This window comes from Diadema antillarum, unplaced genomic scaffold (assembly GCF_040938485.1).
Source record: "Diadema antillarum isolate AM-2024a unplaced genomic scaffold, OU_Dant_1.0 seq00000321_RagTag, whole genome shotgun sequence".
Classification (NCBI taxonomy): Eukaryota; Metazoa; Echinodermata; class Echinoidea; order Diadematoida; family Diadematidae; genus Diadema; species Diadema antillarum.
Window position 1 is genome coordinate 249,640 of NW_027271340.1, and position 72,052 is coordinate 321,691.

At 37.7% G+C, this 72,052-nt stretch overlaps 2 protein-coding genes across 2 annotated transcripts; one reads left to right on the forward strand and one right to left on the reverse strand.

The window, feature by feature from the left end:
- Nucleotides 1-1,845: 1,845 nt before the first annotated feature.
- LOC139730588 (uncharacterized) lies at nucleotides 1,846-42,505 on the reverse strand. The gene is made up of 13 exons (XM_071641443.1): nucleotides 41,940-42,505; nucleotides 41,352-41,416; nucleotides 37,569-37,640; nucleotides 32,587-32,685; nucleotides 30,335-30,472; nucleotides 29,630-29,746; nucleotides 11,790-11,897; nucleotides 10,800-10,979; nucleotides 9,816-10,113; nucleotides 8,229-8,279; nucleotides 7,505-7,591; nucleotides 6,224-6,378; nucleotides 1,846-2,102 (listed from the first exon to the last, which is right to left on the reverse strand). The coding sequence occupies exons 1-13, from the start codon at nucleotides 41,968-41,970 to the stop codon at nucleotides 2,034-2,036; spliced, it is 1,470 nt and encodes a 489-aa protein (XP_071497544.1). The 5' UTR covers nucleotides 41,971-42,505; the 3' UTR covers nucleotides 1,846-2,033.
- Nucleotides 42,506-52,181: 9,676 nt separating this feature from the next.
- On the forward strand, nucleotides 52,182-60,025 carry LOC139730551 (non-homologous end-joining factor 1-like). The gene is made up of 7 exons (XM_071641405.1): nucleotides 52,182-52,459; nucleotides 53,232-53,453; nucleotides 53,794-53,932; nucleotides 55,401-55,462; nucleotides 55,943-56,057; nucleotides 57,348-57,550; nucleotides 59,283-60,025. The coding sequence occupies exons 1-7, from the start codon at nucleotides 52,247-52,249 to the stop codon at nucleotides 59,376-59,378; spliced, it is 1,050 nt and encodes a 349-aa protein (XP_071497506.1). The 5' UTR covers nucleotides 52,182-52,246; the 3' UTR covers nucleotides 59,379-60,025.
- Nucleotides 60,026-72,052: the final 12,027 nt, after the last annotated feature.

Sequence of the window (72,052 nt, forward strand, 5' to 3'; positions counted from 1 at the left end):
ATATATATATTCATACTTAGTTTTGCATATAAACATCCCTCATCCTCGCACAACATCAAAGATCATTTCAGAACTTACATCATCATACAATATTATTCTGAGTTCATACCACAACACACATCACGTAACACCAAGTATTGCTGGAGTTTGGCACCAGATAGGAAAAATAATTACTCTGAAATAGGATGCTGTTCTTAGCCTAGCCAAGCTACTCTTTTCTCCCCCTAAAAGAAAGCCTCCTGTAATGCTACGATCCAAATTCGCTTCTTACTGTTGCGTGGTGTATAGTATCCATAAAGTTGTGTGGCCTTCCAACTGAGATAGACGCATTCGCATAATGATGTACAAATTTTGCCAACAAAAAGAAGTACTTTAGATGACAAACAAAGTTGTTTCGGCACTTGACTGCAGTACATAATGCTTTCCAACATTTTTTTTTTTTTTTTTTTGGGGGGGGGGTGTATATATTGCTTTGCCAAACTGAGGAAAATGTTACACAAAATTAATAGATTAAATGAAGCTTGTTCGCAATATCACAGGGAAGATCCCATAAAATTGTTCAAAGACAATGCAGTTTCGTGAAGTAGCAGGTAGCAAAGAAGAGAAGAAGAGTTGCAATACTTTGCATTTCTTCTACTGTCATGTAAGTGCAGACACCATGAAACATAAGCAAGTAGGGCTTAGAAAAGATAACTGCCCCAAGTTGAATGATTTTGACAAGCTTTCTTCTCTTTTTGTAATCATGAGGATCATCACACAGGTCTCAAAAACCCTCTACTGCATTTTACTTTTGGGCAGACACAATCTTATGCACTTTTAATATCTTCCAAATTTTATGGTCACTTGGCTTGTTGCAACTATCAGAAAGAGATGGGATTATACATAACAAACCATTTTAGTACAAAGTCGTTCTTTTTTTTTTTTACAATGGAATGATACATGGTCACTGAAAACGACATTTTTTCATAAATCATCTTTAACACCGGGAACTAAAATAATATAGGGTATCTGTGTACAAAGGCAGGCACATTTATCATATGGAAGAGCAGTCAGTTCTGTAGAGTGATATTAACAGTTTTCGCTTATTCAAGAAGGCACTTGCTTAAAGTACAAATTTCTAAAATCTTGAAGAAAGAGCAGTACACACTGTAAATTAAACTTTCAATTGCAGAAAAAGATCAAGGGTATGCATTGCATAGTAAGGAAAAGGCAGGTGGAACAAGGAACAATGTGTCCAGACCTGGGGGCATTTCATAAAGCATTTTGTCTGACAAAGTTGTCGGACAAAATTGCTCTCAGCCAATCAGATGCAAGGATTTCAGTAGCTTGTAACAGTTTGTCAGATAAATATCCGACCAAAACGCTTCATAAAATGCCCCCCAGTATACTGTGGATGCATCCACCATTGTACGTACATAAACCTGGGTGCATCACACATCATATAGCATAATCATTTGTCATTTTTTGACCAGCTCTACCACCCTACCGTATAATATCTCTCTTTGTGACCAAAATATAATTCAGCATCACCTTTATTCCCATTTCGTTAATTTTTTCTTTTACTACATATTTTTATCTGTATACGATGCTGTCTGTCAGTGTTACAAAATATATTCCATGACACATCAACAGATACACATAATCATAATGAGTTGAGAAAATATCCAGACAACATTGACTTCTCATCTTGACCGTCAGTTTTGCCCAGAAGAAATAAGTATCGATGGTCAGCGGAGACTCATCTGACCGCCAAAAGAGCATCACCAGGGAAAGGTAAAGGTGGAGATGAGAGTTTGACAAAGCAGGTGCCAAGGTAACTGGAAGCCCCTCCCAATCTCAAACATACCATCATCCGGGGCAACGAGACAGATAGAGTGTTGCAAACGCCGTGTATAATACTTGAGGTGGCAAGGATGACGAAAGCATTCCATTCACTTTCATTCACGTGCGAGACACAGCTGTTAAGATATGCATCAAGCTCTCTTCTCTCTGTTTCTGTCTATCAGTTTGTTTTTACTTTCTTTCACTTCAGGTCACTTCAGTGGATCCAAGTCCATGATGGAGAAGTCATTGGATGAGCTGTTGTTTGTGGTAGGTGCCATCTGACAAAATGAAATGCAGAAAGAGAGAGAGATGAATTGAAGTGTATGATAGTGTAAAACGAATAAACTTTGTGCATGCTGATGCATGTAAATATAGACCGATTCTGTGACGCGCTATGTGTATTTTTGGCATGGGCAGCCCCATTACTGCGGTGTCTCAGCCGACCCCCCTCCTCTCTCCCCACCCCTCTCACGCGCACGGAATGAAAAACTGATGCATGGTTGTTTTAGCCAATGGGAGTCTCGTACTGAGTGCGCGAATGCTTGCTTAGTGCGCGAACCTTTGTTACAAGTGCGCGATAAACATGTTGCCCATGGGGTGGGGGAGAGGAGGGGGTCGGCTAAGACACCTAAAAATTAGCTCATGGCTGCACCCAGTGCCACAATTTGTCTGCTGCCCTCAACAAACCCGAATCGGTCTATATTATTGCCTCTCCTTTACAATGCATTGTGGGAGTTTTCACAATTACAGCTTCCATCTCCATGTCACAAAAACACATTATCTTCAGATATATTTTGGTATATGCTTCACAAGTTTTGAGGAAATAAGAGAAACTTCAGGAAGGGCTTTTGACTTTCATTTAAATACCTGCAATAGTAATAGTTTCAGCTAATGAGCAAAATATTAATTGATAGCAAAATATGATCTGACCACAGCTAACAAATTAACAAACTTTATTTCGATACCAAAATGACATCTGAACATACAATTTAGCTTAAAGGGGATGGCTAGTAACTGATCAGTGGGAATCAGTGGGAATGCTGGGGGATGATTGTTCCAATTCTTGTGGGATTCATTTAAGAGTACATCATATATCTATTGTTGTGTGAAAAGAATTTGCTTAAAAACGGTCTCATATTCAAGCAATGTGCAGTTTAATGCCCCATCACTGTACAGGCATGCTAACCTGGAAACATTAAACTGCACATTACTTGAATACAAGACCATTCTGAAGCAAACAATTTTCACACAACACTAGATATATAATGAACTCTTAAATGAATCTCACAAGGATTGGAACAATCATCCCCCAGCATTCCCACTGATTCCCACTGATCAGTGAATCTAGCCATCCCCTTTAAGGTGCATGGATCATAGAAACTTGCATTTCCCATTGACAGAAGCACAATTACCATGCAAAAGGAAACAATGACATACAGTGTAAAGATAATGCCTTGGAGTTGAAATCAAAGGACATTTCCACTAAACTCTCGTAAAAACATCAGGGGCCCGTTTCATAAAACTTATCATCAGTGACAACTGCCGCATTTCTATGACAAATTTGCTCTCAGCCAATCAGATGCAAGGATTTCAGTAGCTTGTCACATCTATGACAACTTGTCACTGATGACAAGCTTTATGAAACGGGCCCCAGAAGGTGAAGTGAAATTGCTTGTGCATTTGAGTGCCAAATGTATCCCAGTATTAAAAACTAGAGATATTTTGAGCAGTGTAAAAATGAACTTGACATTTAACTGCAGAGTGTGATAATAATTGCGTGCTTTCCCTTTCTTTTTCTTTTGAGAGGGGAAGAGGACCAAATATACCCATTAATAAGGGTAGATAATTTTTGTGAAACTTTGCAGAAGCATATAATGTAAGAATAATGAATCAAGAAATTTTATAAAGCTACCACAAAAATCAAAGATACCTGATATCTGTACTTTAGTGGAGTAATTGAAGTTCTGAACATAGGTCATTTCTTAATTCATTAAATTGACAGCAAATTTCAAAATACATAAATTCATCATCGATCAGTCAGCAGAATTTTTTTATGTAAGTAACTAAAATATTCTAAAACATAATGAAAAGATACTACAGAGCTGCAGGAGAATAATGAATTCAGAATAATCACAGGAAGAGTATTTCAAAATTTCTTAATGTCAGTTTTGACTAATTTGATCCTTTTTTTTTCTCTTGGGGGGGGGTTGTCTGTGACATGAATTACATTAATGCAATAATTGGATGTTTACAGAGACAAACAAGGATATATTCATATTGATCAGGTGGGTGCTTAGGTATTTGATGCCTGGATAGTAGAAAGATATATGAAGCAAAATGTGGGCTACAGTTGCGTATCTGAAATTGTTGTGAGGGGAACCTCTATGAGCTGTGTAAGCTCTAACATACTGATAAGGTGGATTCAAAGAATGTGGAAAATGTGTGTCAAGACAATGAAGACATCTATACAGTTCATAATAATCTACAGCTACAACTACGCTTTAAGAATTTATCTTTAAATAATGCATGCACATGCACATTGAAGATAATCATAGATGTAAACACAGTAGGTGGAAAATAGAAAGAGTGAATTCTACAGAGCTTAATCTAAATTGGTGAAATAGAGGAGACTTCTCATGACAGAGACTCCAACTCTCCCGCTTTCGATGGGAGATCTCCCGCCGAAAGCCCACTTTTGCAAAATCTCCCGTTCTCCCAACTGAGATTTAATTTCTCCCGCCCTGGCTCTGTGTCTCCCGTTTGAAATGATTTCTTACTTTTTGTCTTCGTATGTTGAAAAATAAGCCTTAGATAGCACGAGAGAGCATCAAGAACCCTAATTATTACAGCTTCCGGGGCCCAAGCTGGCCCTGGACCCCGGCCGCAAGGAACTTTGCGCTCGTGATATGCGCTTCGCGCACATCAAGTTGGAGTCTCCCGTTTGCTAGGGGTTTCAGGCGGGAGAATCTCCAGATCAGAAGGTGCTTAGAGTTGGAGTCTCTGTCATGATATGAAATGACTATACTCTTTCTGACTGCAAAGTTAGAGAGAAATATAATTGATAATGGACAGTGCAAAACATAAGCACTGGCTATGATGCTCGTGTGCTTGCATGTGGTGTGCAGGACACTGTAATGATGTGACTACCAGTGCACCCTGTGGGAAAACAAAATGTTGTTCAGGATTCTGCTGTCCTTGGGTGATGAAATATCCACCTATTTCAACACATTTACTGGAATGGTGTGGTGTACCAGTCATAGAAGTACAACTAAAACAGTTTGCAGTAAACCACCGACGCTGAAAACCACTACCATGAATATGAGCTACCATTATACATGTGTGGCAGAAGGTACAATGACTAAGTTGTCATGGATAGATAGGAATCAACACAAAATTTTATTCAAGTATTTGATGGCACTAATCTTGGAATATTTTCTGAAAATTGTGTCCATACTTTACCTCACTATAAGTTCTTTGATGTAGTCTTTTTAGGCAAAAGTAAAATGAAAGACAAACTTGGCAATAAGCATATATACATATCTTACTGGAGGGAATACCTTGTAAGAAGACATACATAGCACAAGCACATGTGAAGCAAAAGTCATTCATTTCACACATAACTCTTGAACTTTATCAGAAAGGTCAGACTTTAGATATGACAACTCTTTCTATATGAAATCAGATTGCCGTCAGTTTTTTTTTTCATATTAAGTTCACTTGCATGATGGAGTACTCATAATATGTCTGCAAAGAAACTACATGCTGGTTATGAAACCCAACATGTCCACTTATTTCAATATTACCCTGTATTAAGGTATATTCCACAGAAGTTGTATTACCAAATTCCTTATGATGCAACTGATAATAGCACTCACTGTAAACGTGGAGTACAGACAACATCAACATCAATATCACTGATTGTTTCAGTGCAGCCATCTCTGGAAGAAAAGACTACAACAGTTCATGTATGATGTCACACATGGACAACAATACAGAAAATATACAGCTGAGAATTCCACAATCTTTTCAATGAAAAGTATACATTCCCTCCTCTTGATACTGACATGGGTTAGGGTAGCATAATTCCTCCTGCTTTCTGAAAGAGGCAAGTCAAGTGCTTTTTTTTTTCATTATGTTAGAAAATTTCTCAAAGGTTTAATTTTCTTTACATTTTCTTTTTATTGTTGTCCATGTGTGACATCAGAATATGTTATAGTCTTCTCATCCAGCAATGGCTGCATCAAAACTTTAAAAACTCTTGAAAACTATTGAACAGATTGTCCAATTTTCCTAAAACTTCACTGATGTGTTCTACTGATATTGCTGCATTCACCCCATCCACATAATTTGGCTTTTATTCTTAATTTAACATAAGAAGAGAACTGAACCACCATCTTACATTGGATCCTTTGTTGCTGAGGATATCAAAGCTAAATTCTGTTGTTGGCGCGGGAGGCGAGAATGGATTGGGCGAGGTGGTCGTCACGGTCCCCGTCCCGCTCTTGTCTGAGACGGCTGCCTTAGAGACGGCAGCATAAAGGTCATCCAGGCCAACTACAATGGGTTCAAAGGTCATCAAAAGGAAGCATGTGAGTGTATGATTCTAGGAAGGGTATATTGTAAACATCCCGTCTGGCACTGTTTGGTGTGTGCAGTAAACTTTCACAAGTTTCACTCCTACAGGCTTAAAGGACAAGTTCACCTTCATAAACATAAGGATTGAGAAAATGCAACAATATTAGTAGAACACATCAGTGAAAGTTTGAGGAAAATTGGACAATCGATGCAAAAGTTATGAATTTTTTTAATTTTTGTGTTGGAACCGCTGGATGAGGAGACTACTAAAGCTTGTGAGTCATATGCGTACAACAGCATAAAGAAAATATAAAAGAAAATGCAACATATTTTCACTTTTTTCGCATAATAAAAGAGCAATTGACTTGCCTCTTGCTAAAGGCAGGGGGAATAATATTACCCATAACATTTATCGGTAACGAGTCAGGGGAGTGTGTACTTTTTTCAAAAGATGGAATTTTGTGAAATTCTCTTTATATTTTCCTTATATTGTTGTACGCATGTGACATCTAAGTTATTCATACACTGCAGTAGTCTTCTCATCCAGCGGGTACTGCAAAAAAAACTTCAAAAATGTATAACTTTTGAACGGATTGTCTGATTTTCCTCAAACTTTCAATGATGTGTTCTACTAATATTGCTACATTCTCTCAATCCTTATGTTTATGAAGGTGAACTTGTCCTTTAAGTGATATACTTCAATTCCAGTTTTGATGGGAACCTTACAAAGAAAGATTAAGCCTTTTCAGCATTTTTCAGAAATGTGTTTCACTGCTGTAATTCAATGACACCAAATTTTCTACAAAATCTCATTGCAAGGACTGAAGCAGCCATATTAAAAAGAATTCAGTTCAAATCTGTTTCTTACCCTACAGTCATACCCTAATACAGAAGAATACATGTAGCATGACATAACCAAATAGAAAAACAAAAACAAAAAAAGATACTGTTTGGTCGTGTTGCTCCTTGGTTTGTTCATGGGATAAATATTTTGATTTTGTTTTGTTTGTGGTTGTTATTGTTATTTTTTAGTGCAATGTTCATCACATACTAGCATATTCGCAATATAATCAATTAAAAACAGCATTTTGAAAGAAGAACTCACTGCTTGGAGCAGGAGATGTTGCCGAGGGTGACATGGCACCAAAAGAATCGCCCCTTCTAACGGTTCTTGGAGGAGGGGCTATCACACCTGAAGAATGAAAGTAAATAGCAAAATATCCAGATTAAGGGTGCGGTCAATTTGAAAAGAAACAGTCCCCTCACAACATACAGACCCGCAAGATATCATATCTTACATTTATTTATATCTCCCAACAGTCAAATCATTCGGCTAGAAAGAATCTTTATAGGTGTCATATACACAAATATATGCAGGACAAATGGGGGAGGGGGGTGATATTGATATCTGATAGGACCAATGCATATCAACAATGCAAATTGATTACGTTCACAACTGCGTCACTGAGACAGCTTCCCACTGAAATACCGCTAGAATCCATGGAGCCTCGGGAAAATTTGGCAGTTTGGCTTGGTTGCATCTGGCAGACAAGTACTATTCTATATGCTAGATTTTTTCCGTCCGATGCTAACCATTTCATAGATGACTCTATAGTATCAGGCAAAAGGTCACCCGACTTGATAGTGGAAAGGGGGGGGGGGGATATTGTTTGCCTGTGACTAATTTTGAATCAGTCTTATTGCAGGAATCTTTGCACGAGGGATATGACCAACCAAAATAATCATAATGCTATGATGATGCTTGCAGGAATCATTTAATGAACTCATGAATTCCTGAATTCAGGGTAAATCATGTAGGCATGTCGTACCTGCTCCCTGTGATACAGTAGGTCTTGGTCTGCTTCTTGCTATTCCAGGAACTATTTAGATATGAAGGAGAAAAGGCACAAATGGAAAGGATTACACATTTGATAGGTAACAGGTTCTTGTCATTGCCACTGGACTCAACAAGAGTTAAACACGGCACTACCTCAGCAGTAGTAACACCTCATGCAAATTTAACAAGTATATCAAAGGAGAATGTGCAAATATGACTCTGTAATAAGAGAGATAACCAAGAATCAATCATGAAAAAAAAACAAACGAAAAAAAAACAAACTTGCAGTTGGTCAATGATTATTAAACCCTTTTAGAACAGCCACCTCAGAATGACGTTGGCTTTGTGTACAAAGAAGTAGCTGCTGGTAGTTGTAGGGTTCATGGAGCTATAGGAAGCAATTCCTTGCAACAGCAGCATCTGCTAAATATCAGTACACTGATTAATACATTATTATCAGACACAGCAGTCAAATAAATGGTGACTTGATTCTGACGAGGGATGAAACAAGCTTTAACACACTGGTGGGTAGAGAGAGGATTCTAATATGATATGGAATCAACTAAGAGACCTTCTTGGATAATCGACTGACATTTTGGAAGAAGAAAAAGGCTCAGAGAGTAGACACAAAGGCAAAGAGACAGAAGAAAAGAAAGCAAAGGAGCCGCACAAAATAAAAAAAAGAGAGGGTGTACGGATGGAAAGAGAAAATTAAGGAAAAGAAAAACACTAAATTGTAAGCAAACTGGTGAAACGAAGGGGTTAATTCATCAAGATAGATTGTACTATGAAGATATTTTGTCCGAAAACAGCTGTTAACTATCAAAGTTTCTAGACCATTTGCATTTCCATGGAAAGAGCGCATATTGTGATCATAAATCATTGCTACGTCTGACTGGCTTCCTGGGAAAACAAGACTATTAAGTAAATTAATATCCCATTTGTACTGTGGCCAGAATTAAGAACCTCCTCAAACCATTTCGGAAACACTTTCAAAAAACCGATTGCTTGACTGTTTATACTGCTTGGGCTGACCGCTCAGATTTTGCCCAAGCAGGACCTGACTGGCTCCGTTCTCATGGTAACTGAATTCTCCTTAGATAAACAGTGCAAGTGCAAGTGTTCTTGGGAAAATTGAATTCACACAAAAAAAGTTTTAAAAAGGACTGAAAATCAGCACATTCCAATTGCGAATTGTAATTCAGTATTCGAGTTTTTTATCAAACTTTCATGTTCAGTGGTAATTAGGGAAGCACATACATCATTACAATCACTGACCTTAAGCTTTGTAAACTTATTACTCTAGAACTCCAGTAATTCTGCTGCAGGACTCACCATATAAAAGAGTGCAATGAGTTAATGTTTTGGAGTTGATTTAAAAATCTCTTCTGTGGATATAATATTAAACTTTTTTTTTGCAAGCATCAAAAGATATGTCAGACCTTGCTATGAAAATAAGTGAATCTCAAAAAATTATATCAATCAGTAGTACTACAATGTCTAACATATGATTGTTTGTTTTATTGAATTACATTTTTGGCTTTGAAAATAAAAATTCTATCTGTCAAGCAGCCCTTACCAGCGGTCTGAGCTCCGTTGACAGTGGGGGAGGGGGGAACCGGTGACATGGGTTCGGCGGGGGACTGGACAGGGGACGGGGATACTACAGGGGAGAGGGGTGCCACATTCCGGGGCGGGGCCGGGGGAGGTGGTGGTAGCAGCAAAGGTTCTATGGGCTTGGCCGCTGCCGGGGGTGCAAAGGTGTCGTCAAATACCCCTCCTGGTTTGGCCGCCTGGAAAGCTGCAGCTTGCTCCGCCAGCGTGCCCGCACTCGTCATGGATGCAGTTTGTGATGGGTCCGAAGGCTGGTTTAATGCCTTCACAGAAACACAGAATCAAGAACAATGCCTCATTTCTTCATTGTCTTGATTTACATAAGCAGATTATAATCTGAGCCAAAAAATCCCAAGAACAAGAGTCATGCACTATGCTATGAGATAATGACATTTCATATACCACAATGTTTATCTTGCATTGTAATTTAAGCATATAATGGCTGATCAAATATGCATATGTTCATTTCTCAAATCTGATTTCCCAATATTATATGACAATACTCCAGAAACAAGGAATGACATCGTTACTGTCCTGTTAAATTATGTGTTTAAGCATAGATTTTGAAAACAATACTTTTCTTCATTGACATTTCACAAAGTCATAAGGCAATGTGTCCCAAATCAACTTGATTCACACACTTATTAACCCATTGAGGAAGCGCCGTAAATAAGAGCATTTGGTATTGATCAGCTTTCATCCAAATTTCCAAATTAACCTGTAGGTTCAGTGTTGCAAAAGGAAACATTCTTTTCTTTTTTTCAATTATTTCTTTTAGTCCTGTCCAAGTCAGTGAATGATTGCAACTGAGTGTGTTGAAAGTGATATTGTGATATTGATCAGATGTGGACACAATGCCACATCTCAGTTGTAATGGTACATCCATTAAAAGCAAAGAAAGAAAGATAATAAAATGGTCATGTGACCAGGTTTTAAGTTGCAGTCTTACATTGAGATCTGCAAGTAGATTGACAGCAGTGAACGATTCTGATGTTGGCGATGTAGGAGATTGCACGGATTCCGTGAAAGATGGAAAGAAGTGGACTTCGGTCTTTGAAATGTCTGATGCGCTGCCGTTGGTCTCAGCAGCAGTGTTGAAGGGGTTAAACTTTGCGGATCCAACAGGAGACTTTTCCTGCATGCCATCAACAACATTGATATCATCATCATCATCAAAAGGCAGGGCTCGACACTAGCGGAGTTCCAGTGGCCCTGGGCTACTAAAAATTGGTGATGGGCTACTGAACTTTCAAAAAGCATAGTTTCTGGTGGCCTGATCAGGTAGACAAGATTCTACATAGATTGCTACATTTGCTTTTATGTAGTACTGATAGTGCTATTTAATTTCTTTTTCAGGCTGCTAACATTTCAAATATAAAGGTTTTAGAGGCCCAAATGGTTCACCAAAGAAAAAAGTAAGTGTCAAGCCCTGCAAATGTCATCACGTTTTAACAGCATACAGGACTCATAATTTTCATCCCTTCCTGCCAGCAGTTACATTTGGTAAACAAGCAGTATCAAACCAAATTTTTTGCCTTGATTTCTACGGTAGGCCAGGATATGGTAAGTGTGTGCAGTAATTCTGACCAGAAGAATACCAGATTCACCTAAACTGAAAATCAAGTAGGATTCACTTAAAACATTACGATAGTTGCTCACTTTTCAATTTTCTTCAGCACATATAAGATGTAAAAATAGAGTCCATCACACACATGAAGTTACACTATAAATGCACATAACAAGATTTGCACAGAGGACTAGATTTTTAATGCATACCTTGTACCAAATATCTTAAATTTCCTGTCTCAGAACTTATTCTCAGACTACAAAATCATTGACAGAATCTCTACTATATTGAAAACAAAGAACATAATCTTACGAAGTAGAAATTTATTCTAGGTATTAAATAGGTATTAAATGAATAGATTTTAATACTGACCTGCTCCCCATTGGCTTCCAATGAGTATGAAGGGGTTAATCCTTGTTGTAACTCCAGCTCCACAACTCTCATTTTAAGCCTCTTATTCTCAGCCTCAAGGTCTTCAAGCTACAAGGAAAACAAGAGACCCGGGGGTCACGCGCTCACCTGAGTATCGCAAGTTCACCTTCCATGCATTCTTGCAGACTCTTACCTGAGAACATTGGAAACTTATGGTGGGGGTAGCTTGGAGAGTGGGGGCATGGTGTCCATTTACATATTCCATTACACTGGTAAAAAATACCTACTAAGTACACTGTACTTTATAGAATGTTGGATTATGCAGCTTGGGGGGGGGGGGAGACTTAAAGCCCTATCACTTTTGATTAGAGCTAGAGAAAAACATTATTGAATATTCATTAATTTAGGAAGTTTGGACCCCCCTGGGGCCCCCAGGGAAAGCATGGAGCCCATTCATTGGAATCTTATCCCCATGGGAATGCTACTTGCCAAGTTTGCTGAAAACCCATTATGTTGTTTTCAGCAAGATAAAAAAAAAGGCACGCATTTGGACCCCTCCCCCCATCCCATCAAGCTTCCTTGGGTTCCAAGGGGGGTGGAAGGGGGGGGGGGTAGGGCACATCTGATTTTCCCAGAACAAACTTGAAACAACAGTCATCAATACACTGACTCATTGTATCAACTTAGCTCAATCACTTCTGGTTCCAGAGAAAATCTGTACAGATTCCTTACAGGAGGGGGGGGGGGACCCCTGGGGCCCCCAGGTGGGACATGGTGCCCATTTGATGGAATTGAGATTCTATCCCACTAGGGATGCTACTTGACAAGTTTGGTGAAAATTTGTGATAGCGTTTTCAAGAAGAAGATAAAAATTTACAATTTCGGTCCAAATTTAGGCCCCCTGGGGCCCCCCATGTGGGGCATGGTGCCCATTTGATGGAATTGAGATTCTATTCCCCTAGGGATGCTACCTGACAAGTTTGGTGAAAATTTGTAATAGGGTTTTCAAGAAAAAGATGAAAATTTACAATTTCGGTCCAAATTTAGGCCCCCTGGGGCACCCAAGGTGGGGCATGGTGCCCATTTGATGGGAATGAGATTCTTTCCCCCTAGGGATGCTACCTGCCAACTTTGGCGAAAATTCATATTGGCATTTTCAAGAAAAAGATGAAAATGTACAATTTGGGCCCCATTAGGACCCCTCCCAACCCCCCTCCCCTGGGTCCCAAGGGGGGCACCCCTGATTCCGCCATGAACAAACTTGAAACTACAGTCATCAATGTACTAATTCATAGTATTATCTTAGCTCTATCACTTCTGGTTCTAGAGAAGAAGATTTTTTAAGATTCCTTCATTTTGGGGGGTTTGGGCCCCTCTGGGGACCCCCAGGTGGAGTATGGTGCCCACTTGAACAAATTGAGATCCTAGGGATGCTACCTGCCAAGTTTGGTGAAAGTCGGTCAAGGGGTTCTCAAGAAGAAGATGAAAATGTAAAAAGTTTACGCACGCCGGACGACGCACGACGGAAGGCGGACGAAGAGCGATCGCAATAGCTCACTTGAGCCTTCGGCTCAGGTGAGCTAAAAAGACAAAGAAACAAGTCCTGTCATATCACTACCACCAGACTATCTAAAATAAGTTCACAGATGAGCTCATAAGAGATATCAGCATAAGTAATTTCCAAGAACGCATGTGGTACGAAATGGAAGCTTCCATAAATTTGAACATTTCATCCCCAATTCCAGTCACTTCAACATGATCATGATATACGTGGTAGACATGGTGAGAAATATGTGTCCCCTTCCACGCAAATGGGGTATGATGCTTTATTTCCTTTTCACACATTCATGATTTCATTAGTCAACTCAAGAGGGTGAGTCTATGAGTATGAACACATTCACCAAACATCATGTCTTTTCATTGACCTTCAAGAAGTATCAAGCATTATGCAGAAAGGTTGTTGATATTTCAGCACTCTCACACATAAACAAAGGCAAGAATATGCTGCATTGCTAAAACAATCAAGGTTGAGGCTTTCATCATATTATTCATATCAGTATTCTCAAACAGCATGACGAATCATTGTGCAAGTTTTATCATCTTTTGATAGAAACATGGGAAAACACAACCATCTTGAATTTCAAACTTGGGCAGAGAAAAAGAAACTAGAAGGACTAAGAGAACTAGGAATATACACAAGCAGAGCTATGTGCTACCCAATGACAATCATGAAGCCAAAGAGCAGAAAATGACAGACATACAACCAACCAATGTTTTACAAAATGGAAGTGACAAACTGCAGCACTTGCTCTCATGACCACTCACTGTATGTCACACATGAGGGCAGAAATATCTACACAGGAGATTTGGTTGTAGCAAAGAATGGGTGAGTTTTTAGAGCTGCTAGCTCTGAGGCAGAAGGGTGTTAATCCCACTGACTCAGGATGACCTTAACACCCTTATGGCTCCAAGGTTACTCATCAGAAAAGTACTCTACACTATTTCCTACTCAGTTCAGTTTTCATGTTTTTTTTTTTAAAGTTTTATTCTCCTTGGAACTGTAGACTGAGTCAAATTGATCAATGATACTTTATGCAAATAACCAGTGATGACTTTGAGAATACACAACTACCTCCAGGCAGTATTTTCCCTTAAAATACCATTATACTAAAAAAATTATCAAATCCTTCTTGTTTTTGCAGTGGAGGTAATTTTCCCTAAATACTACATTCAGATCTCTTGAACAATTCCTTTACCAGCAGGGCTAATCTCTATTCAATGCATAAATCAGATTTCGAATTCTCTGACATACATAGACTCTGCTTCTTCTCCGACATACATAGACTCTGCTTCTTCTCCATTGGCATTTAATGCAAGGGATGCAAAACATTGCACAGTGTAACCTAACACAATAATCAGCTAATATATAAAACTTAAAGAATTTAACATAGGTTTAAAAGTAGAATCTACTGCAAAATTGGAAATTTTCGCAGTGTTGAAATCTTCGCACATAATGCGAAAACAAAAGCTCACAAATATTTTTGCTTGTGATACAGGTACCACTATTAAAATATCTTGAGTCTGTGGAATTAAAAACACACAAAATTCATCTTTCCCACCCCAGTGTGAAAAATTACTCGCATGAAAATATCCACATTTACAGTATCTAATGATTAGCAGATATAAGAGGAAGACAGCAAATCCACTGGATCAAACTTCTAGCAGTACGTGCCACCAACATTTGTGGGGTTTTTTTTTTCCTGCAACCATCTACTTGCTTAACCCATTCCCAAACAAGATTCTACAATCTCCACAGACTTTGTCACAGGAGCAACCTGGTTGCCATGAGCAACGGATCAATAAAGACTACGAACGTATGAGCAATACTTTATCTAATTTCCTGTGTTTAATGATCCCATGCATATTGGAGGTGAAACGATAAAAAATAGGGGAAATACATGGACCAACTGTGACTGATAGGAAAGTGAAAAGAAGTGAAGCAACATGTCCATCTCTCTTACTTGTCTCTCTCTCCATCTCCCTATTCCTCTCTTACTGTAAGGAAGCTTTTAGTTGCTATACACATGGTGTCTGCATAACTATGTTTCTGCGCAGGAAATGACGAGAGTGTGTGTATATCATACAGTCCTGCTGATGTTCATTGCTACATCCAGTGTTATGAGAGAAGGCGGGGGGAAGAGAGATGAGAGAGAAGATTGCTCAAAGACAGCACAGGAGCATGTGACTACTAAACCCCCATCCATCCACCACGTGCAAAATCCTGACTCACACATCAGCCAGTGACCGTATCCATGGCAACGATGAAACATCTTTAAGGGCAGGAACCCTTTAATACGGGCACTCTTCATTCCCATTTTATATTTCACCTTGCAGTATTCATCTGTGTCAAAGCTATGAACAAACTCCTCCCCAAAGTTACCAAGCCAAATAATAGCTAAAAGTTCTTCAGATTATTTCCTTTTCTTTTCCCTTTAAATGCTGAACAGACATCATGATCCAATTCTATTGGATCAATTGCTATTTCTTTGATTTTTTTTTATCTGCCTTATGACACCCCCCCCCCCCCCCCCCATTTTTCATGCAGATATACCATAATGAACATTGGCACCTTGCTGTGACGCACTCACTATTTAAGCCATTGATCACTTCACTCTACAGCAAGTCCATATTGTCTGTTTGGCTTCCCAGAATGCTGTGCAGGTTAGGGCATTCACCTTCCAAAGATAGAGCACTTTCATTGTGTTTGGATTTATGCTAGATTCACTTGATACTGCCTTTCAAACATCTTCACATCTGAAGAAATATTCAAAGTGTTACAAAAAAGGCAGTAACCTTTAATAGTGCTGAATACACTGACACAGCAAATGTCAGTAAAAAAGTATATTAAAAGAATATATATATATATATATATATATATATTTCAATACATACCAATAGCATTATGTAAAGAAATTATCCTATTACTACCAAAAAAAATCCAAATTTCTGTTGTTACAAGGCAAACCATATCCAAAGCACACTTTCTCTGCCTTTATCTCTTACACACACACACACACACACACACACACACAAACACACACCACTCTCCCCCTCTCTCTCTCTCACTCTATCTATCTCTATCTCTAGTTATCTCTGTCTCTATCTCCCTTTGTGTCCTTGTCTCTATTTCTGTTTTTAGCAAATTACTCCCCACCCTGTACTACATATCTTTCTCCAGATCTGCCAACCTATTTTTATATATCTCTTTTGTCCTTGTCTGTCTGTCTCTTTCATTTACCTCTCCACCCATGTAGCTGTAGCTGTTTGTCTTTTTTTCCCACACACACACACATAAATATAACCCTCCTTACATCCAACTGGACCCAATGGAAGACCAGCTATTGTAGCTGAATATGGGCTCTCCAGCCATCTTTTCAGATGGACATGAAACAAATAAACAAACAAACAAATACACACACATACACACACTCTCTCTCTCTCTCTCTCTCTTTCTCTTCCATTCTGTCACTCTCTATCTACTTTTCTATTTTAATTTATATTTATTTCTTTATCTTTTTTCCTGTCTGTCTGTCTGTCTGTCTGTCTGTCTGTCTGTCTGTCTGTCTGTCTGTCTCTATCTCTCTCTCTTCTTTACCACAATCTTGAATCATTGTTAGGACAGTGTTCCTCCATGAGTTCATCTCTTCATTTAATGGACAGGTAGTGATTATGACAGTGAAAGAGAGCATATCAAATATGCAAGACAAATGGCAAGGAATACATGAAAGACAAGTTGGAAGTTGGGAGAAAGATAATCAGAATAATAGATACATGATGAACACATAAATATAGAGCTTTACGTGGAAAGATAGATATTGTAGACAGATACACACGAAGATAGACAATAGAAAGATACACAGACTAACAGACAAACAGGTAAATAGATAGATAGATAGATAGATAGATAGATAGATAGATAGATAGATAGATAGATAGATAAATAGATAGGTAAATAGATGGAGGATACATGTAGCTAGAAAGACTGACAGACTGACATATGAATAGACTGATAAACTTCTGCAAACTGATATCCTTTCGAGATCTTGCATGATTTGCAAAGTACTTTTAAAGGGTGTGTACAGTTCTGGTCGAGGTGAGGATTTAGCTTTTAGCTTTATGCGAGATATTCAGAAACCACTCTGTTAGATGTCAAAGAGCATGCGATTCTAAAGGGTATCAAAAGTTTATTTGATGAAAATCGGTTTTGAAATGGCTGAGATATCCCAAAACAAGGTGAAACAAGGAGATCTTAATAAAGTTGTGGCCTGTCGCCTTTTATTATTATCACTTTTTAGGATATCTCAGCCATTTCAAAACCAATTTTCATCAAATAAACGTTGAATCCTTCTTAAAATTACATGCTCTTTCATATTTCATAACAGGTTTCTCATTATCTCACTTAGAAATGTTCAAAACATGAATCCCTTACCTCAACCAGTACTGTGCAGTCCCTTTAAACTACCCTGAATTGTGTTTCATTATGCATAATTTGTATCACCACAGTGTCATATTTTTATCACAATCTTAACTATTCTGCCACTTGCTAATCTGCAATTATGTCGTTATGCATAATGTAGAGGGACTGCAAATCATTCTTATGCCTTGTGTGTGAAGAAAGATAAACTAAGAATTGATGAGGAAAACTATGCTGGCAGGCAGAATATCTAAATTTGATGGGCAAAATCAATAATTTTTCATGTTATGGTGTCTTTTAGGTTTATATGAAGAAAAGTGTTTGTATACCTAATCACTCTGAATGCATTCATAAGCAGGAAGAAATTACCCTTTCATTTTATAGATTTAGTGACACTGTGTTTCAAACCTGATCTGCATACTTTTTGCAGCACTAGACTAGAATACTGAGCATGCTTGTGGTCATTTAAAAAAATGACTAATCAGTCTACAACTTAGCAAACTTGGATGCATACTACAGCAGTACCATTTACACAATTGGATTCCTCTGTAAACATAATCTAAACACCTGGGTACATATATCATGCATGGTTTGCCTTATTCCGAAAGGTCTGTGAACTAATATCATGTTAAAATCTGTGAACTATTTTCCCTACAGGATATAATAATGTGCTGTGCTTAACACCTGTTCCTACTAAATACATCATTTCAATGACTGGAATCAAGTTTGAAAACAGTTCTTGTTACTATGATGGGCAAGTCCCTAGCAAGCTTTCTAGCTGTCGGGGGAAAATCTTTCATCATTCAAAGTACACATTAACTTTGAATATAACTATCAATAAACTTGCCTACACAGAAATGTAACAGCTCATATCCTACCCTTTGATGTTGATGTTTACTTTAAAACAATTATTAAAAAGAGGATCATGGCAAACCAATTTCGTGTAATTCAAGCCTAAACAGAGAGTGGGGGAGGGGAAGGGGAACATGCTCACCCCCCCCCCCCCCATCCCCAATGATCACAGATTTCTTTGTTTTGGTTTCTTATTCACTTCCTTCCTTCTCTTTGTTTGTCAATTATGATTTTGCTGGCAGATCTTTGGCTCAAAAAACATGGTCACCCTCTACTGATGCATCATGTTTGTGAAATCAGATACCAGTCCATATCTGATTCTTTGGTTATTTTGGAATCCTTTCAGTCTAAATCTGAAAACAGTTCTTTCCTGAAGGTGTGCATTACATAAATGTAATTTGATTACATTAAATTAACAATTTTATATCTTTTCTGCAACCTCTTGTATTTCCTTCTCTCGGGCACTGTACTTCCGTAATCCATCTAAGAATACTGTAAAAGTGGATATTTTTGCGCGAGTAATTTTTCACGCTCTGACGGGTAAGAGGAGTTTGGCATGTTTTTAATTCTGCGGAATATCAAAACATTCACTATTGAAACATATGGCAAGCAAAAATATTTGCATGCTTTTATTTTTGTGCTAGTTTCTGGTTGCACAAAAACTTCAACACTGCGAAAATTTCCACTTTTACAGGAGTCTCCCTTGGGCTTTGTAAATGCTGTGGTAAAAATGCATTGACTGCTGTCTCCCTATGGGGTAGTTGGTACGGCTTTGGTCAAAGACGTTTAATTTCAGAAATTGTCAAACTGAGCAGACTCAGCTGTACGGTGACATTCAAATGCGTGAAAAATACCCTGAAATGTATGTAAAAACTTTGAGAATTATGCCGTCACTATGAAGAGATCTATGAACAAATATCACCTTGCTAACTAAATCATTTACTGACTGGTTTATTCTAACACTAATGTTTAGGGAAAATATTGAGTGTAATATATCCAGTTACTCACAGATGCTTGTTTTTGAAGTACTTGGCATCTACATGTATTTTCAAACTTGATTTTATTCAAACTTACAATGCATCAGATTCATAAAATATCAGAGAATCCGATATACTGTAAAACAAGGAATGTTTGCATGCATTTTAATTTCGCGACTTTCGCAAGAGCCGAGATTCGCAAAATTAAAATGCATGCTTAATATCTTGTCTACACTATTATGCATTGAATGTTAGAAGCAACTCATGAAAATTTCATGCTGTGAGTAAGGCCGTCGGCTCCCATTCGTGAAAATTTCATGTCACAAAACTTGTGTGTTTTACAGTAGAATGTTGGATCATGCAGCTCAGATTCTTTGAATAGGAAGACATAGGTGATCAGTGTCTTTAAAAGAGGTTTACTCATATTGCCCATACCACCCCCATACCCTAAAAAAAAAAAATCTTGCTGATGAAAATAAAAAGATAACGGATATTTTTAAAGCATGATGCACGGTCGCTGAGGTTAACAAGATGTTGTCTAGTGATAAACTGGAGGGGGAGGGGCATACACTGTGCCCTTACTTCTAAGATTGAGTGGTGAGTAAGCATGTACAGCACATTCTCTTAGTGTCTGTCAGACAGGAAGCTGAATTCACCTTGACTCTAGCGATAAGGACACCAAGATCTATATTACTCATGGCACACATACCCGCTGTATCATCACTCTTTCAGCCCCTATATCAAACTCTCTACAGTTCTCTCCCTCTCTCTTACCAGCCAACCCTAAAATTCAGAATATACATGTAGGAATAGCTGGGAGAAAATAATGAGAAAATTAGGAATTTTCAACCATCTCCAATACATCACTATTAGCAGGTGTTGACGAAAATAGAAACGCAAGGTTGAATGGAGATTCTTCTTCATTGAGAAATAAGAACGCTCCAATGAAATGGGAACAGTTGGCAGGTATGCTCTCTCCCCCTCCCCCCCCCCCCATACCCTCTCCTTACTCTCTCTCTCTCTTCTCCTCTTTGTCTATTGATCTATTTTCAGTCCACTCATCCATCATCTTTTCCACTCTGACGACATTTCCGAGTCATGTCAGATCATGTTGTTTCATACTACCACAGGCACTCTGCTACTTCATCTAGCTAAATTGCAGTGTAATCACAATTTTCCATTATATATTTTAGGGGGGGGGGTTACATATTAGATGCAAAACCATTTTTGTGATAACAAACTATTAATGCAATATTAAAAGTAAACATAATACTGACATGATGTTGCTTTAAAATTCTTGTAATAATCTCTGTGAAATTCAAAGACAAAGTTTTATTTTTGTGTTTCTTCAGGCCTTTTTTTTTCCCCAAATCTTTTGAAGTCAATTGGAACATAAGGTATAGAGAAAGTTTCTTTGTATACATTTCTGTCCAAAGTCTTATTTTTGATTCCAGATGGAAATTTCATAGTGCACGGTCTTGCAAACAATATGACTTTTGCAAGGTCAAGCTTTAGAGAAATGGTTACAAAACAGATTTAATTTGACATATTATTCTGTTTCTTGCATATCTATTTCAACAATTCTACAGATTATAATGATCAATGAAGCATCAAATTATCACCTACACAAGCTTTCATGAGGCTATTTGCTATACAGCGATACCTATCTAATAGTTTCCTTCATCTCTGAAATCTCCAAAATTATAATCTGACTAAAATGCTATCAAAATTGGAATGATTGGCTAAAGGTGGATTTCTTCGAAAAACTGTGTCAATCCTCATGATCTATCAAGAATGTATGTGCCGTTTTCCTCATCTCATACAAACTACCATGGTATGCATGGAAGGATTTTGTGATGTGACAGTTTGGTGGAATGTAAAGTATGCATTAACACACACAGCAAAAATAAAAGAAGCAGAGATGTCATAATAATGCTGCAAATCATATGTGAGTTTTATTGTAAAATAAAATATAAACAACCAAAAGCAACAAAAAGGTGAACATGCGAGTATGTGTCAGCAACACAAATGCACAAATCAAAAACAGCAAAGCATAAGCATGTCAAACTGAAATTGAAAAATCAAAGCAAAAATTGTGACAATGATTGAGGACGGCACATACATTCTGAATATGATTTTGAATATTAATGAATGCAAGCACATTGATGATACCTGATTTAATGCTATTAGCAAATTGTTGTACAAGCTGCACATGAATTTTACCACTTGCAAGGTACTCATTTAATATGATTAATTCATTTATCACAGCAAATTAGTATTCCACCCCTTGCTGCTTAATAAGTTCCTATACACACACGTGAGTTGTACTTAATATGACTTTTCAATAATCACCTTCAACCACTAACGAGCAATTGCCCAACATTCTTGTTATTGGTTTAAAAGGGGGATGTTATATTCATGCAATACAATAAAAGCCTTTTACAAATCCCCCTCACATATTCTACCTGTCCTCCTTTTATCTACATGATAGCATTGTTAATGACAGAAGAGTAGAAAGGTTTTCTTTAAATGCTCTGTTTTGAAATATAACATTAAGCAGTCAGTCACTGTGTATGACAAGGGAAGTGTTGTGCCTTCATTCAATACACAATACACCCTTGGTCATTCATTTCACTCTTTCCAAGGAGATATATCCCTTTTAATAGCAACTACAAAGGACCATTTTACAAGGTTTTTTCACATTTAAAGGCAAAGGATATATGTCTGGGAACCATCAGAAAGAAAAAAAAAAGTTGTGAAACTCCGTTTTCTATCTAGTTCGTATGAAAGAAATCCTGTAAATTCAGCAGACATATAGGTATTTATAGATAAGTTTAGACTTGAACATTGTAGGAAGACTACACTATTATCTGTATTATAAAAAGTATAAACAAACAGAGACAGTACTTTTCATTGATAAGTAGATGGAGGCACAAGAGACATAATCTGGCATTTCAGCTAACAAGGTTTTGCAGCAAGCATTTATAATCTGGTTGTCACGCTTCTACATCAAGTACCAAGGCTACATTTGAAAGTAGTGCAATCGATTGCACAGGATAAAATTTGGGCATGACTTTTAACAGTAAACGTATTCAGCCAAGGCTACACGGGGTTAGTCCAAATCAAAACATGTCCTTGTGAACAACACAAGACACCTTTAGAATTTGGCACTGATGACGAGTAGGACAGTATAAAATGGCAATTAGAAAAGTTACAAAAAATACATATATAGGCCCTATACTGTGTAGTCAGGATGGGTATTGAGTAATGATTATGTGTTATGATGAGTTATCTGAGTAATGATTTACCTTGCCAATCCCTGTTTGTTTGTTTGCTTTTTTTTAATACAAATGAGAGATTGTGTCCCTCTTAAGCCTGATGGGGAAAAAAAATGACTTGGATTTTTTTTTCTGTTTTGTTTTTTTCTTGTTTACTGTCACGAAAGTTCTGTATAAGACACAGTACTGAATGATTTTGGTGTTGGTTGTATTTTCCACAGATACATGAGCTTGTAGAAGACCAACATCAATTTCCATCATAAGTGATAAAGCAAACTTGTGAAGTATAAAAAGACTTGACTGATGAAATATATTACTTGCTACTCACAGACTAACCTGATCAGTTCAGTTGTTTTCACACTCATCACAAAGCAATTCCTCAAAGCTAAACCTAAACAGAAAAAAAAAAAACGATGTCTTGGCCTTTTGTTTGCATCCTACTCATTTCTATTGTGCTGCAGTCTCCCTGCTTAAAATACAATCTTGGAAATTTCAATGCCGGATTGTGAGCTCTTTACAGCACCCTTCCACGCATGCATGCACCCGAGAAATGGGGCTGGGCATAGCTACACGTTGTATATAGAAGTGTGATGTAACTGGCAGAACGGGGGTGAATACTTAACTTATCCTGAGCTAATAAAAACAGAAAGCTTGATGCAGACTTGAGGGGTAAGACTGCCACGTGAACAGCAGCACAAATAACACAATTCACAGTTTACCTCATGGCAGATGTCTGTCTTTGTAAGTTTATCTGGCATCACTATGCCAACCAAGATCACTCCTTTTACAGTTTGTTATTAAAATCTTATTCAAACTTGTTCTGTCTCCATTTGATATTGTTGTTTTCCTTCTGATGGATACAAGATACCTATTAATGTAGATGTCTCAGTGAGAGCTTGACTTTGCTTAAAGACAATAATTGAACACAGAATGTATCATTTGGTGTGGTACACTACTGCACTGTTACAGGCAATTGCAGATGCGATACATTATATTGTGATAAAAATGTAATTGCTATCTTCAAAAAAGTAAGACATGATTTAGATAACTAATCTGCAAAACTAACAGCAAATCATTGGTTTTCTGGCAAACCCATGTACAATGGGTCGTTCATGTACATGTATAGACAGAAACTTCAGATCTCTTTTAATTCAGAGATTGGCCAACAAACTGTTGTCACTATGTGGATTATACACAGTAAGTCTGTACTTTTCCTACAGGCATATAATGATATGTCCATTTCAATCAAATGTTTATGGAACATGCGGTCACAAACTAGCTGTTTGCAACAGGCCATATGATAGATGAAATATGGCGATATGAATATATCAATTGTATCAAAAGAGATGGAACATAAAATTATACTACCAAAACAGGTTTGGAGAAAATACTGGGGCTTGAAGCAATTTCAGTAAATCTCACTTTTGATTGTATCTCAACCTCTTGATGTGCGTATCTTTTTGATATAAAATATAAAACTTTCAGTGTGTTTGGCAGCATAATAACGTGATTGCAATATTAAGTTATGTGTCTATTACTATATTGAGCTAACTTTCATAAATAATGAAGCATTAAAAAAATATATGATTCTCAACCAGCAACTCTATCTAACAGTTATACACGATGTCATATATTTGTTAGAGAAATAGAGAAAACCATTCCTATATTTGTGATGCTGGCATCATAGAGTGCAAAGCTTTGAACCCTCAGTACACATATGATGATGCCATTGTGACACCTGCATGGTACTGATGATACATTATCTTTTGATGTATGCATGTGGAGAACATTTTGTGAGCTGATAACAACACCTTGATTTTTTCTTTTCAAATTAAGATAATAAATACAAAATACGTACTTATGTTTAAGTACAATGTGTGGTTACTTATTATTGTTCTACTACATGATTATTCAACTTTGCAGTATATTTTTCTGAAACTTACCCAGACTACATTAGAACCCAGAATAACTAATAAATCTACATGTATGTTGCATAAAACTTGGCTGCCATGACTAGTGGGGAAACACGATTATGACAATGGATTAAAAAAATCAAATGTCAACTTATGGATAATGATGGATGCCAGCAAATGTCAAGGTATCATCAATCAAATGTCAATTTTGTGATGTACATTTTTGTACACTAAATAGATATCGTATTTAAGTGCTTTAATCATGCTAGCCGATGGATTGTGATGTTGGTTAAAGTTCAAATATTGCGAATCTACATCAATATGATATGAACACAAAAAGATCACATACATAATGGGTGAGTGTTGGCTTTCCTGAAATGATTTGAAGACAGCAATATGAAAAAGCACATAGGAAAGACGCACCAACTATGACATAAAAAGTGGTAAGACAATTTTGATTTTAACCCATTGAAGGTGAGGTGATTTTGCTTTAACACGCATTTCCACTACACACCTGCCCAAGTATACTCGGGACTAGTCTTCAATGGGCTTAACCCGTTGAGGACGGTTTGATTTTGCTACAACACGCATTTCCCATAGACACCTGCCCGAGTATACTCGGGACTCGTCCTCACAAGTTAAGAAGATAATTCTTGTTTTCTTTTTAGCCTCCAATGTCTAAATATGGGATTGTTCCAAGGTTTTTTTCAACATGCTTTTGGTGTGGTTTCAAGATTTTTTTTTTTAATGTATGAAAAAACATCAATACAATTATAATATATTCTACATATTTCCTAACATTGTAACAATAGTATTTTGTTACCCTTACTTACAAAGATAACCCCACTTTCCCCTTGATTGCCAAATATACAAACTCTTCTGTGAATGTGACGCTCCTACCAATGTGCTATCAATTTTCTTCAGAAAAAAAAAAAGAGAAGCAATATCATTTGACAAATTTATTACAGTCTACTCTTTGCTTTAAAACAAACCGGCCACCCCACTCTTTCATAGAACTCACTCCCCTCCCACCTCAACACACAAACAATTGTCATTTACAATATACGTTAGCTGCACATAAACTACAATATGTAGTTTGTTCTATCCCATGAAAACATACCAGCGCAATTCGTAACAAATGTACAGAAGTACTAATCAGCATGAGATGAGTGCCAGCAAATATTAAGAAAATATATAAATAGATGTTCGTAGCTACAAGAGTTATAAACCAAGATTTCTTCCGATCATTTATTACCCCGTTCCTCCCCAGCTTTGATGAAACATTTAGGAAAACACATGAGCAGAAGAGGGGGCAGGGATGAAAAGGGTTAATTACTTACCAGATGAAATATTAGTCTGAGAAAGCACAAACAAAAGCAAAGGCAGCAATGTCAACAAAGTTGAAATCATTCAAGGTTAGTACAATGTGAAGTTAGTGACTTTCACTTATCAGGTCCAACACTGTATTGTCATAAAATTGTTTTAAGGAGCCATGAGCTGGAATGTGTTAGCATGGGGGAGAATTAATTGAGATATAATACAAGAAACATATATAATTGCAATAAAAGACTTAGTCATTGAAACATCTGCACCAACATGATATCACTTGCCATTTCATGGTTAGTACAACTTATGAAATTTTGGTGGATAAAGTAAGTTTCCCACTTTAAGTTTGCAACATTAGAGTTAACACCCTTGCAGCTTTGTGTTTTGGAAATGAAGGGAAATTTCCTGATGAATTTTAAACCAAAGAGCATCTCTATTTTCCACTGAAAGTACGAAACTTTTTTTTTAATCTTACAGGAATCAAAATAATTTGAACATACAATAAAGCTCTGCTACATATTGGTAATACTTCTAATAAATGCCTACATCAATCATGACATAAATACTGTCAAGTGAACCTCATTATCTGTTTAAATACTGTATAATACTGTAAGTTCAGCTGCCAGGGCCTCTGTTCTGATATTTTCTTTTAATACTGACTTGGTTTCACAAACTTTCCATCATCACAGCTCTCAGCTAATGAAATCATGATGGTCAGGAATGCTGCATAAAGTATCCACATCTTGTTCACATTCTCAACAAATATCAATACAATCAATATAACTGTTATTCTACTTCCAAAATCAAATAAAGGGATTCATAAATAAATAAATTCATACGCCAATATAAAACTAGAAACGTCGCTATGGCGACTGTTATGCCTCCGCCATAATGCATGATTCTCCGAATCGGTCTAAATAGTACACGTGGACAATGTGTGATTACATTTTCACAAAATTGGCAAAATGTTAAAATGACAAGTTTGTCACGAATGTGTTGAATGCTCACCTTCCTTGACCTATATATAAGAGCATGTATTTGGGATTTACAGACTTTAACTTGACTTTGACCCATTCATATGTTTATGTATTGAGTAATTTTCAAGGTATGGAGAAAAGGTGCGATTTCTGTATTGAACAGTAAATTGTTACCATTTTCATCTGGCCTTTGACCCTAAAATTCATAAGATAATCACTGTAAGGCAGAAGATGCATAAATATGTAGTACGTTTCAATATTACTTTAGCCACTTCCGAGATATGGAGGAAAAAATCAGTTCAGCACTTTCACTTGATCTTAGACCTTTTGACCTTTGAGGCAAAAACAAAAGAAAAAAAAACTTTCCAGAGAATCTCTATTAGGTTAAACATGCATACACCTAGTGTAGAAAAATAATAATCCTGCTGGCATTGCGTAAACATGAGGGAAATAGTAAAATTTTTAAGCGTTGCCCTTGACCTTTGACCCCTGATCTTTGACCCCATGATCCCTAAATCCTCTCGATAATCACTGTCAGTCAGTACATGCACATATACTATGTTCCATATGAAGATACATTGTACCTTGAACAATTTCCAAGTTACGGAGAAAAAAGTGAAGTTTTAATATATTTACTTGACCTTTCGACCTTTGACCTTTGACCTCATGACCCAAACTTTCACCAGAGAATCCAAATTGGGTAATGCATGTATACACTAAGTTTCAAGAAAATATCTTCAGGCATTGCATAGGTATGGTGGAAATAGTGAAATTTGATGTATTTGACCTTGACCTTTTGACCTTTGACCTTTGACCTTTGACCTCATGACCAAAACTTTCACCAGATAATCTTAATTGGGTAATACATGTATACACTAAGTTTCAAGAAAACATCTTCAGGCATTGCACAGATATGATGGAAATAGTGAAGTTTTATGTATTTGACCTTGACCTTTTGACCTTTGACCTTGAGTATGTGCACCCAAAAGTTGATAGGCACAACTTCACCCCCTAATACACATACATACCAAATTTCATTAGGATACCTCAAAAGGTTTTGATAGTTACCTTGTCCACAAAATTCATTACGGACGGACAACCCGAAAACATAATGCCTCCGGCACCACTTCGTGGCGGAGGCATAAAGACCTGAATACAAAAGAGTTGATCACTGATCTTTGGTTTCTCAAAATTTTTGCAATCAAAATTTTGCTTCCCCTCCACTGATCACATAAAAGTGTAACATTTCATGCATACAACTTGAGATATTTCCTCCCTCTCAACCTTCTCGCATGAGCACATTATTTCCATCAAGGACACACACTCACTCATCTTTACACTGATATAAAAACATTTATCAGTTTTTTATAGGACCTGTGTGTGACATGTATCAATCACATGGGAAATTGCAACGTTTCAGACACAATGGGTATACTACATTGCCCTTGAAAGTTTGACAGCACTTTACTTGCATGGTTTAACTTTTGCATGCCTACTCAGTACCATGAACATTCAGCTACTACCTGGTATTAAGATTACATATTGCAACTACAGCTTCAATATTTGAAAATGGCTACTAGGGTTCTTTTGCACCTATTTTGTAATTCATTGCAACTATGGATTACAGAGACACAAAAGACTTGTTTGAGCTTGAAGTGAGAAATGAGAGAAGTCAGAGAGAGATCTTACAATTTGGTCATCAAGATATCTTCTTCAGTGTACTGAGGAGGGTGCTCATAGGGGGGCAATTCAACACCCTGTGAGGCCATAGACTGGGTCATCATGGTAGGATGGTTACCAGGGGAAGGGCGTGTTGTTTGGGCGGGGCTTGGGTCAAGGGCGATGATGGCAGAGGCAGATAGCGGGGACTTTCGTGAGGGTTCTGAAGGGGGTGGGGGAGGGTGTGCTGCTTGGGTGGGGCTTGGGTCAAGGGCGATGATGGCAGAGGCGGAGAGTGGGGACTTGCATGAGGGTTCTGAAGGGGGCGGGGGAGGGTGTGCTGCTTGGGTGGGGCTTGGGTCAAGGGCGATGATGGCAGAGGCGGAGAGTGGGGACTTGCGTGAGGGTTCTGAAGGGGGCGGGGGAGGGTGTGCTGCTTGGGTGGGGCTTGGGTCAAGGGTGATGATGGCAGAGGCGGAGAGTGGATATGTGGGTGAGGGTTCTAAAGGAGGTGGGGGAGGGAATGTTGCTTGGGCGGGGCTTGGATCAAGAGTGATGGTGGCAGAGGCGGACAGTGGGGACTTGGGCGAGGGTTCTGAAGGGGGCGGGGGAGGTGGTAGAGGCGGGGCTGGGTGAAGCTGAATTTGAGTGGGAGGAGTTGCTATTCTTGGGGGCGTGGCCTCTCCAGGTGGAGGAGTGGCCCCATTGGGAGGGGTTGCAAGCCTTGGGGGAGTGCCCCGGCCAGGTGGCGTGGCCCGGCCGGGAGGAGTCATGCGGCCAGGGGGCGTGGATGCCCCTGGGGACAGACCACTCTTGAATGTACCATGGGTGTACTGTCGACCCATCTGGGGGGAGGCACCCCTGTATAGGGGGCTGGTGCTCACCCGTTTCCGTAAAGTGTCGTTCTGCTGTTGCTGCTCCTGACTCTTGTTACCACTGGCCAGGAACTTCTGGTAGGCTAGGTCAAAAGCTTGCCCAACAGTCAGGGTTATCTCTTCAGCCTGTAGACCATGTAAAATCATATCAGCCATAAAAATTGTGAAAATTGGACAAGAAAATATACACTTTTGAATGAAGTAGAACTGGAAATTGATAAAAACATGCTCCTATAGGGAACACAAAATAAACACTCCCACCATCAGATAATCAAAACTTAATATTCATGGATGTGCATTGGCATTCATTTCTAAATACTGTTCGTGAGTGTTGGTTCCCTTCTAAGGCACCATGCATCACTACCACAAATTTCAGGCCAGTTTTTAAGATTCATATCTCTTCATTAACATAGAAATCAAGGAAGAATATGTACAATACATGTATACATAGACTGCTCTCTTCAAACAGTTTCATATCTAAGTTCTTAACATTAGGCCTCACTAGCTTTGCATGGATCACAGTGTTGGTTGTGTTTATAAATAGACTTTCACTACAACATGAGACTAATAAACATTACTTTTTCAGTTGGTGAAATACCAGGCCCATGATATTTACTGTACCAAAATTAAAAAGAAATGTGGGTAAAAGATAAACATGAAATGCATGATTTTACGCGGAAGAAGAAACTACTGCTGCTTTGGAAGTGTGCTCACATTTTTGTCACTCTCCATTACATGGCACAAGTGTTTATTTTCCCTGATATCCTTGGCGATGAAAGCACAGATCTTCTTATCCGACTTGTCATCGGCACAGTAGGAGATGTGGTGAAGTGGGTACGAAAACTGCTTCTCCTGAACATTGTGTAGTGAAAACATAAAAACATAACAACAAAATAAGCTTAAATCTGTTTGAGTACCACATTCCTTGTGTCATATAGATTTCTTGTAGCCCTCTTTACACTTGATGACACAAAAAAACCAACCTTAATACACTACTATCAAAAATTAATACTTTGAAAATATCTCAAATTTAGTGATTCACTCTTAAAAATTACAGTGTACTAGAGAATAGAGAAGTATTGCATTGAGACTTTGAAAAAGGTGAGAAAAAAAAACACCTGCTATTGAATATATTACTTGTATCTACAGCTGGTAAATTATTTGATCAATTCATTACATATATTCTTGTAAATCTCACTGTAATAAAGAAAAGAAACTGTTGCATTATCACTCTAAAAACCCTTCAATAAACTATTGACTACACTGTAAGTATTGATCTATCAACAACAACAACAACAAATGTCCCGAACACTTTTCATTAATTCCTTCCATGTACAATTGTTCCTGAAAAAGTCACACTGAAATCCGGAAAAGGAAAATACTACATTGGTAAGACAAAATACATGGATGGATCAAAATCCACTTTTCTGTCATATGGAAGATACTATGCCGAGTATTTTCCATCTTTTACATCTATTCAGGAAACTGAAGCTGCATGAAAGATTTAGTATGTTGATACATGTAGCTAACACAAAGGGAAGCTGGAGTTGGTTGCATATTTAGGCATTGAGGTCATGACATCTGTTATTCATATTGAAAAGCAAAATGCACTATATGCAGGTACCAGATATATTATGACTGTTAGAAAAAGAAGATTTTTTTTTTTTTTATGTCAACAAAAAGTTGTTAATCATTAGGATGTATTGTCAAGGACATTTAGATTTATATGAACATGTAGCTGCTGTGCTATACAGGCTTACAACATGTACAACTCTGTACTTGCACCATCAACAAAATTACAATGCAGATCATTGCATTATTATGAATTTGCATTATCTTCCGTCAGTGGGTTAGCCACAAAGCTATCTTTTTGTGTCGTTTTTGCTTACAACATTAGACAAAGTTTTATGAGAAAATATCATGGTCTCTGGGATCAAATACTACTCAAGATGAGCTATACTAAAATACAAATTAAAAACATGAAATTTGTATACTTTTTCAGGAGGCCTGAAGCATCTCTAACATTGTCTGAAAAAAAAATGTCCTCCTGTTAAAACTACAGTCTGCAAGAAAGGTGTCACAACATGCTGAATGTCCAAGCGAGAGAAATGCCAAACACTTGAATCACAAAGTTCTATTGTACACCACAGATATTTATCGTGAAAGGGGGAAGTTGAGGTTTGGTATACATTGTACGTGGAACAAGAATGATGTGAGGCTAATCAGAAGGAAATCCCAAAGAGGATAACATCACAGAGCTAGGTTGCCAACAATAACAAGAAGAGCATCAGAGTCCTCTTCACATCAAAAAGTGCACACTGAGTATGGACCTTGTGAATACACAAACACACTTTTGTACCTCATTTAACTCCAAAAGATGTTCATATTCATATTGTACATATCACTTTATATTATGAGACTTGTTAATATTGTGGACAATATATGTGAAATCTTATTTACTGGAGCAGAAGGATATTACACTACAATTTTAGCCTCATCGCGCATAAACAGTGGTAGAAACAGGCAGTTGTAAAGGGGGTATACTTATTTCACACCCTTTCATTATAAAATACACAATGCGACATCCCTACGGTTACAACTAACACTGATGGGGCAGTACCACTGTTTCAGAGGAAATGGGCAGTTCCAACGCGAAAAGACAAGGTCTCAATATCAAAACATCATCAAATGATAAACAATCTGATGTGTGTTTATATTGTAACTTGAACAATGGATAGATGTAGCAGTATCAACCAGATTTAAAACGATCTCTTCCTCAATCAAATCAACTCAAACACCCAACAAATTCTCTTTTTTCCTACTTCTTCCACAAACATACTCAACTGACAAACAGACATTTAAAATAATTAAAGACAAGGAAGAGCTTTTACACAAATCTTTTCACAGTACATGACTCCATTTCTCATTTGGAGTGTTAGTAAAGAAAATGAAATCTCCATCCTTACCTTTGTTTGTTTCTCCTGTATAGTCACTCCATCTACTGATATTGTTAGTTCTCTCTTGGGTGGCTTGGTACCTTCTGACCTCTTCACTTGCTTGTTGAACTAATCAAACCAGCAGTAACAAATCATAAGATTTTAATTTCTACTTACGAAAAGTTTCTGAACATTCTATTCGACAACATTACACAGGAATCAAATGAGATGAAATTGAGATTCGTGAAATTCAAACACCTTCCACAAGGGATGTAATTGTAAGGTTTCTTGCTTATCTTCATAATGCTTTAAATAAAGGCAACTGGGATTGGAAGTGGCAGGCCAGAAAACAGGGTACATGAATACAGATAATATTTCTATTTTGACATATTTTTCTATCATTTGAAATGCCAGTCTACGCATATGATGACATGCTATTGAAATTTATATTACAAAACTTCATGATTTAAAAATCCTCACAATTGATGGAATGGCAAGACAATCACTGTCATCATTGAGAAAAAGAAAGAGTTCATCAGCAACAAAGCAGATATCACAAAGATTTTTCAAACAATTGAATGCAAAAATAGTTAGTAACAAAATCGAAGTGACATTTTTGCATGGTTCAGGCTACACTGTAGTGAGCTACCTGATTAGGCAAATGAGATCAGTTATGTCCAGTAGTAAATAATTGCATGGTTACTTCTGGGTTGATGTTTTCACCATGAGAACAAATCTTGTATGCATCCTTGAACTGTAATTCTGTCATAGCATGGTGGTGGGGGGGGGGGGGGACAGCAACCATGCACTGTAGTGTATTTTTAATGCAATAATCACACTGTAGTATCCTTTTTGGTAGCACAAGGTATAGACAATGATCTAATTACAACATAGTACTTATGGCATCATGGAGTAGTTTCTTTTTTAATGCTCCACTATTTCTTGTGCTATTTAAAACATTGACATGATAATCACTAGACTATAAAAGAAATCTGACATTCTAATCTTACAAGATTAGCCTATTCCTCTTTGTTTCAACCTACTTGTACTTAACATGAGTTGTGACATCAGGGGCTTTAATATGTTCTATTTTCATCCCTATCAGTAAAGGATAATTGGCAGTTGGGAAATAGATCTATAAGTACACTGTTATGCTGTTTATGGAGCAATGGATAATTTTAGGGATAATTTCCAGCCGCACCGGGCCAATCATTGCCGGTGTGCCCTCATTCTGTGTGCGTGTTTAATAGTCATACACAGGATGGGATGTTTGAGGCTGAGAGGATGTTATAGTCACACATTTCCTGCCCACAGCTACTAAAAGCGTGTTTGCCCCACTCCTGAATTATACTGCCACTGGCTAAAGGTGAAAATCCATTCCACGTTCACAGCAATGTTGAGGAAAAAAGCAATATCATATAGTCAGACGCCACACTGACGAAAATTAATTCTTACTGGTCACAGTCATATATCTTAAATGCAAATCAGATGAGGCAAGGATGTTTCATGGCCACACAAATCTTGTCATTCAAACAAATCTTCAACAAATGTCTCTCTTTTTGACATAAATTGGAGGGGGATACTTCTATCTTCCATATCAAAGTGTCGGACAGTGGAAAGATAGCAGAAACAATGGCCTAGTAAAGGGCAGGAGGTTGCACTTGATGAATTACTAATGAACATATACACTGTAGGCTGTTTTGTGATGCTCTTTTGATGTACAAAAAACCAATACATGTAATTTGATGCAATGACATCTATCTACAGTTCTACATGTACAGTATCTCCCTGTCCATTAATTTACATTTGATTGTGCTCAATATTTCATGATCATTATACAGTACTTACGTGTATACATTAAACTTTGAAATTCCATGTCTTTCTCAATATTTTCATCCAATGTTCATTAAAATCTTACTCTTTGTATGAGTCAACCAGGGCAGAGATGAGATATCCCTTTAAACATTATGGAATGTGAAAACAATCAAGATTGCAAGTTTCCCTCTGCAAAGAGTCATGTTTTAAAAGCAAATTGAGGCAGATAAACCAAGTGAACAGATAGTGCTGAGTTATTCCAAAAGGCAAAAAATCTTGGAATGTCTGTACTACACTGAGAAATTTTAGATCTGCTGTTAATTTTCTCTCCTTTTATTCTGTACAGCAGCCGTTACAGCTTTGTCATGACTGAAATATCACTCTCATTACACAATGACTCAAACAGAACCATGTCCCAGTTTCTGTGTAAATAAAGCTGTGATGCTGTTGTATAATGAACACAACCAACTTGTGCAAGACACCATAATATATATGTATGTCATCAAACAAACACACACACACACATGCACACACACAGACGGGCAAGTCCAAGATAACACGCACGTTACGTATGGGACATTCAGAGACTTTTATGACCTGAAAAATAGTGTTAATGGCCTTTGATCATATTGAACTTCATCATGGTGATTGATATCTAGAAGAAGTATTATCATGTAAAAAATTGAGAAAAATGACCTTCACAATTATATTCTAGAAGAGAAAATAAGTGCCGTTACGTATGGGATCAGAAAAATTTTGTTTTTTTGAACATTTTTTTCAACCTCAAAACTCTCTGAAAGTATATCATTCTACAACTTGTAACTCACTGTGATGAAAGTCACAACACTCAAGATTATCACATGTAAGTTTCATGTCATGAGGCAAAAAGCTCTAATTATAGGTTCTAATTAAAGACAGACATGACATGTTACGTATGGGACAGTTACGTATGGGACAGTTTGTCCCCCATTCATTTAGTGTGTGAAGAACCATGTTTATGGGTATTTTGCATATTTATTGAAGTAAAATCAGTTGAAACTACTCAAATACTGATCCAGATTGTCAAGGAAACAATATTCCCCAAATATTCATCATCATAATCATATTCAATCATATTTTTATATTTTTATGACCAACCTGGGTATGCATGCCCTTTGTCCCCCATTCGTTTAGTGTGTGGAGAACCATGCTTATGGGTATTTTGCAAAATAATTTTGCAAAAAACCCATAAACAAATTTTTGCATAATTATTGAGGTGGAATCAGTTGAAATTACTCAAATACTGATCCAGATTGACAAGGGAACAATATTTCCCAGATATTTACCATCATAATCACATTCAATCATATTCTATATTTTTTATGACCAACCTGAATATGTATGCCCTATTTTTATCAGGATAGTTACTTCTGAAAAATTGAATAGTTTGAAGTGTTTACTTCCATTGATGAAGGGCAGTTTGCCATTTAGTTTCAATAAAAAACAACTTGACACAAGAAATATTAAGTTTAATAAATAAGCAATACCTGCTGCGTGGAACCCCAGTGATCGAGTAGACATATGATGTCTGTCCATCAGTCAGGTCATTGATTCGAGTCACACCTCAGTATGTATACCCATGAATTTTGCTGTGGCTACTACTGAAAACTGAATAAGGACAATTTGTGTATCACTTGCAATAAAAAAAAATCATTTTACTTTTTTTTCTATTATATATATATCACAACCATTTCAAATTGGATCTCCACATAAACTTTGAATTCCTCTAGTCTTGGGATTTTATGCTCTAATAAGTAATTCATATAATTGGTTTCCAATCATCTCTTTAAATGTTGAAGACTGAATCCCCATTTCTACAAAAAACTATACCATCCCTTTAAAGGGACTGTACAGTACTGGTTGAGGTAGGGATTCATGTTTAGTACATTCCTAAGGGAGATAATGAAAAGTCTCTTATGAAATATGAAAGAGCATGTCATTTTAAGAAGGATTCAACGTTCATTTGATGAAAATTGGTTTTCAAATGGCTGAGATAACCAAAAAAGTGCTAATAATAAAAGGCGACATGCCACAACTTTATTAGGATCTCTTTGTTTCGCGTTGTTTTTGGAAATCTCAGCCATTTCAAAACCGATGTTCATCGAATAAACTTTTGATACCCCTTAGAACTGCATTCCCCCATACATCTCATAGATTGGTTTCTGAATATCTCGCAAAATGTTAAAAGCTCAATCTACACCTCGACCAGAACTGTACACACCCTTTAATGATGATTTTTCATTGTGTATTTTGCCATTTTCCCCTCCCCCTTTCTGAAAATTGTTCAGTCAAGTTCATGTATTGTTTCAAGTGTCTATAACTCAAAAAGTAGCTACAATGTTGGGATGCTTTCTTCAGGATGATTGACCATTTGTATACTGAGAGACCTTCCCAGCTAGCTACATGCATTCACATGCAATATGTATGAGAATGTCCCATACGTAACGCATTTGTCCCATACGTAACATTATTTCAATGCCTAATAAAAAAAATTCTTTTACTTTTTTTTCTTTTTTCTCTGGTATTTAATTTCTCAAAACAATTAATTAGAAGTTTCCAAAAGGGCATTAAAATAACCTTAGCAATTTCAGAAAAAACCTAAAAAAATGACCTCATTTTGTTACGTATGGGACATCTCATGATAGGACACGAGCTAATTTGCATAATCATTTGCATAATCCCTAAATTTTCATACCAAGTTAAACTATGTGATGAACTTCTTATGTCCACATATTAATCAAATATCATTTGCTTTCCTTTGAATTAATATGAATTTTTATAAATGTCCCATACGTAACGCTGTGTTTCACATTTATGCAAATGAAGCCCTTGAAATTTGCATAAATTTACATAATATCATTTTTTCCTCCACGGAAATCACAACTTCAACTCATAAGCTTCAAAATGATACCAAACATGTCAATATTGAGCAAAGATGAAATTTAGCCTTCTGAGGGGACCTTATCTTGGACTTGCCCAGACACAGACACAAGAGAAAGTGTTTCTGTTGTACACATGTAATAAATAAATCAAAAAATAAAATGGCACAGAACAGCCTTGAACCACAACTAGCAAGAATCATGTCGATGTCTACAGGTTCAACATGTATAAAAGTCATTCCTATCTGCCATTATCAGTGTGGTTTTTCGACTACCCACCTTCAGTTTAGTCACTGCCTCCTTCACTATGTCGGCTCCCTTGGGGCCCTCCGTTTCCACGTTGCCCAGATACTGTTGCCGAGGGAGTCAAGCAGACACACACAATGAAAATCAGATTGATTGCATGAAGAATGATCTTATTCAAATGTTACGAGGCTACTCATGTTGTGAATAGTGCATGTAATCTTAAATCAATGCTGAGCAAATTTCAGTAATATGTTTCCTAAGATCCTGAAGAAAGGAATTTACACTTGCAAAGACATGATCACTCCTATTTTTTTCTCCCTGTTATTTACTTCACAATATAAAGACAAATGATTTATCTTCAGTTGCCATCCAGACTGAAGATACATCATTCTTCCTGTATGTGATATGTTACTTTACTAAAAGCTCAAACTGTCAAAGAATTAAAATCTTTACCATCATCATATCAAGAATTTAAAACACCAAAATAACTGTCATTTCTGATTTAATGTTTGTTAATAGTATCATGCTTTTACTGGATTCTGCCAAATGTTTCTCACATCATACAAAATGTAACTAACGATGATATTTTTTTACTTTTATCTGTGAAGTTTTACCAGATATTGTATGAATACATTGTAGTTCAAAGTGTATCACCAGCTTATTCATTTTTTTTTCTCTCTCTCTCTCTGCATGTCTGAAACAGATCTGGGCTGAAAGACAACAGATCATGACTTTGAGATGTCTCATATGGTTTGGATTGGTTTTCCTGCATGGGTTTTCACATCCCATGAAAGTCCGTACAAAGCTCCCAGGTAATTGTATGTCTAGAAGCCCGGGAATTCTTTGCTGTAGTTGTTGTCATTGTTGTTGAATGCACAGGGTATCAAAGATAGAGAGACAGACAGAGGTCTGCAATGGCAAAGACAGCGAGTGTGACGACTGTTGTACAAAACACTATTGACACTGCATCCTCCGAGACAGCCACCGACAATACAAAATTGAACAAGTACAATGGTGACTTCAGAGAGGACAAAAGGTGACTTGCCTCAGTGCACTGCATACTTCGGTGGATTTCTGTTTTTATTTGCCCCATCCCTGTCATACATAAAGAACCCTATCCTGACACAGCACAAACTGCTGTCTGTACAATTTATTGTACATACTGAAGAATCTTGAATAATTTTAGACAGCTGGGTCACTGCAGTGGTGGCTCAATTAAGGGAAATTCCCTATTTTCTTTCTTTCAACAACACGATATGTACTATGAAAACTTGCTTTGTGACCACATTTTGATAATTAAAAGACCACAGTGTGTTTATAACTTCAGACAACTTACATTGTAACTTCCTTCAGGACAAGTTGTGTTTAGGTAAAGATAATCTGTTCCACATACAAAGATTAATATGCTTTTGTGTTCATCATCTAGTCTTTCTAGACAGTATCCAAAGTATCCTACTCCATTTGGTACTTATTCACTATTAAAGGGTGTGTACAGTTCTGGTCGAGGTGAGGATTTAGCTTTTAACGTTTTGTGAGATATTCAGAAACCACTCTATGAGATGTCAAAGAGCATGCAGTTCTAAGGGGATATCAAAAGTTTATTCAATTGAAATCGGTTTAGAAATGGCTGGGATATCCAAAAACAAGGTGAAACAAAGAGATCCTAATAAAGTTATGGCATGTCGCCTTTTATTATTAGCACTTTTTTGGATATCTTAGCCATTTGAAAACCAATTCTCATCAAATAAACATTGAATCCTTCTTAAAATTACATGCTCTTTCATATTTCACAAGAGACTTTTCATTATCTCACTTGGGAATGTTTAAAACATGAATCCTCACCTCAACTAGTACTGTACAATCCCTTTAAAGTTGTTCCAGTTTATTCAGTTGCCTATCATCACTGCTAGCTTTTATACTGTACTGCTATTAAAATGCCCTGACCTAAAATACAATTTAGATTTATAACCAACTTTTACACAACTTGCAAAAAATGTGTTCCTCACAAGGGTTAAATCTTTATTTTGCACTCATGATATATAAATAATGGGTACAATTGTAGGTCAGCCTACACTTTATTGGTAGTACATTTTATACATACTAAAAAGTCATTTGCACAGAAATGATTTTGCAATAAAAAGGAATATGAAAAAAAGAAATCATCATTGTACTGAAAACTTCATGGTCAATCTATAGCCTTCCCAATCTCATATCTGAGGGGATAGTGAGGAGGAAGAAGAAGAAGAAGAAGGACAGAAAAAAAAAACTCCACAGAATGCTCAATGATACAGGAAAACCTTATAGCTCGCATTTGTATCAGTCTTGAATAACAGACTTTTTATGTGTTGCAGAAAGGAAATTCAACCTTTACATGGTGAACAATGGATTATCAGTATCTATACCAACTTGTGCACTCTTGCAAGGTGTACAAAAGTACATAAGCCCGAGGAGCACACAGCATTTTGGCTAATATTGACAAAAATTCTGTGTACATGTTTATGTACACATAACCGGTACGCCCTTTAATCTCAGTTATGGATGCTAAATATGGAACTGAGAAGCGCTGACAAACACACAGTTGCTCAGTTTTTACGTTAATCCCAAGTCCTTGCCAACTTGGGTAGAAACTGGGCATGAGTTGAGTGCTGTTGAGAAGCCTTTTATACAACACATAATCATTGCACCAATTGATCAACATAATAGTATTATCTTGGGCTGTGATGGTATACTTCTGTATGAGCTATCCCTGAGATAGGGATGCTGAAAGCTTATTTTGTATGGAATCCCAACATTCTGGTGAAGAAATGGCAAAAAGGAGATTTCGTCTGCACATTCATGCTTTGGCAGTGAAGCATGCAGTACCTTGGTAGTCACAGTAAGCACTGATTGTGGATAGATTATGCACATTTCATGCAGGGCTTTTGTATTGTGTGCATTAAATTCCTCGCTAGGCATGAATGACACCAGAAAAGATGTTTGATGTCGAAAAGAAAAATATGCACAGACATGTATCCTCATTTATGAGACATACATTATACATAATTTGTACATCATGACCAAAAAAAAATAAATAAATAAATAAATAAAACCCAAGCAACGACAACATTGAAACATTCAACGAAGACATGCAGATTAGTAATGTTTACTGGGAACATCCGATATCTCAAAGTGAGGAGATTTTCTTGACTTTCTTTCTCTACCGAACTACTGCAAAAACAAGAACCCAATGTTTTGTGGCTTTATCAATGTGTTAAGAATCGCCTTTGGAAAAATAAAGGTACGTCCAGTTCATGTGTAAATTGCCTTAGCATGAAATCTTTATGGCATGTACATGATGAGAATTTCTACTACTACAGGAAGGCGAGATGAAACTGCAAGCTGCTACAACTATACTGTGATCATCTATTTGTAGATGCATGACAGTGACTGGAAGCTGTAACAGTCACAGAAATTACCACTTCCCAATCCACAACTCTAGACAACTGGAAGCATGTAAAGTGTGTGTGTGTGTGTGTGTGTGTGTGTGTGGGGGGGGGGGGGGGGCTCATGAAGTTTGCTTCAAAAATTATATGCTACACATAGTTGTATGCCAGTCCCCTCTCCCTTCCTGTTTGTTGAATTATCTCGGCAACCAGCTGCCAAAGGCTGCTGATGCAGACCTTTAAATCTCTCTCCTCAAATCTTGATCGTACTACACATGTAGCACAGGGCATAGAGTTGATACATACAACTCTGTAGTGTATATGTTGCCGGTGGCAAGGGCAAAATTGAGAGCAATGATATGAACCAGGAAATGCAAGGTGTTTCATAACTTACCTTGACATTGTACACCACGTGCCCTGCTGTTAGAGCTGCAGCCGAATGCACCCAGGTCTTGGGGCCTACAGGACCACAATCATTAAAATTAGATTCAACCATCATACTGTTTGCAATTGCTATTGCCACTGAAAAATGTGCAATCAAAATTCAGAATTCTTTTCAAATGCATTTATAATTCTTTATGTTTTTATTCCCTTCCTCTTTATGTCCCTAAAATGAATGATCTCTCGAGTCTAAAATCACGTGCAAACAGCTCTAAATATGAATATGAGGGCAGATATCATTGAAGTTCATAACAGTCTGCTTTCTCAGCAATTGATGCCAAATACTGAATTTCATTGATATCAGGAAAAGAGAATGAATTAATTACATTAAATGAGATCAGCTTGCATAACCAGTTTTATAAAACACAGTGTTTGCACCTGCTGCATCTTGGGTTTGCTTACTTCTGTTTTGTATTTTTTCTTCTTCTATTTTTTGAGCCTCTACAACTTTAATGTCAAACAATTTCACTTGCAGAATACACATACAGCACTTTTGTAAATAAATCATGACATAATAAACTGAATTGTCTTTATCACTCACCAGGTTTTGAGTTATTCCATTTGGTAGTCATTGTGGTCAGTTCATATAGGCCCTTGTCATACTATCTCAGTGAAAAAGCACCAGTAGTGAACGACTGTCCAGTGTCTATACTCTTTCCACCATTCAGATGTAGAGCTTCAGCTTTGTGTGTCGGCTTAAAACAAAGTTCACCACAAAGGTCCAAAAGAATAGAGCTTCAACTCTGATTGGTACTGAAAAAATGCCTTCAGATACTGCGGTCAAGTACGTACAGTGTAGTGTTAGTCCACAAAGCTGCCAGAATTTCCCTTGGTTGGTGGAAAAATCACATACCCACAGATGCATACATCCTCAAACGATTTGCGGCTGGCAGATTGTCTTTTCAAATGTCCGCCGGAAGACAAACGGCTGGCTTCCTCTTGGTAGAGCCGTGAGCTTCCTCTTTTAGGACCGGTTCCTGGTTACCTACAGCTGGCTCTTTGGTTGGGGCCCCATTCAAGGACTCTGTGTGGGTCACTGCATGGTATAGGAAAGAGGTTTTTGTTTTTGTTTTGTTTTGTTTTTGTTCTTCCTTCAAGATACTCAACTAAACAGGGACTTGTGAGAACGAGAGTATAAAATACCACTTGGTGCTTCAATGGACGGCACCGCACAAAGTTTGTCAGGCTACTGTCTTACAAGATCGATGTGGTATAAATTTATGACACCTGCCTGATCCATAATTTAGGGCCTTTACAGTTCTCTAAAAAAGCAAATATGATTGCCAAGTACAACGTAACCTGTTTATTGATGTTCGGTTACAAGATCTATAAAGTTACAGAGGAAATTACATTAATTGAAAAGTAACATTATCACTTTCAGAACAAATCCATTATGGGTATTGACATGGGAAATCATAGAGCTCTTACATTGCATACCGATCATGACAGTTCTTTAGATTTAATTCACTTTGTCATAATGGGTTCATTGATCATACGTTAAGTACATGTCTTTGTAATATATTATGAGGAAATACAGATTGTACAACAAATAAAGTCAAGATCACCTAAAACACAGCAAAGTATTAAAATAGAATGTCACTTCTAAAGTAGTTCTTTGTGGGTCTACAAAAGATTAATTTATGTTAAAACAACAACAAAATTCCTGCTGTAATCTTCCCTCTAAAGTGCTCCATTTTTATCATCATATCAAATCAGTCTTCATGCAAAATTGGGGCAAGGGGCAAGGATTCTGTAAGAAATGGTGTTAGCCTCATGGATTAATTTGTTAAAATGAAAGCAAGGAGCCCCTATCAGTGCAGATTTACAAGATCAGTATCAGTGTGTTGGCAAACAAAATGTATTGTTTTGCGTTGTTTGTACTACCACAGACATCAAGTGCAGGCCATGCTAAACCTTTTTGACCAGGTTGACTTTTTATACTTCAAATCAGTTCTCATGTTTATCTGCTCCTTCTCAGCAGCAACAATGACAACTGAGAGGAGTGTAGATAGATTGATACACTAATACTTTAGAATGCTTGCTGCATGCTTTTGATTTGGGTACAATCTTTGTTGCTCTAGTTAGAATCACACGCTGTTCCTAAACTTGCAGAAGTTTACGTCGAAAACTTAACTCTCAATGATTAGCTTGTAGTATAGCACCGTGTGGACGCACTAGAAAGTTAGCAATCTTAAAGTTTCGTTGATGATTAGAACCACAAGACATCTCAGGGTTTATGCTCTATCCACGAGCCACGGGGGGTCCCCACTCATAGTTTCACTCCGTGTGGACACAATAATCAACGAGCTTGTAAGTTAGTGTGAACCTCACTTCTTGTTCACATCCGGGTCAACCTCCAGCTGCGCTATTTTGTATGGGCATAAGGTCATCATCAAGTGGGATAAACTCGTAAAGTTGTAACTTAAAGTTTAGGTGCGCGTGTGAACCCGCGACGTGAATTCATGAGTGGAGCTACACTGCAATCATTGACAGTTAAGTTAAACTTCAAGTTTGGCAACTGCGTGTGAACCTAACTTCTGTGATTAAAGGAGGTCAAAGCAATTACCAGCACAGTATTGGACACAAGGTCAATTGCAGTTGTATACTTGAGGTATCCAGTGTCAACATGACCCTGGATTCTTACCACTGGCAGAATCAGGGCACCAGGTAAACTTTTAAAGCATGAACTTCAGACATCACCACAAAATATTGATTTGACGCTTTACTGGCCAGGATGTGAAATTTAACACTGAACTACAGAACTGTAACTCCCCCCCCCCCCTTTAAAAAAAGAAGGAAAACACACACACACACACACACACACACACACACATACACTCACACACAAACAAGCTGAAGTTGCTCTTCCAAAGTATACATTGTACATTACACAGGGACAGTAAAAAAAATTGGTAGTATTTTGGAGATTTTTCCTTTCTACATTCACTGTGGCTGATTTGTACAGTTACTAGTTGAATCTGTATGGGGATCATAGAGAGAAAATGATTTTGCAAGAGAATAATTAAGTAAAAAACATGTAACTGAATATGAGCAACACAGAGATTCTGAGGTATCCCAATTCTCTTATCAAAGCTCTTACTATATCATTTTAATTTTCAGGATTTTGCTCAAATTCTCACGGATTTTTTTTTCTTTACTATTACATTGGTATACATTCAATTGTACCACACCTTGAAAATAATCTACATTACTTTGGAAATTTGAGTTCACAAACTCCAAATCTGGCTGCGAGACAGGTATTATGCTGATATTGCAGCATCAAAATAGTATGGACACTCCATCTGGTCCTGCTCTGATTTTACGACCAAATAATGTAAATACCGGTACTGGCATACTTGTGTTTATACACTGTAGCTATAAGGGGTATTAGTTTTTTATACATTTCATTTCACCCGACCTTGATACTCATGACAAGTGATATACCACTGGTTTCACATTTCCTGCATGGATTTTTTTTCCCCCTGATGACCCTGATTAAAATACACTTGTAACCTTGTTTTTTAGATACTATTCAAAAAGGAAATCAATGTACAACATGTATGCAAAACTTCACTAAAAACAAAACATGGATTTGTTCAAGAGTAAAATGGGCACTACTGTTGAAACAAGAATAAACGGAGCCCGCCTGTATGTCAAAATTAATTCTACTCAAAAGGGCATGAAGGTTCCTCCCCATGATAAAAATGTATCTCTGCACTTTAACATACAATATCTTTGACTTTTTAAAATATAATAGTGTGTGCAGGGGCAGATCCAGGAATTCTGTAAAGGGGGGGGGGGGGGGCGCAACTAATACATCTGGTGCTACTTCCAGGTTTCATTTCATTTTTTTTTTCTAACAAAAAAATAAAGGGGGGGGGGGGGCGTGCGCCAGTTGTGTCCCCTCTGGATCCGCCACTGGAATACCACATGATGTACATCATACTTATTAATACATATTCATACATGTAATAAATTATCAGCCAAAAGATCCCAAGAAGTTCTATAAATTTCTGACATGCACATTGTAAAATACTGCAGTTTTATAGGTCCATGTGTGTAAGGAAACAGTGATATGGATTGGTTTCCACAAAATGCCAAGTGGTGACTAGTTGAAGTAGACCGATCGTCAATGATATTACTTGGCTTAATATTTAATAGTATGGTAGCTCTACTACATATCGACCACCTTCTTTTAAACCAACCGCGTATAATTCGCGCACTGAACACTTAGTACGCACTTCACTGCGCGCAAAGCACATAAAAATGGATTGGCTTTGAATGCTAGATGAGGATGGTGTGGGAAAACGCGATAATTCACTGTTCATTAATGGTTTTAATCAAGGACAAAATTTCGCATGAATATTTTCACCGAATCGTAATGACAGCACAATGTAACGTCTATGAAAGTTTCTAAAAGGCTTCTAAAAAGCTTCGTACAACACGGTGTTCAATACAACTCGGTTTGCGTGCATTGTCAATGCAAAAACAGCGGTCGATCCTAATAACGCGATTTACTGTGGGGAGCTGAAACGAGGCCACGCAAGTTCGTCGGCGATATTTTTGCACTGAAACTTCGAATCGAAAAGGGAACAACGGCATTTGATAGAGCTGGATTTTCTCAATCACGTAGGTCAAGTTTTTTACATGAATTTCAGTGTTAAATATTCTTATCAAGCAAATAAACATTAGGCGGTCAATGAGAAGTAGGTCCAACCCTACTGCTGGTAGGCCTACATCTTCCACTCATATGAAGTCATCCATATTAACCCTGCTTTGTGCAATCATGTGAAACTTCAAAATCCCATATATTTCTTATTTTTATAATAGACATTATACTTCATAGCCTGTTTTAATTCTTCAACATTTTTATCTGTCTCTACTTCAGCTAGCTAGTTATCAAGAAGGCAAATTCAAACGTGAATGATGAAGTGGTATTTGCACTGACACTTTACATTTTACTTTGAGAGCTCAAGATCATGGATTTCTTGAATTTTTCTTAGAAAAGATTTTTGCTTCTGTCTTGCTAATCTATGGCCAATTTGTCTTCAATCAAAACACCATTTGATTCCTTTTTTTCCTGATAGAACAGAGTTGTACATGTGTCTCCCAGTCCCACACACTACGCCACAGAAACCCCATCCAACCAAACAAACCAACCCCAAGCCGACCCTGTCTCTACGGAGACCCTACCCAACCGGCGACCTCCCCACTCCAACCCTGAGTTGCCGAACTATCCCTACACGCCATGTACTAGAACACTCTAACGTTACACTTTTGGGATGGGATTAAAGTGAAAACTAAGTTTCGGTAAGTGCTTGAGAACCCGTCTAGCACCATATCATTTTTTCTTGCAATATATCGAAAGAGTCCACTGAGAAACTTACCTGGCTGACGCGGTTTGCCGGAATGATGAGTCGGTTTGGAGTATTTTGAGAAAAATAATAATAGTAGGAAAACCGACTTTTATTCCAGAAGGCTCCAGACTAACTCGGTCTCGGGAAAAATTCGACCCTACTTCAGACAATTCACACACAGTTCATGATCGCCACATTCTACTGGCCACTGCATAATACCAAATGAGGCCTAACTGAATGGACAGGAAAGTACGTGATAACGTAATCCTGTACAAACAAAACAAAAATGACAGCGCGCGGTCCTCAGTTGCTGAGACGCGCGGTCTTTGGAGTTTTTGTCGTTGTTTATCAAGCGCCTTTGATTGTTTTAGAGGTGCTTGATCGGCGCACACTAATTTTGCATGCGCGCAAAGAGGTTTTTGATGCGCGCGTTGTAACAACTCGGACCATACTGCGAGTAGCCAGAACACGAAGCGCTAGTTTATACAGGCCGCTCCCATAGGACAACACTGTACAATCAGAGGGACAACCATTACAACTCATCCCGCCGTCAAAGCGAAGCCGAGTTATCCCCGAGTCCGACTCCGAGTTTACCCTGAACCCGTTCAGGTAAGTTCTGAGACTGAACCTTTTTGGTTAATATTTCGCATTTTCGTCGTTACCCATCGAATATCTTGTCATAACATCGTTATCCTGCACATTTCCTAAGCATACGTTCACATTTGGGAGCGAAATTTGACAACTTTTGCAGGCGTACCAGAACTTTGTTTGGGCTTTAACCCCGGCGCGGGGCGCTGTAACCGTACGGGTTGGGGTTGCTGGTGCGGTTAGGATGGCTGATGGGATCAGTTTACAAGGCTCAAGGGGTACATGGAGCTCTTCTTATCTTCACATAAAGTAACTCCAAAACTCTTGCAAAACTTAAATTTGTAAAGTCGAGAAACTCCACAAGTTTCTGACATTGGCGAACTCACTCAGCTTTGCGAACTCACTCAGCTTTGCGAAAGGCATGCACACAACTTCACAAGCAACGATAAACCCATCGGTTGGCAGGTTCGTTATGTAATGGGCGTGGGCTGCTGACAGACCTTCATTCCGATATACCGCCGCCCGGCCCTCCCTTTCCCTTCCTAAAGTAAACGGAGAGACAACGCCACCAATTCGCTTCTTTTCGGGAACGACACCAACCACCCTGCTTATTTTCCTCCACTTATTTCTCTTTATGTTGCCTGACTGTTGTAGGAGTAGAACTATATGTAGAATATATATTCTGAAATCAGAGTTTTACCCCGGAGTTTTACTTACCTAATTAGCACGGCCGCAGCTTGCAAATGGATCGCTACCGGCCGGTACTCTCACTTTCTATCCACACAACAACTATCAGTGTGCTAGCTCTCTTCAGTTTGCGTTTAGTATCTCCCGTGTGTGCATCAAGTGATAATGAAGGAACGAAGTTCGCCGAGAGTCTGTGATAGTGGACCCGTATCCCGCATGCGCAAGTAGCCGTATGGCTAACACATACTCAAAATGTACATTGAGCCGAATGAAGTGGAAGCTAGCGCCCAAGTTTGACAAACTTACTTGTAATCGATTACTACTTGGTTAATTTCGGGAGGGCTCTCTTTTTCTTTTTTGTTGTGTTGTTATAAAACTTCATTTATGATAAACATTGAAATTGTGAAATTGTGCAGAAAGAATGTGTTGATGTGTTATTTTATCATGATTATGGTAGTATGATTTGCACAATTCTGCTTTGTGTAATTATTGAAACTCATCAGATCAGAGGAACAAAAACAATGAGGTATTGTTTAACTTTTGTATATGTTGAGCCTATAGGTAACTTAAAACTGAAAAATTATTATTTATAAAGTTGTAACGATCAATCAAAATATCATCAGTTCTGTTAGTTTCATTGACGAAGAATGGACTGCGCCATACGATCGACACATTTGTTGTCGTGCATGCTGAGCTAATTACCTCACACCTTTACAGGTCCTATATACAGAAACGATGATGTCTCTGCAACGGCCACTTGAGTTAGATTTGATTAAGACAATAAATTATAGGGACCTGCATGCTATAATGACATTCTCCCTGCATGAGGTTAGAGAAGAGACGAAGAATTACAGACCTAACCATGCGCGTGCTTGTATAGACCTTTGCAGTGTTTATGGAGAAACAAATGTTTTCGATATAGACTGTCTATAGAAAATATGATGACATTATGGAATTTTTATTGAGGAATTCTGATTTTTAGACATTTCTAGTTCTTTTTTAGATAAACATTAAACTTCCATATCCGTTATCCCATGATAATAAGCAACACTCATTTACCATTGCAATGCAATTCCACACCAATATAAGGTTGATTTTTTAAAAAAAATCGTATATATTCCCTACTTTATAGAGGAATCTCAATATCAGACACTGGACACTGGTATATGATTTTGAAGGCTAACATTCTTTTTTATTCCAAAACCCCAATAAATAAACATAAATACATGACATTTCGTATATAAAGGTGAGGTGATAATTATCATTGTCTCATTACCTCATTAATCTCTGGCCTAAGTTCATGACGATTGTTTTATTTGTTTCATTTTTCCATCTGATGGAAGATGGCGGGAGGCCCAGGACTTACTATTGCTGGTCTTCCATCATGCATGGGGTTTCTATCACAGCTTGAATGCGAGGAGGCACCACTTCACTGGCCCCCTAGTTTTATTTGTGATGAGGAAAATGAAGCGGGATCTTAAATGTATGAGTTGTGACCCTCTCAAACACGGGCCTCCGTTTTATATCCGTATACTCTAATATCGACATGATCGAGGGACAGAGTGTTTTGCCTCTAGATTGGGACGGTATGATTACACTAGCACCCACATTGCTCCTGTAGGGGTTTTATGGATGTTAATGAATAAATTATCCTTTTACTCACCATTCGTCGTTTCTATACACACAATAAGATATCCCGCACTTCGGAGCTGCCCCTGGATGCAGTCGATGATGTACAGGATATGGTCCTCGAATAATAATTGAAAGTTCAGTAATCGCACTTCTCCCGTTTGGCAAATACACAAAAAATAACGCGACACAAAATATGATTCCAGTAAATAAGGTGAAGTAGTACAATGGTGAAATAGCACAATGTTGAATGCTCCACGAGACGGTGAAATTAGAGATGGAAAGAAGGATAGATTGAGAGAGAGAGGGGGGGTGAGGGGGGGGGGGAGAGAAGTTCGTGAGTCCGATGTTTGATGATGAAGTTTGGCGAGTTTACAACTTGACGTGCTTTCACGTCGAAAGCTGGTCAAGAAGTGTAGTATGTGTGAAAAGTGGAATTTTGTGAATGAAGAGATGTAACAAGCGTGCGAAACTACTTTTAGACGTGGAGCGAAGGAAGAAGGAGATTGATTTGAAAGGATGTCCATCTCGCGTTGTCATGGTGACTGGAGGAGTGACCGGAGGTGAAAGTTGCGTTGTAGTCGCGAGGAATTTCGGATAATGAGTGCTCGCGATATACAGTGGGCCAGAGCGGTTGTAAAATTGTGCTTGTATTGCTTTGTAGAGTGACCACGAGCGGATATGGTCAGCGAGAGGACGAAAACAATAACGTTATTCTTAGTAAAAAGAGAAAATAAAAGCATGACTTATTGTGCTGCTATAGGGCCCTATACACTCGAGACTTAGGTATCGAACGCAGGTCCTTTGGATCTGAGGGCAGATGCGCTCGCATTACCACCTGGCCAATTACCGCCAATTATAGTCATTGTCACATGGATCTAGTATTATTGTTGTTTTATTATTATATCACGAATTGCGCTACTATTGTAATTTAATATCTGCCTTGATTTGATCATTATCAGCTTTTTTTTTTATCTTAATAATCATCATCCTTGATAGGCCCATATATACTGGTATTATTTTTGTACCAATGACGATCATATATATCATGGTCTGTCGTGAGGCAGACGCGCCGACTTAGTAGACCAAATTAGCGCCAATGTAGTCACACATAGGCCTAAAAACGGCTGGTTTTTTTTTTATTATAGCACGGATTGTTAGTATTGCAATTTCGATATCTTCCTCGATTATCAGCCTTTGTTGTTGTTTTTGTTCGTAGCAACATTAACGCCAACTATAGGCATCATCATTGATACTGGTATTATTTTTGTACCATTGTCATACGTGGTCACTGGGATGTTATTTATATATCTTTAAACAATAACATGTAAATCAGTAATTAATTGGGCAAAATTGTTGATGGAATCAGCTGCGTCATGCATGCATACTCTTTTCATCGGTAGTATCCATACGGACCAGCATCGCAAGTAATTTGACACAGTTGCATATTTTACTTGTTTATATCTTGTATTGAACAAAATGACGTGAAGAAAATAAGACAGCAAAAACAGAAAATGGAATGGCAGAAATATAAAAAAAAGGAGGAGTCCGATGTACAACCGTTAAACATGCATTCTGAATGACTGCGTTGCAAATATTTCGTTTACGAAATAATGTAGGTAATCTTGCACGTTAGGATGGACCCTGGTATATTTGATAATCGATTAATAATCAAAACCTGTTGCTCAAGATTAATAGTCGCAAACTTCACGAGTATCGTGGATCGCTGCATAAACATCTTGGATCGGGAAGGAGGGGAAGCAGGCGAATGTACAGCGAGCCGACGCGATCTTATTGGCCGGCGGTTGCGGGGCGGGCGGCCGCGGGGGACCGACTTCGAAAAGGTGGGTAAGTACTGAAACACCGCCGCTTACTCCGTCTGTATGGCTATTATACCTGATTTTTGACTGAAAAATCAGTCTATATCGCTGGGGATATGTTCTGCAGAGACGTTAGAAAACGTCGGGCAATAAATTACTCATATGCTCTTTTGCATTCGAGCAATATCAAGTTTGCTCTAGCGCCCTAAATCGGTGCTGTGTAGCTAACTTGCAATGAAAACGTTTGGTGTGTAGTCCTACATATTTGTATTCATGTTTAGGCGGGCATACATGTCATGTGTAATAAACTGCGGGCATATTTTTATACGAGATTGTTTACATGGCACATTTCGTGATTTTTTTTTTTTTTTTATATTCAGGCAATATTTATGATGTTGAGTATGTGTAAAACTATTGCCTCTGGTCCAATATTCTGGGGACACATTTATTATGGTATATAGGCATATGATATTCGTGGAGCAAGAATTGTCAATGAAATACATGTAAATTTATCAACACTAACACTCTTTAACAGTTAATTAAAGTTTAAATTTACCAGACATGTAGGCTTGGAGAAGGTTGTTGACTACTTCAGTACGGTATAATATTTAAGTAGTCCAATCACTCTGTTGACCTATCCATTGCATTACTTCCTTCTTTTAGAGCAGCTACTTTAGTCTTTACTCCAGAACTCGACAAGGACCACCAGGTGGTCAGACTCAGAGATATCAACACAACAGAAGAGTTCAACATATTGTCGTTGAGTCATGGCGGATGGTGACAGCATTTCCGAATCAGAGTGGCGTCGGCGCTGGGCTCCGGACCTCAGCGCTTTGCCCTGGGTGCCTTTCACCATCAATGGCACAAGTCTCATGGTCAAGAGCCACTTCAGCGACTCGTCGTATACCGTCCTCGTCTACGACTATGCCTCTGTATGGCAAGAGGAATGCTCAGCTGACTGTGTGCAGACAAGAGCAAAGGTGAGAGTAAAAAGTGTGAAGCTTCTTGTTAGTCTAAATTCAGATATTTCAGTTTTGATTCAAATATTTCAGTTTATGTTAACTATAGCATTAGAGTTATTTTTGTGTAGTCAAATAAAACAATCACAGTACATGTGCAATAAGAGCCTAGAGATTGTACTCTTTCTCCAGAATGAAAACAAAAATAAAACAAAACAGAAACATGAATTACAAATTTGGGATTGATAATTGCTGCAGTTATCGCATGTGCAGAATTGGTAAGGTCGATTTCAGGGAATGGTAAATGTGGAGTCGAGCCCACTTACCTATTCCGCACGCCACCTGTTTGCTGTGAAACGTCTGTCCAGCTGCACTATGGGTGCACGTTGTATGAGATCTCAGAATTGGAGATCGAAGGAAGGGACTAGTACAGACATATGAAAGCACTTTGTTTTAATCCCTATCAGGGGCCGCAGAATGTTTTACAAGGTGGGGGGGGGGGGGTTGGGTGTGGAGGACTGGGAACAGGGTCAAAGTCAAGGTCAGTTGGACTGCAGCTCGGTAGTCTAGTGGATACAGTCCAACACCTGTCTTGTAATCAGGAGATAGTTGATTTGAGTCCAACCCAAGTATGTATGTCTTTGAATGGTTTCTTGTCACGGCTACTACCAAAAAACACTGAATAATCAGTGCTTATCTATGTTGATGAAGGGCTTTGTCAATCAGTTCAAATTTCAGATTTGTTCATGTACTGATCCCTAATTTATCTAAACTGTTGCTTCTTTCATGATAGGAGTGCAACCCCAATGTGGAGGCACCCATCAGCAAGCTCCTGCAACATCTTGGAGAACTCCTCGGGGAGCCGCAGAAGTCCGCCAAGTACTCCCTGAGCTACACCGATCGGAGGCGGGGGGACCGGCGGCCGGGGACTCTGATCATCAAAGTGGCCTCCAAGCTTGCCCAGGGAGTTCCTTTCAGCTGGGACCTCTCACTGCAAAGGGCTTCCGATGAAGTAGTGAGTTACATGTATTAGTGTTCAGCGTCCTTAAAGGCATGTGGAATTGTTGTATACTGTATTCGCCAGCGAAAAAAACACTCTTTTTTTTCACAGAAATAAAGTAGTAGCACAGCCTAGGTATGAGAGCATGCACCATTTTCTTGTGGGAGCATTAAAATACACAGCCCAATGTTACATAATTTGTGTGGGGTAGTAAAAATTTGTATCAAAAAGGTATACAAAACATTTGTTGGACATCATGATGATCATATCATGAAGCAAGCAAGAGTCGTTTTGACCAAACCATTATGCAACCAAGTATTACTATTATTATTTTTTCCTTCCTGGTTGCCCACAGGCATCAACCCATCTGACTATTCCGCTCCTCACACTGGTATCGGAGCTGATGAGACGAGAGCGGGAGCTGCAGAGGCTGATGAAGAGAAAGGACGAGGAGATTGAAGACTACAAGATGTCTGGGGCCAAGATATCCCGCAGTGAGTCGATCCCTCCTCATCCTCCCATGTCTTTGGATAATGTGAAAATGCCAAGAGATGGCTCACCATCTGCATGTCATTGTAGCACTGTGTTTTTAAAGATTTTAAAAAAGTGAGAAACACCATATACAAATAGTGAATGGTCACGAGTGCGATGTACAAGATTTTGCATGAGGTGAAAGATAGAGGCACTCTATCCGAGTTTAATAGGGCACCTCATCTTTCACCAAGTGCGAAATCTTGTTCCATTGCACAAGTAAAGACCATACACTATGTATTTGTCTTATACAACACCTTGAACATCAACAGATGTGGTCCACACAGATTCTTGAATTTAGCACAGAAATGGCAACCATTTTTCCATGAAAGACGAACGAGTAGCCTCACAGTCACAGTCACCGTGTGTACGTATGCGAAACCGATGTTTGCAAAAATGAGTGACAAACAATATGTGCTTGTAAGCGCGCTTTTAATTGTTGAGTGGGCGCGACAAATGTTTGTTTATTGTGACATCAGAGCCGTGCAGTGGAACGAAGAGTCAATCATGAGACAATGAAAATGGGTGACGTCAGCCATGCGCTATCCATTTTTGCTCAAACAAAATTGCATGGCTGACAGCAACAGCATGTGATGGAACTTTTAACTATGTCACGTGATGGGCAATTGACCAATCGGATAGTTACATTCTTTTTAGGTGTTGTATAAATAATGATGTACAGTGAGGCATATCAAGTATCATATCTTACTAGGTTGTGTCGTACCATATTGTAATTATACAATATTGTGTTGTATCATGCCATATTGTAATTAATGCATTGTATTATTTAATGTTTTGTAGAGTGAACTTGATTGCATGCCACACTGTGTAGCCAGCTATCTTCTATGGAGAATTTATGCACATATTAAACTGAGTAAAAGTATAAAGGATGTAGCAGTAGGTATCCACTGTCAAAAAAAATCTTGGTTTGGTTTTTGAGCTTCCTGCGGGCTTTAGAGTTTAACCCTTTTACTGTGCTTTGTTCACTGGAATGCACACACACTGAAGTGCTTTCTTTGACCACTGACACAGATGCCTGGAAATTACCAAATTGTTGATGAATAGAGATTAACTAATCTCCCGCAATCCAAATTGTGTCACTATGGCCTTCTTGTTGGACTGAGGCACATTGCTACACCTGAGTGGGCTTGTTACTCTACTGTGGGGTCAAGTTTGGATATATTTATATTGGAAGTTGATGAAAAAGATTGGCAAATACGGCCTGGCAACATAAAGGGTTGATGAAATTGTTGTCTAAGAAAAAGGCATGAGCTTCTTAGGATGGATAGAAACCAATACTAAATCCGCATGGAGCACTGACTGAGTAGAACAATGCCTGGTGTATATGCTCTGCCTCACATTGATAGATGCTAGAAGTTTTCAAAGTTTTTTTTTTTCTAATTCTATCTATTGGATTCCCTTTTTTTCTAGAGCACAAGCTTACACAGGTGTTTGACGGGAAGGCATTCAACCAGGAAATGATTCAGTCAAAAGTGAGTTTGTCTTGTTTCTGACTAATGAATTTGTGTCTCCAGACCATAGAGATAATTACCATGGCAACATTTATTAGTTGTGTCTAGAACTGCATCAAGGTTTTTCTTTTATGAAAATGCCAATTTGATGCTGTGTGGCAGACCAACATTTACAGATGGCGTATATGCTTCAGTAGAAAGCAAGAAAGTATGTCTATATTGTGCTTAAATGATACCTTTAATACCTTGATGGTTTGTATCATGAAGAGTGTGCAACTATTTCCTCATCAAGCAACAAAACACACATAACAGATTGGCCTAGAGCAAAATATGTCAGAAAAATATCTGACAGAATGCTTCATGCAATGCCCCCCCCCCCCCCCCACCCCTGTTCATTCTTCCTAAGCAGACTTGATTTGAATGACAATACAGTAATATAGCAATGTTTCTCTCTTCAATCTTACATCCACTCTGGGACTCTGCGGTGTTTACTGGATTCAGGCATTCAAAGCAGAGGTTGAAGCAGGAGGGAAGAGAGCATTCTCCAGTCAAGGTCAAGACCTCTACAAGGAGGTGATGGTAACCAGGGCGTGGCTAAACAAACCGTTAGACAAAGGTAAGGCAGCTAGAGGTGTGGTTTCCCCTCAAGACTTTTCATGGAATCTAAGTGACTAATTCTGTTTGGTAAAGGGAATAAAATAATTAAATCATGATTTTCAGAGAGCAGGAATTGCCTGTAAAGAGTTTTTTATTTCTCTCTCTCTCTCTGTGATTACAGGTAAGCTCATTGTTCAAGGGAATAAAAACTGTGTGTTTGACTATCATAATAACAAGATAGCCCGTTATTGAAAAGCTAAAGATATAAGAGACTGAGTTTTTTAAAATGACTTTGGTTTTTAAGTGTTACACGTTATTATTAGTAAATTCAAAAGTGAATGGCACAATTTGTCATATGAGATTCCTATGATATTGTTGTACGATGCTGTTGCTGATGATGATGGTAATGTTAACTATTTTGAACTTCATGTGCAGTGTTCTCAAATGTGAACAAGGCCAATGGTCAATTTCATCCTGTTCATGTTTGTTAAAGTAGCACATTCATAGTCAATTGATGTGTATCTTAGCAAGACAAGATCAAAGTTTGTTTGTTTTTTATGTAAAGTTGTCATTGTAGCCACTCTATGTCTTATCTATCATTTCTTGAAGTTGTTTAGAATCGGAATCAAACTGTCTGTGATTACAGTCTTCTCAATGTCTTGCATCTGAAAACAACAACTCTAAAGATAATATGTGTTCTTACCTGCAGATCATGTGATTCCTTTTGAATATCTATGTGTTATATGATATTCTGATCAAATTTGATTGAAATGTTATATTGTAGTGGTGAGAAACTCTTGACCATTTCCCACTGCACAGTTTTAGTAGTTAATGATTATTGGAAAAAAAAATCATGTACATTTCAATGTTATGTCCATCTAGATATATTTTACAATTATGAAAGAAGTTTGCTAGTCTGCAGAAATGCCATGTTCACATTTTGTATCAAATGTGCTGTGCAATTAATCATGGCTGCTGTACACGCCATATGTTTCGTGGGGTTTTTATATTTGCAAATTTTGAGAGTCGGGTACTATTCGCGAATTTAAGAACATGCAAAAATATCAACTGATCCTGACATGAATGTGACGCACGAAGTACATGAACAAGATGCTTGATAACACTGTACTCCAAGATCACAAATGTAGCCACTCACGTAATTGTTGGGAAATCCTGATTCGCAAAAATTTAGACTCGCTAAATATATGGCATATACACTTATGTAAGTTCTTCTCATATGGCATATTCAGTATGTGTTTTTGAATATATTCTCATTGCTGCAATCTCAATCTTCATAAACCCCCCTCAGTTGTCGTCAGTGACGAGGACAATGATTCCAATGACACTGCTGGCCCCTCTGCCACCAACAGAGGGTCAGGAGTGCCCCTGTGGATGACAGGTGCCCCAAGAGCCACGCCCATCGATGTACCCATGACGACCGAGACGCCCTCACCAGCCAAATCCTCTCCGTCCAAGTCCCCTGCCAAGCCAGCTCCCTCTGCCTCAACTCAGGTGAGCTGATTGTTTTCTCCTCATCAGTGCTAAAAAGAATAGTCACAATTCTCGGTATCGCCAATGCGCAGAAGAACTTCAGCGCGTGCTGAAGAGCTCTGACACAGATGCTCTGTGGGATTCCTCGATGCCCTTGTTCGCTTCCGGTTGTCTCATGCGAGTTGCAGTTCCCATACAATTCAATGGAGTTATTTGTCTGCGTTTTCCCTTGTCACCCCTTTTTTTCTTGGCTATAATTCAGCTTAAAAGAGTTGAAAATTTCTAAGTTTTACTGATTTGCTGTCACTAGAGTCATGGTTCACTACTACAAGGCTTCAATGTGCTGGTCACATGATGGAAAGCGAAGAAATCTTCAACAAAAAATACCACTGGATAAAGACAGAGTGTGATCTGAGTGCATGTGCAGCCAAAACCGGGGCAAGTTTGTCCCTTGAGCTATCCCATAATGCATCTAAACGCTGCTCTGCGCACGGCACCTAGGTATTGGCGATACCAATTCGAATTCCAACATTGTACCAGTAGTGACTCAATTGTGACAGTGACCCAGATTAATCATAACTTTCCTCAATTTTCTTCAAATTGGTGATGTGATCCCCAGTTTAATTTTGATTTATTGTCAATTTAATTCATACCTTCTAGATAATGGAAGTCACAGTCAGTCATATCTCATGATTTTCCATGGAGTATCATCAAGAGATGTTGATTTTATTTTCAAACTGTCCATTGCATTTCCTTTTGTTGTTGTTTTTGTTGTTGTTGTTGTTGTTGTTGTTGTTGTTGTTGTTGTTGTTGTTGTTGTTGTTGTTGTTGTTGTTGTTGTTGTTACTGTTCATATGCTGATAGCCTTGTAAGTACAATGTATGATTATGGTCCAAAGGAGATATGATTGTTTCAGCATAAACTAACAAATTCACAATCAAGCAAGCATTCTCAGTTTAACTAAGCTTAAACCTGACATTGCTTTACCAGGCAGGACATGTCATGACAAAAAGGAAGCAAAATTTCAGAAAGAGATCTCTTTAAATGGGCTACATGTATATGATGACATTTCAGTGAGAATATGTTTGCCTTTTGACACCTTGCCTATGGTCAGGTTTGGGCTTCTAATGGGATCAGTGCAACTAACCTTGAACTTTTAATCAAGACATGAGTCTCTGAGGTATAATAAAGAGGCTAGAAAATGTTATTTGTTAGTCGTAGTAGCCAGACAGGTTTCTTGGTAGAGCATTTCAATATATTGCAAGCAGATTTCCACATGGTGGAAGATGAATTCTGAACCCTTCTGAGAACTTTGTTTTAGCTTCAAGGGATCGTATAGTTTTGGCTGAGACCTAACTTCAGGTTTCCAACATTTTGGGGTGAGATAATGAGAAACCACATAGGAAATATGAAAGAGCACGTAATTCCAAGAGGAATTCAACTATGTTTTATGAAAATTGGTTTGAAATGGCCGAGACACTGAAAGTAGGGCAATCCTAGATTGCTTTATTTTACTTTGTTTTTGGATGTCTCAGCCATTCCAAAACCGATTTTCATCAAATAAACTTTGAATTTGTCTTAGAATGGTATGCTCTGTGCTATTTCATAAGTGGTTTCTTAGTATCTCACAAAAAGTTAAAAGCCTAATCCTCACCTCCACCAATACTGTACCATCCCTTTCATCTTATGAATGCTCATGGTATCTTCTGCCCCCTTCCTACCACCACCACCCAAAACGCTGATGCCTTCCCAGGAGTCGGAGCTGATGAGGAGAGAGGCCCTGGAGAAGAAACTGGCAGAGGAGAAACGCAAGCTGCAATCCAAGAAGAAGAAAAAGAAGCTCTTCTAACACCAACTCATGTAATTTCACTTTCCTGTTTGATACCAAGTGTCTCTTAGCAAAGTCATCCAATAATGTACGATGGCACGTAGATGTATGATATGTTATACATTGTATGTATTGACATTGAAAGACCAAGTGCATTGGTTTATTGCTGTTCATAAGTAATATTGGTTCCTTTTAGATGAAATTATGACCATTATATGCTGAACTACTCAGTATCAGGCAAGAGATTTGATTTTTCACAATTAGAATGGACTATGAGTTGAGTAGATAGAACTCTGAATTTGTTACCGTATTAGGATTTAAGATAACTGCTGTGAGTGAATCGTTTAGGGGAGGTTGAAATGTACTAGTGCATTACATTGTATATTGAGGTCAGTATATGACATCATGCCTCGATTTGAAGAGCCAATCCAGATGACACCCATGCAGAGTAGTCCGAAACCAATAGCTGTTGTCAGAAGAGGATATTGCCTAAAGGTGTGGATCAAAGGGACTGAAATTGAGACTATGTCTTACTTTGTAGAAACTGTATGGATTTTATATGAAGTCAGATTCTAAGCCCCCATTCTAGCCGCAGATTAATGGGGACCTAGGGGCAGTGATCTTCTGCGATGTGGAGTTGAAAATCTCTAGACTAAATTGTGTGTGTGTGTGTGTGTGTGTGTGTGTGTGTGTGTGTATTTTACGAAGTGTATGGTGTGTGTGTGTGTGTGTGTGTGTATTCTACAAAGTGTATGGAAAGTGGAATTTCTTTGCCTCAGCCAATTCGAAGTAGATGCCAAATTTTCTTAAAGTGAAGAGTTTTTTGTTTGTTTTGTTTTTGTTTGTTTCTTTGTGTTTTTTTACATGGAAAATTGCTATCCCTGGATTTCATGCTTACTTTTTGGTGTTAGGCCATTCACTAAAGATGCACATGTAGATATACCAATACTGCTGATCTCTTTAATGCCGTTAGACTTGACTTCTTTATATACAATCATTTGATTTTTAAGGTTTACGGGGAATTTGCTCTTATTAAATCAGTCAAGCATGGAATTCATGGCTCCATGTTACATAGTAGCAAGTATATTTGAATGAATTTCATTTGACAGGTAATGTTTGTCTACTAACCATCCTTTAGAACTTGTGCTGACTGGGAGTGCCCAATAACTTATACTGCTATTTTAATGTGAATGCAGTAGCCCCTTTCAAGACTATTCAATAAGAGCTGCCAAGATACCATTTTCTTCATTTACGTTGAGGTGTATGTTTGGTTGTCTGATGTACTGCATAAGCTGTTATTTTTGCGAGGGTTTGATTTTTTGCAAATTTCACTAATCAATGTTGGAGCAGCAATTTAACAACACGCGAAAATATCTCCAACTGGTAGACATTAGTGATGATAATCGTTGTTAAAATCGCAACAACAACATCTCACGAAGATATCCGTGACTCTCTCATTCACGAAAATATCTGTACGCAAAAATAATGGCTTATACAGTATTCCAGATTGGTTAGCACCTGTCTTCCTTTAACTGAAATATGGCTTGGATTATGTTATGTTGCAAAGCTTAAGCTTATGAGTGTGTGTAATGTTGAAAAGGGAACTATGTACAAAAACCCAAAGCAAACCCTTGTCTCTTGACATAAGACGTTAAACTCCCCTCACATCAGATTCTTCCCTTCAACTTTATTACTCCCAAGCAAGCTTCATGTACTTATTCTTGTCTTTGTGTGTGTCAGTGGTACAAAAATATCACCTTTTTAGCTAGCAAGGTCTTAACATTATCTCCCTTGTCTCGGTTTGAAATGATTTCCAGAACAATCACTGTTGATTTGGTAAAGACATGGACATAAAAAAAAGCATTGTCCAAAGCTCAGGTGAGATTTTTGAAAGGTGACCATCCCATATTAAGCCTTTTGACAAGACCTCATGGCTGAGGAATAAAACTAATTCGCCACATTGAACACTGAGAAACGGGTAAACACATTCACTTGTTTCCTTGCAGTTAGTCTCTTTTCCAAACCTCAGACAGAGACCTTGTCAAGAGGCTATCCTATAGTGGGATGTGCTGTCTCTGGCCATGTGATGTGGATACAGTGTATTACCATTTCCACATTTCTATGTCCTTCAGATAATGAAGTGTGGGACAGGTACAAGTGGTATGTTTGTACGTATGTAAGTCAAGGCCCCCAGTTTGTTTTGTGTTTCTGACTGACATTCGAGCAATGCAGTTATGGTGATATCACTACTAGTACATTATATTCAGGTTCCTTCCCCTGAGTAAGTATTTGATCAATAAGATCAACTCCCAATTTTAGCCACCATATAGGTTCTGTCTATTGTGATTGGGTTCTCATAGATGTCCTGTACATGTGCACGCCTGTAGAGGGCAGTATTTGAGATTTACTGGCAAACCTGCGAACAAATGCATATAATGTATTCACTTTAAAAGGAAGGGAAGAAGTCATGCAGTAATACCACAAATTGCTAATCAAACATAGTAGTCAAAGTCATTGAAGAGTATTACAAGTTGTATATAGAGCACTCCTGTTTTAATGAAGTCCTTGGGACTGCCAGTTTTCTGTCGTTACGTGGTAACTTTTAGCTGGGGGCATTTTATGAAGCATTATGTCCGACAAAGTTGTCAGACAAATTTGCTCTCAGCCAATTAGATGCAAGGATTTTAGTAGCTTGTAACAGTTTGTCAGAAAAATGTCCGATCAAAACACTTCATAAAATGCCCCTGAACAGTTAAGTACATAGAGATGCTGATAATTTTTGGACCTGAATTTGTACTTTGTTCTAACAAGAATTTCATTATAACCGTGTTCCTCATGATGGGAGTGCACTGTACTGTACCTTTCATGTAGCCGTTGGCTCAGTCGACAAAGATATGGGGAGATCAATGAACAAATAGGAACTTAGTGAACAACTTCACTCTCCAACAACTGATTACATGTACCATTCTTCTCCATGAGTAAGATGTCCACAATTACTCCAAGATTACACAGTATGATTTTAACAATGTCGGAATGATTTTTCATGAAATATTTCTGAATCCTAAGTGATGTCAGATGTCAGTACTCATGAATTTTCCAATTACAATTTATCAATTTATGTTTTGTATACATTTGTAATATGCTGGCAGGATTTTTTTTTTTTTCAATCCCAATAGAAAGATAATTTTACATTGACAATTTCACAGCATATGTTGCAATGACATATGAAATGTATTACATATGTATTTGACAATCATATTTTCCCAGTGTTGTAGGCATATTGTCTTTCAAATAAAATCCTAGGGATGGAAGCATGTACTCATTCAATATGCCTGTTTCCCTGACCTTTGTTTAGTTAGCATTGCAAAATCCACTCGTCAGTCTCATTGTGGAATTGTGCTAAAGGGAACAATCGGGTATTTTATTCCTTTCATCATGACTGTGCAGTGGTGTCACGCCAAAGCATGTTTTGTTCTTTGCTGGTTGTGTGTCCTTTGCTGAGTGATAGGGGAAGTTTTAAAAGTGAAGAGTTTGTTTGCAAAAACCAATAAGTCCATATTTGCCGAACAGAGATATTTGCAATTAAAGGTCAAGAAAAATAAAGAGAATATTAAGAAATTTTTTGCTTCTTTTGACCATAACTTCAACAATATACCTTTATAAGTAGTGATGAACATATCATTTAAAAGGTATTATTTTGTACTTAATGACAGAGACCGTACTTCAAAATCTTCAAAAATGGACTTCAAAAATCGGTTTTTGCGAACAAACTCTTCAAGTCCTCCACCAGTCCTTGTGTGTTTCTGTGTTTGTGTCTGTCTCAGTGTTGTGAGAGTTCAGAGTTTACTCTGATTTCAGATTTTTGTACTTGGCCCAAAACCCACATTTAAGACATTATGCTTTTCAAATGCATCGAAATGTTCACAATTTAATGAACTACAGACTTTTTTTTTTTTTTTTTTTTACATAAGTTTCAGCTTTTTCAGATTTTTATCTGCAAGTACTCTCACACCCCGGTACATTAGAGTGCATGTTAGTGTTTGATGTTGTCTTTTATTTTCGATGTACACGTATATGTTCTTCTTTGTCATTTTCCCGTCTTTTTCTTTGTTCTTCAATTGTTCATAGCATTCCTCTTGCCCTTCTTGTGTTCCTTCTTTTTTCATTCCTCCTTCGCCGCCTTCTTTCCTTCTTGTAAATCTTCTAACAACAGAGGGCGATGTGCCATGAGTTGCCTGCAAAATACGACCGCGATGATCTACATGTAGTACACAACCCTCAAGTCTGTATCAGTTGGGATTGTTTTCGCACCCCCTCCCCAAAGACAGAACTATACAAAACAAAAAACAACAACAACAACTCAAAACTCTGATTTCTTCTTTCTTTCAATAATTGAAGTACAGGTCACCACAGTGTGTATCGGCGTACGCACTGCTAAAGCGTACTTTAAAATGATTTTTTTAAAAATTATTTCAAATACACATAGTGCAACTATCTAGTATGTATCCCGAAAGATCAACAGGCCGCTGAAATGACAGTGATTTGTCACAAGAGTCAAATCATTTATGCAGCAGCCACTTTGGCTACGAGTCAAAACCTATTGGTAGTCACACATGTTAGACTTTTTTCTTTGCAAAGAACAGTCATGAGATTAATCACTTTGACCAGTCTGATCTTTCTATATTTTAAGGCTGAAAAGAAGGCTAAATAAGATTTTGCCCATTCATGTATAGTTGTGTGGTATCCAAAAATGTAACTCTATGCTGTTTACAGTATAAACTTGATTTCAATTAGAAATAAGATGAAAATGATTAATGATAGGAAGGGTTCAAATTCGTAAGGCACAGTTTCTAACAGCGGAGACATTATTGTCTTCAAAGTTTTGACTCGCAAATCAATGTACCGACACCGAGAGCAAATGGGATTCCATCAATTCAGAGCCCATTAGCGCCAGTGATTCGCTTGAGCGAAACTCAGGGCCAAGCAAATATTGTGTATAAATAGGTATCATAGCTTAGAGTAGTCTCACTTCCTTCGGTTGATCGTCAGTATGTTTGATCAATGAGAGTGGCTAACTTTGGTAACATTAACAGTAGGCCTACAGTCAATTTCATGGCGTTCTCCGGATTTCGGCCTAAGTTATAAGAATGCGAAGTGCAAATACATGTAATGTGCAAGGGTAGAAAACATAGTGCGCAAATAGGCCCAAATAATTATGCAGACAAAGACAACGCATGTAATATTGCCACAACAGGCAGATCAAACATTCATTTTAATGTTTCCGGTGGACATTTCATGCATGAGTTACCAAATGGTTATCAAAAAATCGACTAAGACAACTTTATTTTGGTAATGTCAATAATGATGTGTTGGAACCTACCACAAGTTCCAAACTAATCTTGATGAACCACAAATTAAGTTGGCGCAAAAAAACTAAACAACAACAACACACACACACACACACACACACACACACACACACACACACACACACACATCGTAGACGCCGTGAGCAATAAAGCAACCAAAAGTGTAGGCATTTAGTGACAGCACTACTTTCATTCTAAGAATGCGTTGAACGATCTTCCTGAACATTGTGTAATCTTCTTTTGCTTTGCTTTGCTTATGAAACCTCATTCTCTTTTATCAAAGAAAATGAAATATCTATGTTCTCGTAGAAAAATATATGAAATTAAATTTGAATTGAATGGAATTGAATTTTCTTTAGTTGAATTAATTTGACTTGAATTGGATTGAATTGAATTGAATTGAACTGAATTGAATTTAAATTTACACCGCTGTATATCACAACTAACAAATATTGGGCAAAGTCTAGTCTATCAAAACTATATACAGAGATACTGTTTAAAGCATCAAAAAATGAACAAGGACAATATTCAATATGGCTCACTCTTATTCAAAAAATATATGAACTCTATACGTTACAAATTTACTTGTGGCGTTTTATTACGCAATGATCTCAAAAATGTTGAAGTAAATTAAGTTGCGTGATTAATCTAACGGATAGCTTCTCTCGTTTGTTTGTGTTTTTTTTGTTGAAATCTCTTTATCTTCAATCATAATTATTTAAAGGGGTGGTGTAGTTTTGGTTGGGATTGGGAATTTAGATTCTAACTATTTGCGAGATGATCAGAAACCACTTATGAAATATCAAAGAGCATACAATTCTTTTTAAAAAAAAATCTAAGTTTATTTGATGAAAATCGGTTTTGAAATGGCTGAGATATCCAAAAACAAATTAAAACAGAATGGTACTAATAAGAAGTGGGCCACACCTTTTATTAGGACCCCTTTGCTTTTGGATATCTCAGCCATTTCAAAACTAATTTTCATCAAAATAAACTTTGAATTCCTCTTAGAATAGTATGCCCTTCAATACTTCATAAGAGATGTTTTTCATTATCTCAAAAAAATGTTGGAAACCTGAAGGCCCATTTCAACCATAACTATACTATTCCTTTAGGACTAGAGATACAATTGATCAAAACAAAACAAAACAAGATCAATGTCGCTGCATGAGTAGTTTGTGATATTTCAAATGTCCTGAAATACGGAATAGCTTACCACCTGACATTGACATCGAATGAATCCTTCATGTTTGATCTTATAAGCTTTGGCTTGAAATTGTATAAAGTTTTTCTAATCACAAAGTGTACCATTAAAGTGTGAATCATTTAAGCTAATATTGAGGTTTGATTTTTCTTCAATTTGTTTCCCTTTGTACAAATGAAATTTGTGAGATCGCAACTGCTGATCTGCATTTTAACAAACATGTCAGGAAAGAAAAAAAGATCAATCTCTTGCTTTCGTTTATGCCGATATTGTTCCACTTTTTTAAGCTAGTATAATTACGCAGTATATTTTATTGCGGTCTATTGCCACTTTTATAGGTTGGTATTAAAAGAACTTTTTCTTCCTCGAACTCATTCGCTCTAACTGAGTTCCACGTGGTATTATATTCACTTGTGTCTGTGTGAACACTTTGTGATTTTATAAATGCATGATGTGAAATAGATGGTAGATTTATCTCATTTGAATTAAAAGCACATTGTGACGTTTAAAATGTCAGAACTGCCTTTGTCGTATGCATATACACCTGTGAATACTTTGGTGTATTAATTACCCAAATAATAGCGTTGAATAAGAAAAAGATAAGAATTTTATAAGCAGATAGAGCTATTAAGATCCAAAGTTTGCCACAATACGCGTTGCTATAGATATATCCACGCTTTCCGGATGCTTTCAGGGAATTAAACGTGCGCCGCCACACGGCGTCCAGAGCGTATGATCGGTCGAAGAATAAAATGAGCAGTTCCTTATTGAATAACTGTGTTCTACTCACCCCATCACACAACGATTGCGGTGCCATTATCCGTTTATGACGACAGTACTACAACAAACTTCGCACAAATATTTGTCTAGCTTCTACGGATGAAACAAAAGCCTCTTTGGTCAACCCCGTTCTCTCTCTCCCCCTCTCTCCCTCTCCATCTCTCTCTCTCTTCCTCTCTCTCTCTCCCTTTATTTCTTTCTTCCTGTCATCTAGTGTCTATGTTTCCTTCTCTCTTCCTCGATCGCCAACTCAAATTTACCTCCAATGGTTACCTGTCCCGATGCATCAATTAAAGATTGTACACGAATGGGCATGGAGTATTTGTGTGATTGCGCCAACAACTAGGACAATAATATTATGGACCACGCCTATATTTTGATCTTATACGACAGGAAACCGCAAGGCAATCCGAAGCTGACCTGCTTTGATTTCTGTAATCCATTAAGAAACTCTTGGTATACCTTTACCAACCATATCCCGTCTTCTTGCATTTTCTTGTTTAATCGTAGGGTCGTTTTGTCAACAGTATGAATACCGGAGCCGCCATAAATGAAGACGCGTATACAAAGCATCCAGTTATCCCAATTTGGGAAGTACTAGTCTAATTACCCAAGGCTCAAATACAACTGTGTTGTTCGTGTTTAGGGCCAGTCATTGTCATTGGTATAAGACACCAGAATTTGCATGGCATCGCCATTTGTAATTGATTTAGCGATGTTTGAATTAATTAGTGGTGTACTCAAAGAATGTTTTTGTCGACCTCTTTTCAAGTGCTGTTCCGGTTTGTTTAAGGCCAGGCAAGTCGCGCATGCAAATATTGGTACTGGGACTTTGAGGGGAAACTCTTTCTGCTATATATTTCTCTGCTACGGTCGTCTGTGTAACGTAAGCGCAACAGGTACCGTTTGTTAAAAACACCTAGAATCAACGTTGAAGTGCTCTGAGAACATGACGCATGGATTTTTTTTTTTTTTTTTTTTTTTTTTTTGGGGGGGGGGGATCTTATGGTTCCCCTGGTAGTAGCACTCCCCTTTTCGGATGTTTGATTTGAGGATTCGAACCTCACCTCGACAGCGACGATTTTTGTTGGGTCTTGCTTGGCATGTATGTTATCTGCGGTTTATAATATTTTGCTTATTATGCATCTTAGTGCAAACGATGTCGCCAAAACTGAACAGCTTTTGATCAAATTGAGTTCTATACAAGTTCACTGAGATAATAAGTACAAAATGTTTTGTGCATCATAGAAGCATGTAGCCAGGATCTAACACCGCCTAACGAAATGGAATGAAAATATAAATAGATACATCGATAAATGTGAAAAGGATAACCGATTTGGTGCAGAAGAAGCAAAAATAGAATGATAGTATTCGAATTAGTATACTAGTATAGATGCATTTTGCTATATATTATGTAACAAAATACATCTATATACTTTGCTACATTATGTGACAAAATACATCTTATTATATTTCCAATGCTATCATTCTCATTTTCCCTTCTTCTGCATCAAATCTGGTATTCTTTTTTTCCTATATCTCTGCATCTGCTTTTACATTTTTATCTGCTTTCATGTCTATACCTTTCTCCTTTTTTTCTATAAAGATATCCACGGCCTTGCCTCTTGCACAAAAGAATAGAGATTAAATTTACACGTATGATTTATCCACGCGTAATCTCTTTTCAACGAGCACATGGTTGAGCTTCATTAGTTCAAGAAAATAAATCAGAACACACTAATTACGTGTATGTTTATGTACATGACAGCCAGAGGTAATGATAATCGATAGTGTGACTGTTGGATTTGAAGAAATCTGGTCTTGTGCAATGAGTATTATACTTCCGGATTGGTCACCAGTTGGACGTCCTATCTTTGCGATCACCCACACTGGACAGTAACAATGTTTCTGAAAGGTCACCTCCGAACATTTACCCCTATGAGAGAAACTCGTGTGGAGTTTATCATCCTCGGTTTGCTGTCTGCGTACTAACTGGGTCAGCCGTCTTGGAGGCAGAGGACTTGATATGGTGCTTGATTTGTTATGTCAAGACTGTGGTAATGATGGATTATTCAGCCAACAAGTTATATCAATATAAACCCAACTGGACATTAGAACGTTTTATCATTTGTTGCAGTTTCTAATCATATCTTGTCTTAAACCAGACGCAACTGCTGAATTTCCTCGAATAGCAAATTAAAGTTCTGAATACAAGACGCTGCAGAATTAAATGAGAATTTGATAAGGAATGAGAGAGAAAGAGAGAGAGAGAGAAATGGGGAGGGAGAGGGAGAGAGAGAGAGAGAGAGAGAGAGAGAGAAAGAGAAACACGGTAAATAGAACGAACTTAATCTAAGAACTTGTTTTTAAAGCAGTAGATCACTTTTTTAGTGAAATTCTTGCGTCGAGTTGTTGTTACGCAACTGAACGACAAAATGCTCCACCACGACGTTTATATAGCACCGAATAAATCAGTGTTTTAGTAGCCATGATTGAAAAAGAAAAGTCATGAGCATACACATACTTGGGCTGGATTGGAACCAACGACCATATATATATATGTCACCGACGGGACAAACAGGCGTCCACTCGGTATTTAAGTAAATACAAAAGAAATATAAATATCAAAGTGGGAGAGCAATTTTCTAAATCTGTTGTTCAAATAAGAAGACTGGGGGAGAAAGAACGACGCATTATTAGCAATTCTTTTAAATTGAATAGTACATTTATTTATTTATTCATTTTTTAGATCTGAATAACAATTACAAAACAATATATTTTGGAATACAAGAATACAAAGAATGAAATTAAAATGTAAACCTAAAACAACGCAACACTGTGTTCAAGGTGAAGAGCTAAACCATAAGAGCTACACCATCTTCATCGTGATCCACTCAGGCGTCAAAACAGGAGACAGACAACTCCGTGATGGAGAGAGTATGCCTCAGCCACCGATATTAACTGGTGTTAAATGTGGATTAATCATCCACAAAACAAGCGAGAGTGCGGGGTGTCCGGTAACGTTGGACTCGGATCAGCTCAGTGGATGAAAGCGTTCTTTTGTTATGATTTCTTCTATGACAACAACAAACAATTGCGCATGCGCATTAACAAAAATACACAGAAATAAGCAGTAGTAAAGGGGGCACACGTGTTGAAATATTTTGTATCATAACATATATATATATATATATAGGCCCATATATACATATATATATATGTGTGTGTGTGTGTGTGTGTGTGTACATATATATATATTCTAATATGTTTATGTATCTATAGAGATTTATATATTGATATATATATATATATATATGTGTGTGTGTGTGTGTGTGTGTGTGTGTACATATATATATATTCTAATATGTTTATGTATCTATAGAGATTTATATATTGATATATATATATATATATATATATATATATATATATATATATAAGCGTTCGAAGATAGTATTGAACCTAATATCCGTGATAAATCTCGAGAAGAATCATTGGGGGTTTTTTTTTTCCTCCTTTAAATGTGAATGTAATGGCATGTTATATATACTCAAACAGTGGAGTACAATGCAAATAACGCCATAATCACGTGATTTCGACGGCTCTTTTGAAATATCCTTTATAGATCATCCTAAACATCCCGGTGTTGAGTCCTTCAAAGGTTCGACAGAAATGCCATCTTCAATTGAGATGATCTGTGGCGGCTGTCCTGTGAAAGAAAAGTTTCTACTCTTCCTGCATATATAGGATATATTTTGTCCTTAAGACCTCTTTGCCACTGTCACCACTTGGCAAGTGTTCTCTGGATAGTTTTTTCTCTCTTTTTCTTTGATATGCCTTTAACTTTAAATGTTAGCTGTTCTTTCCCTTTTCCTGTATTCCTGTCTGTCACAAATCGTACTGTATTTCATTTTATTATACTTATGTATTTTTTTGATACATGATATATAAGATGATCGTAAATCGAGTTTGATAACTCACTGATGTGTAATTCTACACTCTTCCAATCTATAACCCGGCAGTCGATGTACTTATACAAATTTTACATTATGAGACAAAAATGAAAAAAATGTACGCGCCAAGTGTCTGTATACTGCTACTACTACTACATAGTTGTACTACTACTGCCACCTTCACTAGAACTATATAACTCGTCTCACACACAAACTCATCATGACTGTTACAGACAATCGCACTCGATAACAGAGTTTGTGATGTTGTTGAAGGAAACATAAACAAAAGGCTGATCCAACTTCTAATTTATTTTCTTCTTTTATTGCAAGATTTGCGAAGAGAATCAGTGCCTATCGTACATAGAGCAAGACATATTTACTGCAGCAAAGTTTTTTTTTTTTCGCTTCATACAATTTGAAAATACAGTATCATTTTGAAGGCTATCCTATAATCGCGACACGAATTTTGCCTTATGCAACTCAGTAAAATAATTCAAGGAACGCGGGAAAACGCCAGACTGATTAAGCCTACAAATCTGTAAAAATATTTGAGCGACAGATGCGCATGCCTTCACCAGTTCCTACACTATAATGCGGAAACGCGTTTTCTCGTATTGTTAGAGATGCGATATGCAGATTGTGAAGATACTTGGGATATAAAGGACTACTCCTTTTTAATCTATATTCATGCCACTGCAATGATGAGTTGGACGGAGAGACCATGGAAATGTTTTCTTCTACTTCTTCTGATGTGCATCAAGTAGAAAGAATAGCTTTAGTCCATCTACGGACATTTTAAATTCGCCCTGATGGGGGTACAATACAAGCAGTATGGCAGTATGCAAAATGTGATACACGCTTGTCATCTTTTGATAGTGAATCTAACATGACAAAAAATAAGCACGTGTTCTCTGTTTTAGTTTGAGTAGGTCGTACTAACAGGTGTAACGTAACGGAGGTGATAACACCATCAAGGAACTCTGTGGAAACCCAGGTAAAAACGCAAAGTTGTCATTAAACACCACATATTCTGTGTAGCAGAATCAAAACTTATACACTACAATAGTATATTGTAAAGGGAATGGAAAAATGTTTAGAATGAAATGAATTTTTGATGTCATATTTTTTCTCTTTCCTTTCTAGTTGCAGAGAATTTACATCATAAAACAAATTTCGTATCACAAAATGTAAAGGGATCGTATAGTTTTGGTTGAGACCGAACTTCAAGTTTCTAACTTTTTTGGTGGGATAACGAGAAATCTCTTATGAATTATGAAAGAGCATGTGATTTAAAGAGGAATTCAACGTTTATTTGATGAAAATTGGTTTTGAAATGGCTGAGATATCCAGAACAGAGCAATCCTAATAAAAGATGGGACCCATCTTTCA

Bases quoted from the DNA above. Each gene is read 5' to 3' on its own strand.
- LOC139730588 (XM_071641443.1), bottom strand. From the start codon at position 41,970: ATGACTACCAAATGGAATAACTCAAAACCTG. The intron at 7,592-8,228 runs GTACGACATGCC...TTCATTCTTCAG, and splicing joins TACTGTATCACAGGGAGCAG to GTGTGATAGCCCCTCCTCCA. The intron at 6,379-7,504 runs GTGAGTTCTTCT...AACCCATTGTAG, and splicing joins AACATCTCCTGCTCCAAGCA to TTGGCCTGGATGACCTTTAT.
- LOC139730551 (XM_071641405.1), top strand. From the start codon at position 52,247: ATGGCGGATGGTGACAGCATTTCCGAATCAGAGTGGCGTCGGCGCTGG. The intron at 53,454-53,793 runs GTGAGTTACATG...GGTTGCCCACAG, and splicing joins AAAGGGCTTCCGATGAAGTA to GCATCAACCCATCTGACTAT. The intron at 53,933-55,400 runs GTGAGTCGATCC...CTTTTTTTCTAG, and splicing joins TGGGGCCAAGATATCCCGCA to AGCACAAGCTTACACAGGTG.